This window comes from Dermochelys coriacea, chromosome 3 (genome assembly GCF_009764565.3).
Source record: "Dermochelys coriacea isolate rDerCor1 chromosome 3, rDerCor1.pri.v4, whole genome shotgun sequence".
Classification (NCBI taxonomy): domain Eukaryota; kingdom Metazoa; phylum Chordata; order Testudines; family Dermochelyidae; genus Dermochelys; species Dermochelys coriacea.
In genome coordinates, this window is record NC_050070.1 from 207,570,254 (window position 1) to 207,631,201 (window position 60,948).

The following is a 60,948-nucleotide window of genomic DNA, read 5'->3' on the forward strand; positions in this document are numbered from 1 at the left end:
AGACCCTCTCATCCCATACCTGACAGCCCACAGTAACAGAACAGTCAGCTATGGAGAAGCAAAGCTATCATGGAGAATATGGATCAGCAAGAATGCTCTGTGGAGGTACAGGGACTTTAGGGATACCTCGGGGTACATGCAGATCTCATGAAATCTGCACATTTAGGGGACTGAGCCCCCTGCCAAGTATGCAGGAGCAGGGGAAGCCCAGTGGACCAACAAGCTGGGAACGACATGTTGAAAAGCATAGAATACCCCATGGTATCTTAATAGTTTAAAAACTAATTAACCCAGTTTGCATTCTGATGCATAGGTTGCTGAAGAAGTGTTTTGGCTCTGGTTTTCTTTAAGCAAAGTATGACGGATCTGTAGCTGGTGTAAAAGAAGTCAAAGGAGCTGCACTAGCTGAAGTTTTAAAATTGTGAGTCCATATCAATATAAGCCATCTTCTAGGAATGCTGCGTGGGATTGACCTTTCTTTCTCTAAGTTTTGGTCCTAAGAGAGTCCCTTTAAAGTATGCCCACTCCTGAAACAATACAGTATTGAAGTGGGACCCTCTCAAAGCAGGGAGTGGGGGAACTTGAAAGGAATGCTGTGAAACTTAAAAGAAATCTCTCACTAGGCTTATGAACTTGGAGGGTTTTGGTGTGATAAATAAATACAAAGGAGAGGCTCAGGTGGCTTTCTCCAGCTCTCCTAGTTCTAGTTGTGACCACAGACCTCATAAGCATTGAATAGGGTTATGTCTTTACTGCAGAGTTAGCCTGGGGTCTTACTCAGGTGTTACCCCCTAAGTCCCCCTCCCACCCACACACAAAATCTCTCACCTGAGTTAAGTGGTGCTTTTAACTCAGGCTAGCTGGCCCCGCAAGGTGGGTTTGTTAGCGCATTGGTTCTCAACCAGGGGTCCTTGAACAGGTTTCAGGGCGGCCTCCAAGCAGGGCCAGCATTAGACTCACTGGGGCTCAGGGCAGAGAGCTGAAGTCCCACTACATGGGGCTGAAGCCCAAGTCCCTGAACCCCACCACCTGGGGCTGAAGCTGAAGCCTGAGCAATGTAGTTTTGTGGGGGGCCCTGTGGCATGGGGCCCCAGGCAGTTGCCTTGCTTGCTACCCCCTAATGGCAGTCCTGGCTTATATATGCAGAAAACCAGTTACTATGGCACAGGTGGGCCATGGAGTTTTTATAGCATATGGGGGGGAGGGGCTCCAAAAGAGAGAGGTTGAGAACCTCTGCGTTAGAGCCCAGGTTCCATTTTCACTTAGGCTGGTAACCCACCCACTTTGCAGTGAGAATGCAGGCTAAATCACTGCAGGGCACATAGTCCTCCAATGCCCTCCCACAATTCCCCCTGTGTGCTCGGAAGGGCAGGTAAGTTCTCCCACAATTCACTGGGAAAGAATCCAGAGGTTACTGCAGCACAAAGACCCATGGAATATGCCCCCAGATGTTCCTGTGACACACCTAGGTGAGTGCAATACCGGTGAGGCTCCGCAGTGTGGTTGCTCATACTGAGGCGAGGCTACCCCAAGGGCTCAGTGCTGATTACTGCAGAATTAGCCTTGGTGAGGACGTATCCCAGGAGAGCTTATTTCAATGTATACTAAGTAAGCCCAGGTCTCCCATTTCCCGATAAGCATCCAGTCGGTTTGGATAGTATGTCCTGTGTTGTGGTATCGTTAAACGTGTGTTGGGGCTGAGCAGTGCAGATGAACCCAACATTGGGCTGAGCACAAATGCAAGGCATTTGGGTCAGAGGTCCCAGTTTGGGTCTGATGTAGCTGCAAAGTTCAGATCCAACTCCAAATCTAGCTGAGTCTCCAGATGCTGGGATGTGTTGCTCTAGCTCAATGTGGTGAACTCTTGGGGAATGACCATAGCCCCGGTCCGCATGTGGCTCCCACGGAGGTGTTCCTGCAGACTCCAGGAGAAGACTGGAAGGATATTGTAGAGGAGGTGTCTCCTTCTCTTACAGTGTCCAGGTGGGGACCTACCAGGCCCTCAGACTCAAGGAAGAGTATCTGAGGTGTGGTTATTGAATACCAGCTGACTTGATTCGTAATCATGGGAAAACACCATTTTCTGTCCATAGTTTTAGCCAGCTCACTGCTGCCTAAGCATGGCAGTAAAGGATGGTCTTGTGATTAAAAGAAAAGGAGTTCTTGTGGCACCTTAGAGACTAACAAATTTATTAGAGCATAAGCTTTCCTGAGCTACAGCTCACTTCATCGGATGCATTTGGTGGCATCCGATGAAGTGAGCTGTAGCTCACGAAAGCTTATGCTCTAATAAATTTGTTAGTCTCTAAGGTGCCACAAGTACTCCTTTTCTTTTTGCGAATACAGACTAACACGGCTGCTACTATGAAACCTGTCTTGTGATTAAGTCACTCATCTGGGCATCAGGAGCCAATAGTTGGCTCTGCTACAGCTCCCTATGTGATCTTGGATAAGTTACCTAAGCCCAGATCCTCAGAACTAATGAGGTGCCTAATTCTCATTGAAATCAAATCTGGGGCCAAACTCCCACTGGAAATCTCTCTGTGCCTCAATTCCCTGTTTGCAAACAGCACCACCCCTAATGCTTGTGGTTGTCCTTTTTGCTCTTCAGACGGGGACTGTCTCTTAACTTGTGTTCGCAAAGCGTCCAGCCCACCATGGCTCCAGTCTCAATATTGGCCTCTAGCCGCTCCTCGAGTACTATGACTAGAATGATCTTATTTGGAATAGGAAGGAAATAACAGAAGCCTGGCATGCAGAAGCACCAGTTTTGCATGAATATTCAGATGCCATCTACAGGTGCTGTCGGTTACACGGTATTTGCTTTTCCTGATTTTATTCTTCTAATGCGAATGACTCACCCGCAGACATGTAGATAGCAGTTTGACAAACACAAAATCTGGCTGCCACATTTAAAAAAAAAAACAAAACAAACTTTTCCCCAGTATTAAGCTGTTCCAGAAGAGGACTCAAAATGATAAAGGCTGTTTTAAAATTAATATGGTGATACCAAGGAGATTAATCTTCCTGATAAGCAGATAGCAGAGCAGCTGAATAGGCCCATGGTTCAAACAAAGGTTTCTGTTGAGTAGGAACAGGTAAAAGACGGATGGTTTGTTAAACATTGCCAGCATATTTTACTAGGTGCCATTCAGCGGTCACAGCTAATGGTAACAAGGGCATTGTGCGGCAGATCCATTTGCTAATTTCAGCCAACTTAAAGCTATTGCTTATCTTTGTTGGTCTTGCTGAGATTAAGATGGTTTCTGTGTTTTGAATGCACTACACTCCTGCATGAAAAACATTCCTGAAAGTCTCAAGCAGTAGAAAAGCACACACTGTCAATGATCATGTAGTAGCAGAAGTCAGTCTGCTGATATGAGGCCTGATCCAAAATCCACTGAGGTCAGTGGAAAGACCCTCCTCGACACCATTGACTTCAAAAGGGCTTTGGGTCAGACTCCAGCTGTATGAAATGACTTGAATTGTTTTCTTTCTCCTTTTGTTTCCGAGCTAATAGTGGCAACACTTTACTTTAATTGCACGTTAATTATCACTGAACTCAAGCGGATTTATTAAGGAAATGTGAACAGCAGACACATTAGTAGCCAGGAATTCAGTATGAATTTATGATCAATATTATGACTTTAAATACTAATTTGCCAGTCTTGCTTAGGGGAGCAAATGTGGTAATAAATTCTCTTTGGTGAGTCACAATGTATATGCAGTTCAAACTAGCAGCGGTTTTCCTTGGGAAGAGAGAACTTCTTTGTCTTATCTTTTTATATCAGAAAGAAAACCGAGTTTTCCCTTGTAGACTTTGGAGCCAAAATGCGATGATTTCACTATGTCTACAACTCTAGCTACTACTCCAAAACCTGAAATTCTTCTGGCAAGATTTGGAGAAACTGGGAAAAGGGGAATTGTCTGAAATGGGCTGGATGATCTTGACCTTGGGCCCACCCACTTTCAAGTCACCATACAAATTTTGGAGGTTTCTAAGCAGTGGCTCATCAAGATGCTGGAAGTCATTATTTTCTCAGCAGTAGAAAGTTTTTGAACAAGAAATGGCATTATCGCATTAGTTGACGCTCATGTCATGTTTTCCAGCTTTCCGCCTAAAAGCTAGAGGCTGTGGTATTAATTGTGACTGTTTAGAATCGCTGCTCAAGGTGGCCACCTGGCACTCTCGTGCTGCCGGACCAGATATTTCAGATAAAGGAAACCCTGCCATAGGCAGATATGAGGTATTCTGCTCACATTAAAGTTTTACCCTCGCCTGTAATAGTTCAGGATTAAACTCTGAAGAATGATGTTTTATTTCCCTTCTAAAATTCTTTTTTTTTCTGAAACATTAATTATTATTCTGAATATTCTTGTTATCCATATAAATGTCCAATCCCTTTTTTAGTCTTATGTCCTCGATGTCAGTGACATCCTGTGGCAATGAGTTCCAGAGTCTAAATACATTGTGTGAAAAAAGTATTTCCTTTTATCAGTTATGAATCTGCCAACTTTCTGTTTCATTGAATGGCTCCTTGTTCTTGTGTCATGAGACAGGGAGAACAGAAGCTCCCAATCTACCTTATCTAGATAATTCATCATTTTCTATACTTCTATCATGCCCCTTCTTATCCATCTCCTTTCTAAAGTAAACAATCCCAACCTTTTCAATCTCTCTTCATTTGAGAGCTTTTCCCTGCTCCTAACCAAGTTTGTCACCCTTCTCTGAACATCCTCTAATTCTGCCTTTTTGAGATGAGGTATGGTGACCAGTACTGTGCACAGTATCCCAGAAGAGGCCTCACTATTGATTTATATTGTAGCATTATAATATTTTGGTTTTATTCTCCATCGGTATCTTATGCTGAATCGTAATGATTCATAATTATCCTGAATCATTCCGGTATAGAAGAGGTAACTATAATAATGCTGAATGATTGTATGGCGAAAAGGATAGCTATACGGATAACAATAATACGGAATCCGTCTCTAGCAGCACCAGTAAGATATGATTTATTCTTGCTGTAGTGCCATTTTTTTCAAACTTCCCTTTTTATTTTATAAATAATAAAAAAGAGGAACCTTGAAACTGTTCGACAGACTTGCATTGGACTTAGCTGAGCCCCTATGGACTGATTCAATATTACAAATATTACTAGAGATTTCTGAAATCCCAACTTAATGTGCGCTGGGACATTACTGACAAACCCTGCCTCCACGGGATAGTTTTGTGGAACACAAAGGTATTTATTTTAAAAGTTGGTTTATATGTTGTAAAAGGGGCAGTGAGGCATTTATCATCTGATCCAAAGCCCATTAAAACCAACAGGAGCCTCACCACTGACTTTTATGAGCTTTGGACCAGGCGTTCCAACAGGAGATCAGACCACTCCTAATCATGCTGACTCTCATCAAATCCCTTCTCTGCGCCACCAATAGAGAGAAGGACACTGAGATCAGGGAAAATACAATTTAGCTCCCCACACACAACCCCCCGAGTTTGCACTTTCTTCTCGGTCACGGGTGTGTCTTATGTTATCTGTTTCTGCGTCTTATGTCTACACTGGAATTGCAGCTTGAGTAGACATATCTGAGCTGGCTTTGATTTAGCTAGCTCCAGCACTGGAGCCCCGTGGAATCCTGTGTAATTATTCACAGGCCTACTCCATGGTGAAATGTGCCTTTCCCTATCTTCACTGCTCCAGGACCCCAGCTAGCGAGATTAAAGCTAGCCGGGGTACGTGCACTCGAGCAGTGATTGCAAGATAGACAGCCCCTAGGACTCTAAGCTCCACCCTTGGACATGTGGCTCCAGAAGAGGAACATTTGGATACTGTGAATACAAAGAGCCATCTACCTCTCCCAGAGTAGCCATGCCTCCGATAGGACAGGCTAGCCAGCACTCCTACCTACAAGCGGGGGTTGGGCTGCAGGGCAAGGAGAGAAGAACCAGTCTCCAAGTCTCAGCCTGTTTCTAACCATCAGAGGAGTGAACTTTTGGAATAGCCTTCCAAGGGAAGCAGTGGGGGCAAAAGACCTATTTGGCTTTAAGATTAAACTCGATAAGTTTATGGAGGAGATGGTATGATGGGATAACATGATTTGGTTATTAATTGATCTTTAAATATTCATGATAAATAGGCCCAATGGCCTGTGATGGGATGTAAGAAGGGGTGGGATCTGAGTTATTACAGAAAATTCTTTCCTGGGTATCTGGCTGGTGAATCTTGCCCATATGCTCAGGGTTTAGCTGATTGCCATATTTGGGATCAGGAAGGAATTTTCCTCCAGGGCAGATTGGAAGAGGCCCTGGAGGTTTTTCGCCTTCCTCTGTAGCATGGGGTACGGGTCGCTTGCTGGAGGATTCTCTGCTTCTTGAAGTCTTTAAACCATGATTTGAGGACTTCAATAGCTCAGACATAGGTGAGAGGTTTTTCCGCAGGAATGGGTAGGTGAGATTCTGTGGCCTGCGTTGTGCAGGAGGTCAGACTAGATGATCATAATGGTCCCTTCTGACCTTAGTATCTATGAATCTATTAATTCCCCATTGACAGAGTCTGTAACTCTCACATACATCTTCAAACCTGAGGGAAAACATTTCCCCTTTTCCCAGCCGCATGATCTTATAGGAAATAGGCATTTTTCTGCTGTCTATGAAGGCTATTTGAACTTATAAGACTGAAGATTAGCTGTTGGAAGTGGGAGAAGAGAAGAACGGGGGTGGCTATGGGAAAGGGGTCAAATGAGACCCCTGATAGGAGACTGTACTGCTGAGGTTCATTCGTTTCCCATTCCTGCAGCCAGGTTTGCAAAGCATATCGACCCCGAGACCCAAACCGAGTCCTATGGTTCAGCATTCAACATGAGCACTGCTTTGTAGCTCTTGTACCTTGTTAGGGTGATTCATGATACACTGTAATCGCTGGACACAAACATAAATTCATGTCCGAGATGAAAATAGATGGCTTTTGGAGGAAAGGAGATTGAGAAGGGTGTGGCTCACCAGCTCTGGTGTTGTCTGGAGTCCCTGCATTTCCCAGACCCCTTTCGATCTGACTTTCAATATCTGGGTTACAATACAGAGACTCTGGGGGTTTCTCTGAGCAACAGCCTCTTTCTGCCAATGGATAAAAATCATCTGTCTGTGCTAATCCTTTTGGCTCTCTCATCTGATGACCGGGGGTGATTTTCTCTGGCTCACTGAGGACTGTGGCACCAGAGACGGATGGTGTTGTACTGTAGTGGCTCTATTCAGGGCTTTTGGAGAATTCGCTCAACTGCTGTTAAGGTTGTTTCATTGGGGATGTCACGGCTGTCCTGCTCGTTGGGGGATAGCAAAGTGGTTTGGGCTCCATGTCCCTTTTCTTCTTCAGACAGGAATGGTGCCGTCTCTGCTTTACCGGTGCTGCGGTGTGAATGAGGCAAGTGGGAGCTGACCAAGCCTCTGTCCAAACAAGAGAGATGGGATGCTGGTGGGAAAGAGCGACAGAAGATGGAGGGAATTTGGTTCCCGTAGGTCAATACGTTAACTTTCTGTCCATGTGCTCGAAGGCCTGTGCCATATGCGCTTTATAAAGCTAAAACCACATAAAATAGGTCACTTAATAGCCAGCTTTCTTGGGTCAAGTGCATGTAAATCTGGTGCCAGGCACCCAGATGGCAGACCTGGATACTCAAATGCCCAGTTCCCATGAACTGTAATGAGAACCAGGTGCCCAAATCCCTTAGGGAGCTTTGAAAATGCCCTGCAGCATTGTCTTTATTTACAGAGCGGATACAGCCGAGAGCACAGTGGACGTTTCCCCACGTTGCCCTTCCAATGTCTCAGCTCTGAACAGAGAGTGACAGGGTTGGTCCCTTTATAACTCCATTCAGTCCCTACTTATAAGCAGCAGTGCTCATTTTGCAACCAGCTTCAGAGGCGAAGTCTGTATCATATCCACCTGACCACTAGGACCAAACTCATTTCTCGCAGGTCACTGAATACCTGTCAGGTGGTTTAGGACTTTTGTCACTACTGCTCTGAATTTGAAGTTGACACTTCAAGGTGAAAAGCACCAGATCCCATGACCATTCCAAGGAACCATCCATTTCTTTTTCAAGGGTCTTTTTTCCCCTCTTTTGTCTGGTTGGCTTCTTGATCATAGAAAGGCCAGGGTGCTCCTGTTGTGAATATGCTTCCACAACCCAGTCTTAGAAACATCTGTGTAAAGGATACAGTCCTGCTTAGAATCAGAAATGCTTAATGCAGAGAATAGTTTTTTTAATTTCACCATTTTAGTAATAAAACAGGCTGGGTATGGACTATCTCACTCAAAGAGGAGGTCCCTCTGAGGATTTGTCTACACACAAAAATTGTACCACTTTACCAATTCTAGTGTAATTAAAGTGGTACAACCCCACCCATCCCTAATGTGGACACAGTTATACTGGCATAAAGGTGCTTCGGCTAGTATAACTCATTCCCATATGGGACGTGGAATAAACTATGCTGGTATAAAACAAATTCATAACTGCAACGGTGTAACTGCATCCTCACTAGAGATTGTACTAGTGTAACTGTATTGGTAAAAAAAAAAAAAATCACATATCTAATCAAAATAGTTATCGTAAAAACACCATATAGACCAGGCCTAAGACAATTTTGTAGCACATCAGCCGCAGGGGAAAGTTTGTATGGCTATTTCCCAAGATATGTCTGTTCTGCAGATAAATACACAGCCCAATAATTTGGCAGTTGGTACCTTTTAAAGGCATTAAACTCACTTTAAAAATAAAATGAAATTGCCAAGTATATTGTTCCAGTAATGGTAACAAAAAGGAGAGTGGCTCTTGCCAGGTTAAGGAGCTCCAGTTAAGTAGCCCCTTCAGGGTTACAGTTAATACCTATTGTTGTTCCAAGCACCTATGTTCTGATTCAGGATCACCCAGCTTTGAAGTAGGTTAGGCAGTTTTAAGTGCTTTCCCCACCCCCAAAGCCCAAAGTTCATGATTTAGGCTAGAAACAGATTGTTCAAAAGCAGCAGGGAAACGTTGGCAGGAGTTAACAGAATAAATCAGATTTTAATACAAATCATTTTACAAGCTGCATTTTCAGTTGTCTTTATTAATGTCTCCTTTAACTGAAAAAACAATTGGAACAAAATGACCACGGCTTTCCTTGGCCTGTGATACAAACATTAGCTTGTTCAGTATACAGTGGCAGTTAATGTAAAAAAAGCAGTTTGCTCCTAGGACAACAAGAATGAGGGTTCATTCCACGAGGGCCACTTCTGACTCAGGAAAGGGTTGAAGCAACCTTTGATCCAGACAGACAGACAGCCCTCTGTCCTGAAATCAACACAGGATAGTGGCCTTTGTTTGTTACCTGTAACTGGGACTGCATGGAGATTAAATCAGTGCAGAATTTGGCCTACTGATTGGAATCACCCTAAGCTGCAGGGCGGGTGTACCTCCAAAAGACCAACACTGCATTCCTTGTTCATCCCAATCAAATCATATCAGCATCACTAGGACATAGCAATATTCACAATAGGTTATTAGAATATAGGAATATAAGCAAACATAACGATATTGGCAATAATTTGTTAGGAAAGGTGGTCCAGTGGGAAGGGAAAGGTGGTCCAGTGGTTCGGGCTCTAGTCTAGGATTTGAGAGACCAAGGCTTAATTCCCTGTTCTACCACAAACTTCCCATGTGTCTTCAGGCAAGTTGATGTGCCTCAGTTTCCCATCTGTAAAATGGGGGTAATAGCACTGCTCTACCTCACAGGGGTGTTGTGAGAGTAAATATATTAAGATTCTGAGGCATTCAGATACTATGGGGAGAGAGACCCAGTAAGTACCTAAGATAGATAGATAAAGCATATTACCAATAGTTTAAGAGAATATAGGAATATAAACTATAGTTTATGAGCTGTGGCAAGCATGGGTTTGATCATCATTTTTTTAATTTCAACCTTTTAAAAAAAAAGCACAAAATCTAGAGTATTTTTAAGTGATCACTAATTCACCTGACAACTTTCAAATGGTGGGCACATAACTTAAGCATGCACCATCCAAGTCAATTAAAGCTTTGGCATTGACTTCAATGCGCTCTGGATCAGGCCCATGAATTGTAATCAGATCTTTCTGGGAAACAATGACAGAGGTTAGCTTTGAACTTGGCATTTCTCACAATGAAGTAAAGTCAAAGGTGCATCAGTTGTGAATTACAGGTGTGTGCTGCGTAGGTGCCTTGATCCAATGCCCATGGAAAGACGCCCACTGACTTAAATAGGCTTTGGATCAGGCCTGAGAAGCCAGTGAACCAAAGGTGGCTGTGATGGTAACTGTGTGAGCAGTCGAGCCAGTCAAAAATAAAAATGGATTTTTGTGAAAATGTTTGGAATGTATTAGCTGTTCTTGTTTCAGGGTGTTACGATTTTTGTTTGTTTTGTTCACAAATATAACTCCCCTACCACCACCACAAAATTGTGTTGGATTTCAGCCAATGACACTTTTTAATCATTTTTTAAGATAAAATAGCAGGGAATGTTTAATCAAAAAATGAAAAATGTCAATGATTTTGTTTGAAAAAAGGCTGGGTTTTGAGGGTGTGATAGAATTACACCCCTGTATTCATACACTATTGCAATCATCTTTGTACAGAGTATGCCTTGTAAGGTATCATTTGAAAACTCATAATTTACTGGTCAGTATTGTCCTGGTAAAATATGTGTGGCAACATTGCATGTAAAGTTGTAAGATTCTCTGTATGGTGTTATTAATACATGTTCCAAACCCCACAGTCCTGCTCAGGCAGAAGGCAGGTCTGTCCTAAACAAAAGAAGGAAGGAGTGGTTGCCTTAATTTGCATTTAAACCATAAATAGAGTCATCAAGTAGGAAGGGAAGACAGAGGAAATTCAAATAGGTGAAAAAAAAACAGCAGGGAGCACCCTTCCCCATAGACTCTTTGTCTCCTGGGTCTCAACTGGAAATGTTTTTCAAGAGGGGGGGCTGGAACTGTTAAAAGCAGGGGCAAACACCCCACGGCACCACCCTCTACACTATAAGAAGGATGTGGATAAATTGGAAAGAGTACAGCGAAGGGCAACAAAAATGATTAGGGGTCTAGAGCACATGACTTATGAGGAGAGGCTGAGGGAGCTGGGATTGTTTAGTCTGCAGAAGAGAAGAATGAGGGGGGATTTGATAGCTGCTTTCAACTACCTGAAAGGGGGTTTCAAAGAGGATGGCTCTAGACTGTTCTCAATGGTAGCAGATGACAGAACGAGGAGTAATGGTCTCAAGTTGCAATGGGGGAGGTTTAGATTGGATATTAGGAAAAACTTTTTCACTAAGAGGGTGGTGAAACACTGGAATGCGTTACCTAGGGAGGTGGTAGAATCTCCTTCCTTAGAGGTTTTTAAGGTCAGGCTTGACAAAGCCCTGGCTAGGATGATTTAACTGGGACTTGGTCCTGCTTTGAGCAGGGGGTTGGACTAGATGACCTTCTGGGGTCCCTTCCAACCCTGATATTCTATGATTCTATGATTCTATGATTCTCTCTCTTCGTGCCCATCACATTCTCCGCCCCTGCAAAGACAAAAGGAAACCACTGTTGGACTTTTCAGAAGGGGTCCTGGCCTGAAGAGTTTGATCAGTAACCCTGCTGGTAGCATGTGGTGAGAAATTTTGCTTACATCTAATATATTTTAAGTTAGGCCCTAGTAAGCATTTTATCTCTATTTTTCTTGTGGCCATTTCTGACTTTTACACCTCATTAAGTTTACTTAAAATCTCTCTCTTTGTAGTTAATAAACTTGCTTTATTGTTTTTTTTAATCCAGCATGTTTAAATTTAAGTGTTTGCGTAACTATTTAAGGTAATAAACTGGCATATTATCCCCTTAAAAGAATAATGGACTTAATATATTGTACTGTCCAGGGGAGGGTTGGGCAGTACAGGACATACATGTCTGGAGGAGGATCAAGGATTGAGTGGGAGGGGAGAGGGTGTTGTGGTCACCCTGCAGTATAACCTAGGCTGGTGAGAGCCAGGGTGTAGCTGGGCAGGCTGCAGTTACACATGACACCCAGGGTATGTCCTGCATGCTAGAAGGCTGTTTGTGAGCAGCCCAGGCATTATAAGGCATCCAAGGTTGCAGGGCAGAGGTGACACAGACTCCCACTAGTCTGGATTGTGGTCCTGGTATGTCACAGATGGGGGTGGGGGGGACTTTTTGTTCACAAACCATTGTTTCTATTCTTTGAATATGCGCTGAAAGACTTTGATACTGGTCTTCCCAAACTTTGGTGGGTGTTAGTGATTATAAGCAACTTGTATAGCATTGTAAACATGCACAGCACTAGGCGAGTGCTGAACAGATAGCGTCCGGTCACAAAGGGCCTGAGATCTACAATTAGTTAGTTCTCATGCTGTCTAGATAGCAGTGTGCCCACCAAAAGCATTATGTGCCTCCATGATATTCTGTCCAGAACCAAATCTAGTGCATGACAAGGTACAATGCCTGTTAGGGACAGGTATCTGTTGACATCATCCAAACTTCATGTTTCACATCTTCCAGGATGTCTTCTCCATCCTGCCTTCATTGGGTCGAAGCTAAGATAATTCTTGCCAGGAAGCTGGTATGCATTCGGAGCAGGCGACCAGACCACTTTAAAGAGAATTGGGCAACCATTTGAGAGAATGGGACATGTTGTGTTAGAAGATGGATCCGTTCATCCAACTTGAAATCGAACCATTTGATATTTTCAGTCACTTGGAGATAATTCATCTGAGTGGCATCCAGCTTCCTTTCAATCTTGACAATGAGGGACCATCCCATGGGTGAGGATAATGGCCACCAAGGTATTGTGTAGGCACAAGACAAAGAGTATGTGGGAGAACATGGACAAAAGGGCCAGATTGTGTTTGTAAGAGAATGGGCAGTGAAGGCAACACCAGCCACATGTCCCCAAGGGGAGCTCAGAAAGTGACTGTGCCCCAGGAGACTTAATTTCTTTCCCAACTTCCCAGCATGCAATGGGAGTGCAACGATTTCTTGAACCCTGTCCCCCACTCTTCACCTATACAATGGCCAAGAACAAGTGACAATTGCCCATTAGTGACCAGGATCCTGAAGAAGAGCTCTGTGTTGCTCAAAAGCTTCTCTCTTTTACCAACAGAAGTTGGTCCAACAAAAGATGTTATCTCGCCCACCTTGTCCCTCTAATATCCTGGGACCAACATTGTTACAACAACACTGCATTAGTGATCTATTCATTTCTGACCTAATTGACTAAGATGAGCACTGGGCAGGATTCAGGAGACTGGGGTTCTAATTCCTGGCTCTTCCACCGGCCTGCTGGGTAACCCTGGGCAAGTCATTTCACCAGCCTGTGCCTCAGATTTCCCATCTGTAAAATGGAGATAATGATACTGACCTTCTCTGTAAAGTGCTTCAAGATGTACTGATATATGCTAGATAAGAGCCCAGGTATCATTATTATTATTATTATTATTATGCCTAATTTTGTGTTCAAAATGGAAACAAAATTCATTTTCTCGGCATAATTTCTGAAATCAGTTTTTCCCACTCTCTGCCCATTTTTGACACTGAGTGAGTTAGCCCACTTTTCCGTTTTCCCTAGTTTTTCCAAACTTCTCCAACTTTTGAAAAGTAACAGAATGGCAAAGTTTCTGTGTTTCATTTTTCCATTTGCCATTCTGTAACTTTTTCAAATTTGAGGGAGTTTTGAAAAATGTCGGCATGGGGGGAGGGAGGAAGGAAAAATAGAAAAAAAGACAAAAGTGGGAGGAAAACCCCTAAAGCCCTGAAAACATCCTTCATTCTGCTGTATTCCGAAAGCAGAAAAAACACAAACAGACTTTTGACATTTCAGGTTATTTTTTGAAAAACAAAATGAAAGGAAAATTCCCATTTAAAACTAAACAAAAGGTGGGTTGTTGTTTTTCATTTCCAGGTGTCCCATCAAAAAAAGGAAAAATGTTCACAAAAAACCTTTTCTCATGGAAATTTTCATTGTTCATTAAATCCATGTTTTTGGCAGGCAAATAGATTGAATAAAAAAGTTGAAACATTTTTGATTTTCAGCAGCACTCCCTAACTGTTCAGAGAAGGAGGAATTCATTCAAAGAAAGTCAGCAGCCCAATCAGCTGCTTGTATCAAGCACTTGCACACCCAAAAAAAAAGCTTTCCTATCCCAGAGCTAGCAGTCAGTCAATCATCCAAGCCTGCCTGGGTTCTTTCATAGATTCTTGTTTATTGCCTGGTCCTGCCCCACTGACGTAAATGGCAGCTTTACCCCTAACTTCAGTGGAAGCAGGATCAGAGCATACTGGATCTGGTTGGAAAATGGGCCATGCATTTGGACTGCTGTGTTCTGCTATAAGATGAGCCACTAGCAGAGGTCAGATGTTTGCTAAGTATGCTGAGACTCCGTCGTCGTCGGTTGTGACATGACTCTTTTGAAGCTGTGGTGTGTGGGATCAGCCATGCTCCTCCACTTATTTTGTAGTAGAAGAGTGTAGTTAGGGCCAGTGCCGCAAAAGTATGTAATTGCCGAATGGTTAGGCACCATGTACCTTTCGTGATCTGGGCCTTAGAGTCACACAGTGCTGTTGGTCCTTCATTTTTCAAAGGCTGAAACCCCACAAAGATGTAGGACCACAGATGACTTTTTTAAAAATAAAATAATTCATTTGAGACCTTATTATCTTTGGGCTCAGAAGTATCCCATATCTTAAACTATGATTTGTATAAAATAAAATATCATTTCTATGTATACTTTATAGAGTTGGAAGAACGGAAGTTGGTTGGTTGCAGGGCTGGGCAGGGAAGTGTATTATACAGTTATGGGCAGTTTATAAAACTCCATACTCATTTTGATCATACCAGAATTCATTTCTAAATACTCGAACTGCCTTTTTCAGCTGAAGGGGAAGATTTTTTTCAGTGGGTTATGTGTTTCTAAATGTTTTAGGTGCTTTTGAAACTCTCCCGCAAATTCATGCTGCAGGACTGAGCTTATGTATCTCATCGGTCTACATGTGCAAAATAAAGCCCTGATCCTGTCATGGGTTCTATGCAAGGAGATCAGTGCACCTGTACAGAGCCCCCTGGAAAAAGCAATATATGGGCACAAGAGTCTGCTCATGCAGAACCAGCCGCAATATTGCAGCTTAATAAATTGTGATTTTCAAAGGGATCTGATAGAGTTAGGGGGCCAACTCCCCAGGTACCTAATCCCCCTAGTTGACTTTGGAAATGCCAGCCATAGTTTGCAGGGCACAGCTAAATACATTGCATCACCTATGCTCCGGTGTGCAAAGTGAGCTACTTTGTGATATTTGTTGAACCGACAGTCAGTTCATTTACATGTGCAATAATAGAAAAGGAGCAAAGACCTTTCTGGCTGTACTCCCTTGCCAGCTAGATGAGAGAGCTTGAGGAGTGTCTGTGAGCCATCCATCACCGTGAGATAGACATGGAGACCGACGGAGAGTGGGCATGCAGACAGCAGCATGTTATCTGGTCATCCAAGGCACACACAAAAAAAAGGCTTCCTATAATCTGGGGTTCTGATCCCTCATTGTACCCAGCCATGAGCACTCTGAGGGAAGTATTTGTGTTACAGTAACACCAAAGGGCCGGGGCAAGGTTAGGGCCCATTGTACTAGCTATGTACAAATACATAGGCAGTGACTGTCCCTGCCCTGGCGAACTTCCAGTCTGAATAGACAAGCCAGACAAAGAAAGCGAAGGGAAGGGACTGGTCCAAGGTCAGTGCCAGGGTTAGCAATAAAACCCAGGTTTTCTGACTCCCAGGCCCTGGCCACTAGACCATGCTGCCTCTCTGAGTTAGTAATAGGAATCTCCACATGCTTCAGTTGGCTAGGAAAAGGGAGAGATGTGCAAAATGACCCTAGATATGTATGTGGTGGGTGAAGATTTCCAAAATATTTCTGTTTGCACATGTTTCTGTTTAATCTCCAGTAACAGGGCATTGCAATCAGGGCTGACTTTGGCATTTGTGGGGGGTGGGGGAACATTACACTGACAACCCCTCCCCAAAATGTATTGACTCCTGCCTCCCCCAAGCAACTCAAAACTAGAACAGCCCTACTTCCTGTCTGTCATCCTCCCACTCAACTCTGCATTCATGTGAATGAACAACAAAGTCTCTGCTTTCATAAGGGCTTGTCTGCACTTGAAAGTTAATTCGGGTTAAGGTAGTGTGTGAATTTAAAGTGCAATAGCTGTTCCTGAATAACTCCATTCTGAACAGTGCCTTCTTCCCTTTTCGCTTAGTCCACTGATTCTGGAAAAAGAGTGGGCACACATGGAGTGAGGGCTGGTCGATGTGGGGAAATGATTTCTGAAATAAGATAGGGTGTGAATGTGAAGTGCAATAGCTATTCCACATATGGACACGTTTGGGGGGAGAAGGGAGGGCAGCTTAATTCCCCTTGAAAGTGGATTAAGCTAAAGTGGACAAAGGCACTCTTGGTGCGGAATAAGAGTGTCCACATGGGGAGCTAGTGCAGAATGGTTAGACCGGTTTATTTCCCCATATAAACAAGTCTTTCTTCAGGAATAGGTATTCCGGAATAAATCCATCTGTGGCTAAGCAGTGTATAAATAGCTATGAGTCCCCCAAGGCCTCTTTCCAGGGCCTATCCTGTGTTCCCCCTCAGTTGTACTTGAAATATTTTGGCCTTGGTTTTTAAACCTCAATAGAGGAGTCCCGTGGAGGAGACACAGGGGTCTTGTGGTGAAGGCTCATCTGATCTGAGTTCAATTCCCCACTATAGCAGAACATCCCTCTGTGAGGTCTTGAGTGTGTTTCTATGTCTCAGTTCCCTAGGGGTAATATGGGGATGGATACCTACCTCACGGGTGCAGTGGGGCTGAATTTAGTAACATTTGTGAGGCATTCAGCTCTTATGGTTGTATAAGCAGCAGATGACAAGGGGCATGAGTCACTTGCAGGTTTAAACTAGTGTAAATGGGGAATTCTCTGTCACTTGAAGTCTTTAAACCATGATTTGAGGACTTTGGTAACTCAGCCAGAGGTTATTACAGCAGTGGGTGGGCGAGGTTCTGTGGCCTGCAATGTGCTGGAGGTCAGACTAGAGGATCATAATGGTCCCTTCTGATCTTAAAATCTATGCTATGGACAACTGATGCTAGGGGAGCAGCGAGGCATCAGGAAGACTGACCCCAGCTAGGTTAGACAAACGTATTGCCACCCTGACACCAACCAGTCAGTGAGCATCTCCTCAAGCCCCCACTTCCCACTCACACAGTCAGGTCCATGCGGAGTCAGTAGCTCTAGGCACTGCCACGAGTGCTGAGCCTACAGGCCGCTCACCAGCCCCTGCCATGCATGTGGACTCTGTACCACTGGTGGCTCTGAATCAGGACAGGGTATTGGAGGGGTGGGAAGCAAGGGTCTGAGGGTGGATGAGCTAGAGTGAATGAATAAACATGGCAGACAGAGACGGGAAGGAAGAGTGAAAGGAGATAACAAAGGGGATGGAAAGAGGTAGAAGAAATAAATGAGGAAAAGGAAACAGAGAACGATTGTATAAAGGAAGGAATGGGCAGTCTTGCCTCTCCTCTCCTGCCCCGCCCCAGCTCCCTCTTCACACTTTCCTAACCCCACTAATAACAGCACCTGGCTCTTCCATCAATAGAGCTCAAAGTGCTTTACAAAGGAAGGCGGCGCCAGCATCCCCCATTTACAGAGCGGGAAACTGAGGCTCAGAGCAGGGCAGTAAGGTTACCCAGTAGCACAGTCTCCGAAATAGAACCCAGCTCTCTGGAGCCCCAGTCCTGTGCTCTGCCACTAAACCACGCTCTCTCCCCAAACCCACTCCTGACTAACCCTCCACCCAGGACAAGGGGACCTGGTGTTCCCCCTTAAAAATCTGGCCTCCCTATAAATAAATGAGTTTTCTTTATTAAACACAAACCTTGTCTCAGCCAATATTCCTGTCCCTCGCTGCCCTCAATTCTGCATTAAGTTCACTTGCCCACCTCAGCTGGAGAATGCTAAATCCAGGGCAGCCTCCTAGCAAGTGCTGAGCTGGAGTCTCCATTCTCATTCACTTGGGAGAACTGAGGGTCCAGACTCAGTCCCAGTGCATTCTGGGCATCTCGGTCCCAGGCTGGCAAAGGGCAAGTTCAGTGGCTGTGTGCCGTCCAGAGGGATATTTTGGGGTCCCACTGTGGAAATGTGGAGGGGCTGGAAGTTCTCCCACACCCCTAGAAGAAGCAGATCCTGGAGGATTTCGGGAAAACAGACTGACAAGCCTGCCAAAGAAGCGGAAGAAGGGAATAGTCCAGATGACTAGCCCCTAAATTGCTAGGAGAGTAGAGACAGCTAGCCAGGTGCCGCCTGACAGATACCAGAGCTCCTCCAACCCTCCTTCCCCCAAGGCAATAGAAAGATCAGGAAGGGATCTTTGGGGTGGCAGTGTTTGTGTGGCAGGAGAGAGCTGGGCAGCTGGAGGGTCCGGTGCCTCCCTCTGACACATTGGGACCTTCCCAAGTTTCACCTGCTCTAGTGTGTCTCCTCGAGTGGGAATCGCCTCCACCCCCTCCCCCGCCTCAAAATGGAGACATACCCTCAGGCTCCATGTACCTCAGTTCCCCATCTGTACAATAGGGACAATAGTCTCAGGGCATTGTGAGGATAAATACGTTAAAGATTGTAAGGCACTCAGATACGATAGCAATGGTGGCCAGATAAATACCCTGGGTGGGGAGAGAGAGAGAGAGAGAGAGAGACAGAGAGAGCACAATTCTTTTTCACCCTCCTATAGCATAAGGATTTTATCCAATTTAAACGATGAGGATTTAAAATGCCACCTGAGTGAAAGAGACCTGATTAAAATCGTAGCCTGCTCAGATTTCTTAAGCATGCAGTTGCATTGCTATATTTACATTAGTGTCTGCCTTCATTTAAATTCTGCATAACTATATTTGCTCCCTTAAATTCATTCACCAGGAACAAAGCACAAATTACTTTGCATTAACAGCATTCTCTCTTCGTCTATTGCAAAGTGTTTTGGAAATTAGCTCTGTAAGTAACTAGTGGTAAGTGTCATTCAGTCTCTTTAATGTCTCATTAATTAACGTGTCTTAGCTGCAGGAGGGATGACCAGGAACAGGAGTATATGGAAGATCAATATTCCATGCTCGCCACACTTGGCCAGCTCTGAGCCAGATCCTTAGTTCCATCGATGTCATTGGAACTTTGCTGATTTACAGGAGCTAGGGACTGGCCTCTTGTTTTTAATTAGTCACTGTTTGTACAGTTATTTCAATGTATCCTCACTCCTCTACTTCATGCCATCATTAGCTTGACATGGTCAGAAACTTTTCAGTGAAGCAGTTTTCCATCGGAAAATGCCCTTTCAACTAAGCCAAAAATTGTTTTGCGAAATCATATCATGGCTGGTGAAATGTTTTATTTTTAATTTGAAAATGGCACAATGTCCTGCTTCCGCGTGTTTTTGGAATTCAAAGTTTCGATCCTTCAATTATGACATGAACTTTCCATTCAAAATGTATTTTATATTAGATCTTAAACATTTTCAAAATAGAAAATAGTAATGAAATGTTTTGAGTGACCTAAAACTACTTTTTTTGGTGGGGGGGGAAGGAGGTTGTTTTGTGGGAAAAACATTAAAATTCCCTTTTTTTTTAATCTTGACCTTTTTTCACATGATGGAAAATCCATTTTGCAACCAGCTCTATTGTTAACCCCAATGGAAAGAGATGGCTGAGAACTTCCACAGGTTTAGTACCCGAGTGGTAAAAAAAAAAAAAAAAAAAAAAAACAGCTGCTGAGCCATTAATGGAAGTGCACTGGAAATATGGTGAAATGATGCATCAGGACATACCTATCTGAGAGATCTCTTCTCTCCATGTGCCATACCACCACAGCTGAGATCAGCGGAGATGCTCAGTCTGGAACCCCACTGATATAAAGAGTGGGCTGCTGGCTCTTAGAATTCACTCCCTCGGTTGATCTGTAATAGCGGGAAACTTCCAGGGCTTTTCATCTTAACCAGCCCCCATTCCCATAGTGTCATGGCACTTGCCGATCTTTAGTGTATTTAAAGGCAGGGGGGTGCTATTATACCCATTGTACAGATGGGGAGCGGAGAGGCTGAGGGTATGTCTACACTGCAGCTGAGAGCAGGTCTCCCAAGCCATGTAGACAGACTCACGCTAGCACGCTACAAATACTAATGTAGACGTTCCGGCTCAGGCAGAAGCTTGGGCTGTCAAGCCCACTGACCCCCTAAGCTTCCGAGCCTGACCCAAAATGTCCACACTAGCTCCAGCTCTGCCAGCATCAGTCTGTCTGCCTGGTCTGGGAGGATCACTCCTGGCACCAGTGTAGACATACCCAGAGATGCTAAGTGACTTGCCCAAAGTCCCAGAGCAACTCTGTGGCAGAGCAAGGACGTGAACTCAGCTTTCAGCTAGTGCAGTAACCAATGAAGCAGCCTTCCTCCCTAGGAAGATGCATAGTTGGGATCTCAGCTTTTGCGTTGCCTGGTTTGTGCTCGCATTGTGTTTGAATGTTCATTGTGTTGCATTTTTACATATTGTCAAGGCTGCCTGGAGTGCATGGGTGGCTCCCTTTTTTAGGGTTTTGTATAAATAAATGTCTCCTGATGGCCAATGAATCACCTCGCAACTAACGAGATGACCAGTGGGACAGAGATCTGAGCTGTGGTTAGGCAGATCAGAGTTAGCTATGTGAACAGGTAGTGACCTGGCAGAGGATCAGTGTCCTAAGGGGGGTGTTTTCCTTAGTATTGTGCGAGGTCCCTGCAGCAACTATGGGATTAGGAATATATATAAAAAAAGAATTTTGTTACAATGAGTTTTATTATGTCCTTTCCGGTGGGCAAACTTTACAGTAAGGTAGGGGATGACTTGTTTACAAACCCTTCAGATTAGTGTTTGGAAATGTCACATAAAAGTTTTAATTTCTCAGCGCTTAAGTGGCATCAGAACATGCAGCCTATTAAAACAGAAATCTGGGTTTACCAGGGTGGGGCACAGTATGTGACAAAGATCCCAATTATTCATGCAGGACACATCATCCTGGAGATAGTGTGACCTAGTGGCTAGGCAACCTCTATTCCCCCATTTTCCAGTGACTTTGAGCAAGTCACTTCACCGCTCCTTGCCTCAGTTTCCCCTTCTGTAAAATGGGGATAATGATTATTTCTTCCTTTGTAAAGTGTTTTGAGATCTAAGCTAAAGAGTTAGATATTATTATTAAATAACTCTTTCCACAACTTCATTATTATTTTGTCTCACTGTAGCACCTAGCAGCCTCAACTGAGGTCAGGGCTCCATACAGTGCTAGGCACTGTACATACGCATAATAAGAGACAGACCCTCACCCTGCAAAGTGTTTACAATCTAAACATGCAAAAGGGGGACCAGAAGCACAGAAAAGTGCAACAAATCACCCAATCTCACTGGCAGAACCAGGCCCAGAACCCAAGTCGCTCCAGCCAGTAGCTGCAACACTAGACAACACTGTCTCCCTCAGTAAGATGAGTCTGTATGTCTGATGGAAATAATTCCCAGTGATTAAAAAGACAGGGACCCAGAAATCTGTGTAGGAGGGAGGCATCTGAAAGGAGCAACACCCCTCCAAACACGGGACATGTGGGCCGTTGTGATTTGCAATGCTGCCACTGAACTTTGCTCAGTGAGAATATGGATGTAGAAAAAAAAATGTATGCTTTTCTCCTATGCCACATGAAGGTACTCGCCTGGGGAAGGGAGAGTTCTGTGCTCCTAGAAGCAGGGGATCGCTTGAGATAACAGGTGCTTGTCTTCTTTACAGACACGTGAGGTCAGTTCTTAAGACAGCCTAGAGACAATAGGAGTCATTTTGCTTTTCAGCCTTTCTTCCTGACCACCCAGTAGGGGGGAAAAAGAAACAACCAGAGGTTTCCAAGATTGTGTGAGAGAGAAAGCAGTGTTTAAACTTTGTCTTTCCTGCAGGTGTGCTCCTTGACAACCAAGGTTTAATGTGATCTTTGCAAGCTCGTCATTTCCTTTAGTGTTCCGCATTTTTCCTTTTCACCCTGTAAAACCTTTCAAAGAAATCAGCCCTATTACAACAGAATTAAGTCTTGTATCCCTGCTCCCAAAACCAACATTGGGGGGTAGGACAAAGAGTAAAAATACATACACAACACTGTCAGCGTTTCTGGTAGGTCTGATCTTTCAGAGCATCTACGTGGTGGCGGTTGACTTTGCCACCTACTTATTTTTAATTACAGCATTCGTTGAGCTGTAATGATATCATAAGAGCAAATCAAATTTTGCCCTTATTGGGTTAAATTGGAAAGGACGATCTTCACAGACAGACAGAGTATATATTGTATACATATGTTATAAAGGAGAATATTTATTAGGTGTTATTTATATTATAGTAGTTCCTCAAAGCTCAACCAAGGACCCCGTTGTGGTGTACAGATAAGTACATACACTACCGGAAGGAACTAGAGACCTAGAACAGACTTAATTTTTTTAATAACGATGCATTTAAAGCCCTTCATTTTTAATGACTTTCCCTCAGTGCATGTGTGTGTGTGTATGTGCATCTGGATCTGTCCTGCATGTATGTAAGTGTGTGTGCTCCAACATTCATGCATGTTTGTTTGTGTGCATATGTCTGCACGTGCATATATGCACAAGTGCTTTTCTGCAAGTGTGTGCACACATACATGTGTCTCGGTGTGTGTGTAATATTTTGGGATCACTTCGGAGCTGGCTGTTGGGTTTCTTCCCATTTGCCGCAAACTGAGTCACATCTGCCTGTCTTGTTCAATGCTACTTTATTTTATACGGTGACTTTTTCATAAGAACAGCATCCACAGATCAGTTCTAGTTATAGAGTTAAATAATCCTAGAGGGAGGGACGCCCGTTAATAGGTTTAGGCAGGGGAGAAAAGCTATAATTTCCGCTGAGACTTGAGATGAGTCTAAGCAACCCCAAAAGCTGCACTATGGACCAGCAATAAACCGAGAATATGCAGAGATTTAATTGCATTTGAAAGATTGCAAGTGAATACAGTTCTGGCTTCCAAGTAAATACTGAAATGCATAAATGAGGAAAGGTCTTTTGCAGTAGAAAATATAGTAAATATGCCATGAGATTTACGTGAATAAGTAGAAGGCCCGACTTAACTGCAACTCTGCAGCTGTGTTCTTATCAGGCTAGAGGAAGAAGAAGAACAACAAAAGGGCCTAAGAAGCCCCAGTTGATGCATGGGAAAGCCATTGGCCGACCATTGTGGTTGCCCTTCTGCTGAGCAAATAGTTCAAACTGTTCATTCCCATCTTCTATTCTCTCACTGGTACATTGTTTGTGTCCTTGCATTTCATTCTGCAAGGAAGATTGCTCTCTGGGCCTATAAGCAAACAGTCCAGAAAAGAGCCAACTATGCTCTTCTTTTCCCTGGAGAACTAGCATTTTTATTTCAGCTCCAAGCTGTCAAAGAGCTGGAGAGTTTGTCAGTATCGTGAATTAATTGCTTTAAGCTGGAGCAGCCTATATGTGCCTCCAAATGTCCAGAAGATGTTTATTAATAATGTTTCCTCTGGTTTTGTTCCAAGCTGTTCTTTCCTATGCAGTGCCCTCTATTCACAAGCTAAGCAGCATGCCTGCCTCTGGGTTAGAGTGGCTGAATAAAAGCTGCTTAGGGAGAATTAATAATAGCTCACAAGGTATTGCCAGACTGAGATATAAACATGTATATGTTTTGCTGCTGCAGGCCTGGTTGTCAGGTCGGAAATTCCACATTAGGACATGACATGGGGAACAAGTCGAAGAAGATGGATGGTGAGGGGGGGTTGACAAGGAGTAAGCCCTTGTTTAAACACAAACATCTTTGATAATTAACAAAAGTGGCAAGGAAATTACTGAAAAAACCCACACAAAAGGTAAATGGATTTGTGTTTAAATATGATATATTTTAAAGAGTTCCCTGGTGCTGAAGTCCCTCTTTAAGGGAATGAAATAATAAAGCAATTTATATACCAATAGAAAGCTGAGCTCCTAAGTGCCATTGTGTAAATTTTCCACTTGACTTTTCATTATCTACCTGAACAAAATCAATCTATATGTATGGGATCAACATACAATTTGAGAGATAAAAGGCGAAATAAATGTGCTTTGCATATCCTGCAGATAAAAGGCCCAGGGCTCCAGTCTCCTCTTCCTCTTCAGGCAGCTGCATTTTATAAAATAAATCATCTTGGAAAGGAAAAGGAGCAAGGCAGTGTTGGATCTTAAGTGTTTACTCCTTTGCTTGAAATATGGATCCTGTCAAATGAACAGTGGTTAATGAGTAACTCTGAAGGAAAAGCAGCTCTTAGCTCTCCCCCCCCAACCCCCAGGATGAGCTGATCTCTCTCCTTTTCAGCTTGTAATCCGCAGCCCCTTTTGTGCTAGCACTGTACTCTTAGTGCTGTCTTCATGGAAATGCATTGCAAAGTTCTAGACCCAGGTACAAAGGCACATTGGCCCCAGGGGAAGTTTGTGAGATGAAGGGGGACAGGAAATCCAAAGTGAAGGGAGACATTCTGGATCAGATTCTGCCTTCCATGGAAGACCCCACAGGGAGGGGCAGGGCTAGAGATACTTGGGAAATTCGGGAGGTGCAATCCTGGTCCTACTGAAATCAATGGGAGTTTTGCCATTGACATCAGAAGAGCCAGCTTTTCACCCCAGTAGCTTACACTTACTAAGGGCCTGATCCAAGGCCCCTGGGAGCCAGTGGAAGTCTTTCCATCAACTTAAATGGCCTTTGGATCAGGCCCGGCATTCCCCAGGCCTCATGCAGTGGGGAGGTAGTTTTCCCACCCCATAGTGTGGCTGAAGAGAGTGACCGTCTAATCCCGCGGACATCCAGATCTCCATGGACAAACCTAATGACTCAGGGCATGTATGGAGTCCCCATCCATGAGAATAAAGGAAGTCCAAACCTGGCAGCATTTCTCCCTCTGGATCCAAACTCCCTAGGGCCTAATCCAATGCCCACTGGAATCGGTAGGAGTGTTCCCACTGACTTCACTGGGCTTTGGATCAGGCTTCTAGTTTTCTTCTGCCCCTACCTGGCCCCCAGTTCTCAATCAGGAAGTGTTGCAGACATGAGCAGATATTATTGCCAGCAGAATGACAATCCTTTCTGCTGTGTAGATTCCTCCCCTGTGCACTGGGATCTGATGCCGTGCAGACTGGCTGACCCCATCCAGCCATGCAGTCCTCAATCCCCATTGTCATGCACACAGAGGGATCTGCTTGCTTGTATGTATGGTGCATCTCCCCTCCACCCGACAATCTGAACAGGTTTTGTGCCCCTTTATTCCCTCTGTACCAGAAGCAGAAGGGATGTCCCTGGGGGCCTGATCCAAAGCCCATAGAGGTCAATGGGAGTCTTTCCATTGAGTTCAAAGAGCTCTGGAGCAGGGCCAAGGCCCTTACCCTGCACTATCGGGTTTTTAAACCGACTTAGTTTAATCCAGTGCCAACGTATGTGGGGATGCTCTTATTTCAGTTTAACTTCAACTGTTTCCTAATCGATTTAAACTTAACCAAAGTAAGCCTGTTTTGAATCTGAAATAAATGCTCACACATCAGTTTGCACCAGCTCAACCAAATCAGTTTAAAACTGGTGCAAGTCTCTTCTGTAGATAAGGCCTTACCTGTACTCTTAGGTTATGTCTACACTGCAAAAAAAACCCCGCGGCAGTGAATCTCATTACAAAATTATGTCACCCAGCCACCGCGGTGGTTAAATCACTTTTGTGTGTGCACGGTTGGCTTCCGGTGTCAGTGATGCATGTCCTCTCCTGGAGAGATTGTATTGATTGTACTGTCAGTGTGGGGCATTGTGGGATGGCTCCTGAAACCCAGTAACAGTTGACGTAAGCAATGCAGCATCTCCACTGACACTGCATAGACCTAGTTACATCGACCATGTCTCTATGATACACACAGAGGTGGTGTTACTAAATTGGCGTAGAGAGACTTACGTTGGCGGTAGCATAGGTGCCGACTCCGTGGGTGCGCCAAGGAAAAAAGATAGTGGGTGTTCAGCACCCACCAGCAGCCCCACCAATCAGTTCCTCCCCCTCCCTCCCAACACCTGCCTGCCTGCCATGATCAGCTGTTCAGCTGCATGCAGAAGGGTCTGTGGGGGGAGGGGGCAGAATGGGGTGGGAAGGGGTGGAGTGAGGGTGGGGATGGAGCAGGGGTGAGAAGAGGCAGGGCAGGGGTGGGGGGTTGGGCAAAGGGGTGGAGTGGGAGCAAGGCCTGGGGTGGAACAGAGGTCGAGCAGTCCTCCTTTTTCCTCTGGGAACTCAGAAAGTCAGCGCCTCTGGGTGGCAGCCAAATTTAAGGGAAGACACTTCCACTGCTAGGTCAACACAAGGCAGCTTACGGTGACCCTGTAGTGTAGATAGGCCTCATAACCCAGGGCTCAGACTCAGGCTCACAAGGCACTAAAAATAGCCATGTAGACATTTCCTCTCGAGCGCTAAAATCAGGGCAGGGGGTGAGTATGTCTACACTATGAAAAGGAGGACTTGTGGCACCTTAGAGACTAACAAATTTATTTGAGCATAAGCTTTCGTGAGCTACAGCTCACTTCATCGGATGCATCGGATGAAGTGAGCTGTAGCTCATGAAAGCTTATGCTCAAATAATGTGTTAGTCTCTAAGGTGCCACAAGTACTCCTTTTCTTTTTGCGAATACAGACTAACAAGGCTGCTACTCTGAAATATGTCTACACTGCACACTAAGCCCAGGGTCTCTGTTCACACACAAATCAGTCTGACTCAGATCAACAAGCATTCAGGACCCATGTCCTAGGGACTTGCTATGGGCATAGATCAGAACCAGAGTCCCACTGGGAATCAGGTCCAAGCCTGTAATTTTGCAGTGTGAACCCAGGTCAAGCCATAGATCTGAATCAGAAAGTCTGCACAGTGGAATACATTTGTGTTAGCTTGGCTGTGAGACCCAGGTCTAGCAATTGTAAACCCAGCTTTACAGTGCAGTGTGGATGCTCAAGCACAGACTTGGAAACCAAGTCCACAAGCTCAGGTCCCACAGACCTGGCCTCGGTGAGCAGTGTTGACATACCCGTAGTGATGAGTGCAGGAGAAACGCCTCCAAATATAAAATGAATAAAGAAGTAACTTTGTGAATAACATCACGTTATTCCCGAGCATCCCCCAGTGAAATCAATAATCAGTTGGCTGGTTTCCAATGGCAGCAGAAAAAGATAAATTAGGGTAAAATTATTTTCCTGAAAGGTTATAACAATATGTTTTATTTACATGAGAACTCTATTCCAGTGTCACCGATTGACATATATCACCTTAGTCTCTAGCTTGTGGGATCTCAACCTGGGGGAGTGCCACCCTCTCTCTTTTATGCCAAGATTGATGGGAGGGGGTGCCTATTTTTTTTTCTTTTCGTAACATGCATTCACAGTATAAAACCACAGCACTACATTTATGAACCTTCAGGGTAATATAAATTCTTATTTTTGATCAGCTACCTGTGTACATATGTCTTCCACATTGTTGCAGTATCTGAGCACCTCACAGTCTTTAACGAATTTATGCTCACACACACCCATGAGGTAGGAAAGTGCTGATGGGGAACTGAAGAACATAGCGACAAAGGGCTTGTCTACATGAACATTTAGTTCACAGCAAGATGGTATGCGAATCTACCCCACACTAGCTTGCCACAGACAAGCGGTTCCTGTCGAACCTGCTTCTGCATGTTTATAGTTAGTTAATGCACTTTGATTGTGTCCTTGTCGAAATGGGACTAGAACTGTTAATGGCGTGAATAAGGTGCATGTGGAATTAGAGCACGGCAGGCTAGTGCAGGGCAGGTACGCACCCCAGCTTGCCGCGAACATGTAGACAAGGTAACAGTACTAGTGCCTCGCTCACTTGAGGATACGGCAGAAGGAGGGCAGCTTTAAATGGGAGGCAGGGCTTAGGAGTGGCACTGACTTGCGTTCGAGCTGCTTGGGAGTTTTTGATGGAAGAAGAAATCCTCAAAATACTCCCTTTTTAAAAAAAATTCACACCAAATTTTTTCAGCAAACGAAAAAAATCAAAACCTGGGGGAAAAAATATCCTGTGCCCCAGGGGTCATGTGAGTTTTGCCATTTATTCCCACGGGAGCAGGATCAAGATGTTAAATTCTTACAGTGCTGATCACTGATGCTATATTGTGTCCAGCCTCCTATGGTGTCAGACCGGTTTGCCCACCTGCCCAGTTGGATTAGTTGGGCATGGTGTGGGGGGAGAGATTTGGCTTCCAGAGGTTGATCTTCCATTCCTCACCAACTCGACCTTCCCACTGAAGTCAGTAGGAGTTTCAGATGGGCAAGGAATGCAGCCTTGGGGCATCTGGTCCCATTTCATCAAGATACTGAAGCAGATGGCTAACTCTGTAAGCATCAGTGGGACTATTCACCTTCTAAAACGAGGCAAGTGCTTCCATACTTTGCTGAATCCGGACCTAAGCCCCTTGCTCTGCCCATGTGAAGATGCGCGTGCATAGCTCATTTTCTCCAGGAATCTCATAATGGCTCATAATATTCCTCTTAATGAGGCATTTATTTCCCCCCAACAGTGAAAAATGTACGGCTGTAGATACCCTATGAGTTTAATCTATCATATATGACCATGCGGGGAAACAGTTTTCCTCGTTAGGTGACCAAAGGTGGAAATCCCCTCATATTTGTCAGGGGAAGATTTCTTTTTCCATTAAAGGATCTTCAGCAGCTGCAAACCAGCATAGATTCACTGAAATCCTAGAGAAGCAGTGGATAGGTAAGTAAACTGGGATTAAGGAGACTTGGATTCTCCTCCTGCTCTACTCTTCAATCTGCTGTGTTACCAGGAGCAAGTAACTTCACCTCTGTTTCCCTTCCAATCTTTTGTGTGTCTTGTCTATTTAGACTGTGATCTCTTCAGGGTGGAGACTGTCTGTTATATGTACATACAACACCTAGCACAACCAGGTCCTGATTTGAGCTGGGGCTATAGGCGCCGCTGTGATATAAATAATAAAAACAAAACAAATCAAAACATCACAATGGATCAATGGGCCTCATTCACACCTGTATCATTGCAGTTTTACCCTGGTGTACCTTCATTGAAATCAACGAACTTCCACCAGTGTAAAAGTGGAGTAACTCAGTGGTGACTCAGATGCTATGCTTTTTACCCCATGCCAGACACTTACTTAGGTGGGACTACACCGATTTATACCGATGCATTAGTTCACATTTAAACTTGCTGCTATAAACAGATATAATTAGTCTATGCGTCATTCAAAGACATATAAACATAACTTCAAGGTATTAAAACAAGAGTCGCCATAACAAATACAGACACCAAGAGGCAAACTGAGATGATATCTAGGAATTTAATAAGAAATATATAAAGCAGCAATAACATCAGTTAGTTACATATTTTCTACAATGTTTATACCCACCATCGATGACTTCTGGGATTATTAAAATAAGAAATATGAAGATTAATACATATCAATTAATCATTATCCTAAATTGCAATGGGTTTACTCTAACCTTGTTTCATATTTATGCCCTCAGTCTGAAATTGGAATCACAGCCAAAACATCACGTTTATTCTAATTTATTCTATGTAGCACATATTTACTCAGCTTTCTTTTTTCCTTCCAGCTGAAGTGAGAGAAATCATTTTTGTTCTGATAATCTTTACATTTAAAAATGTCTAGAAAGGAAGTCCTTCCCAAGAAGTATCTCTATAGAGTACAGTGAACTGCTCTGTTACATATATTGGGCCCGATTCTCATTTACACTAAGTTTCCCTTCCAGCACTCTGGCAATGTAAATATGCCTTAAAGTAGGGGCTGAGGGGAGGGGTGTAAATGTAATGTATGCACACTTCAGAAAGGTCATTTCACACTCCCATAGAAGTGTAAAGATATCTTAGTGTCCACAAGAACGTACATCCTGCATGTAGTAAAAATGTATATGAGATTTCATTTTGTATTTAGTAAATTTTCTGGATTCTTAACAGCATGCTTTATTACAGAAAAATCACATTTTATACCAGTGTATGCATATTTCTGTAATATCTACAAATGCTGTCCTTTCTAGTAGTTTGCAGAAGCATGCCTGGTTTAAAATGCTGTGCAAATGCATTATACAATTAGAGATTGTAGCTGCATGTGGTGATCATGTCAAATGTATTTCAAAAACATTTATGAATAGAACCGTAAAGTTTAGAAATGCATTTCATTTCCCAGGGAGATACCCAAAATATTGCTACATGAACCCAAGAACACAAAGAGACACATTAACTACATAAAGCATCCTATGTCACATCAGTTGTCAATTAAATGAACAGTCTGGGCTGAAATTTGTCTGACTGTAATAAAAAAAGCATTTATGAGATTAATGTCTGCAGTACAGAAGAGAGCAGAGATATTAAAAGGAAACATATGTGCACTAAAAATAGTTACTTAATTCAAGTTCCTACTGTTCATTTTGAAGTCACACAAAGGATATTAATAAGACTTTTGCTTTTCCTAGGATAGCCCTTCCTTTAAATGATGAAAGCAGGAGGCATTTTTACAAACACAAGCAGTTTCTTTTCTTTTCCTCGGCTGAGATACTGGATGATGGGGCAATAAACACATTCATATCTTTGCTGCTGACCACTTATTACTTTTTAGACTGATAAGCTTCTATTTTCAACTAATTTAAGGGCTGGGAATGGCTATGGTGAAGATATGTCAATACAAGGCTTCCTGGAAACACTAAAGTTGATTCAAACAGCAAACATGGAAGTAGTATTTCTATAAAGTGATACCTTTTTCCCCCCACTGAGTAGGATAAACAGTGATAAAATTCACTAGGGCAGAAAAAAACCTAGCACTAAGCTATTCTGCTGGGAGCTAGGGGATCCAATCCTTTCTACCATTTCAAGTCAATGGGAGTTTTGCTCTTGACGTCGGTGTGTCAGGGTCGGGTCCTCGATGGCATAATTCAACAATGCTGCATTTCCAAGGCATCTTCCTCATTCCTTTCAAATGAACCCCACTGGAGGTAATGATCCATCATCTGCACTGAGGGAAGCGTTATAACCTAGGTTGTGTCACATGCTGTCTGGACACACTTGTGTTGAATAGTTACGATTGGGCTTCTCTGCAGTTTCCTCCTTTGTTATCTCTCTCTTCCTTTCCCCTCTAATATTTTGCAGGTTTGGGTTGTTGTTTAGCCCCATGCCGGCTATTGTAGTTTGGTCCTGGATCTACTATTGCTATGGATCAATGGCAATTAGTGCCCCTTTTTCAAATGGAAAAAGTCATTAGGTTCTTGACCGATACAAGCCTGGAGTTCCCAGACCAGTGTCCCTTCTGGGGGTCTTTCTGGTGCAAATGGCAACACCAAGCAGCCCCGCTCTGTGTGAGTAAGTGTAGGGTTTACAGTGTAGCTCTCTTTAGGCTGACAGGAAAATTAAATTAGACGAGGCTCTCACTCATTGTCCTGGGTTAACAGGCTTGGGGGAATGGTGGCTCTCCAGGGAATAAGGAGAGACATGAGAGAGAACGTGGGAATTGAGTGAAAAATATTCCCTGGTCGTTTCCCTGCTGGTCCCTTTACAACTCCAGCTTGTCCCTCTGCTGTGAGGCCGACTTACTTGCACAGAGAAGAAAAGGGAGCCCAGCAGCCATCATGGTGGGGGGGGGGCACAGCTTCCAAATCCCAGCCCCTGAGCTTTCTCCTCTCCACTCTGCGGCAAACTTCCCAAGGATTCCTAGGAGCAAAAAGATGTTACGTGGATTCTATGAATGTCACCCCCACAGATATAGGGAGACTTCCACGGGGGGTGGAGGGGTTGGTTGGTTTTAGTTTGGGTTTGGGGGGTTGTTTGTTTGTTGGGGGGGTGGATGGTTTGTTTTTGGGGGGTTGGGTTTGGTTAGTTGCTTTGGCTTTGTTGGGGGGGTTGTTGGTTTGTTTGGGGGGGTCATTTGTTTGTTTTTCGCTTGTTTTATTGACAAAGCCTTTTGGCAGCTGAAGGTCTGTTCTGAGAAGGGCTTTTTTTTTTTTTTTTTTTGTGCAGGTGGCAATTAACACCAAGCTTCGGAGTGGAAGCTAGACTGTCCCAAACCCGGTAGGAGCAGGGTATTTCTGGAGGGGGACACAGAGGAGAGGGGCTTAGCAAATATTTAAAACTTTTACCATGTGACAAAAGTTGGGGGGGGGAAGAGCTGGAATGGAATAGAGGATGGGGGAGGGAGTTGGAAAGGACCCGTTTTCTCCAGTTCTGAGAAATGATCATATTTTGCTATTGCCGATTGCCCGAAGAGGCTGGGAGGGAAGGGGAGGATATGTATTCACATGCATTCACATGTCATCCGAATTAAACCAGTGTCCTCTTATTGAAACAATAAACCATACAAATGCATCCGATGAAGTGAGCTGTAGCTCACGAAAGCTTATGCTCTAATAAATTTGTTAGTCTCTAAGGTGCCACAAGTACTCCTTTTCTTTTTGCGAATACAGACTAACACGGCTGCTACTCTGAAACCAATAAACCATACATGCGCTTTAATCTCTTCGAATGCTTCGGTTACATTCACTTCACTGAATTCGAAGTGCCGGCTATGCTTTTACACGAGCCTTCATTCCAAAACGGGTCGCATGTGAACAAAGAATCTCCCTGGTCTTCTCTCTCTTGACTTCGGCAGAATGGCTTGTGTCGGTTTTTAATCCCAATGGGAGGTGCCCGATCCTTCACCCAGGGGCCGATCCTGGGACCACTCCCAGGATCTTCAGAGTACATCCAGTTGCTGGAATCGGGGGAATTCACACCGGTAGTCGGTGTGATTGAGAGGAAAATCAATCCTTCCTTATTTTCAGCAGGAGGTTAGCCTGAAATAAAATGCGTGGAATCAAACCCCAAAATTAGGCGCTAATGTAGGGCTGTGGTGGTAAAGACAGAAAGACTTGGTTAGTCTGTGGCAAAGAAGTTCTGGAGACATTGTGGTACCTGGCTAGATCCTTTAGGGAAAGGCATTCAGCCATTCTGCATTAATAAAACCAATACAGGCTGTATTGCACCTATTGCTTTGCTAGATACTATTTCAAAACCGGGCATTTCCTAATCCTTGCCAGATTATTGTTTTAGGATGCACCCACTGGTTCCTTTCTGTCTTTGCTACGATTTTACTTTGCCATCCGAATTTGGCTAGCAAAGGTGTTTGTCCAAAAAACCCCATTGCTCTGGTAACTCCTGTCCTGTGGGTCATTGTCCAATGAAGGGCAACGGGGAAAACCAATTGTTGTCCTCCTTCACCAGCCGCTACAATTGCAGTCAGCGGACTAAATGGGGGAATCCCCTGCAGCGAATTGGGTGTGCAGGATCTGTGGAGGATCCACCTGAACAAACTTTTGTGTGCGGCAAAAGACAACAGCGTTGTTAACACTTTGTGTGCAGTTAACAGACTAAATCTGACGGCTGTTTCCGAGGCAGCGGGTGGGTTTATTGCACTATCCTGTCAGTGTAGCTTTCCCGAGCCAGACTAGATGGGTGGGGTTTAACTCCACATGGGGAAGGCTCCCCCCCCCACACCCCCCGCTGTGATCCTGGGGGGTGAAGTGTTCCTGGCCAGCCATGAGAATTGCTGAAGCGGTCTGGGCTTTTCTGGCTAACTTTGGTAACTTTGGCAGGATCCCACGTTCTCCAAACTGCTTGTTGGCATGAGGATGAGATGCTATGGGGGGAAAGAATAGTTCGTGTGGAAAAATAAAGAGCGATTTAAAAGGAGATCGGGTTGGGGCCCCGATCTCCTTTCCATTTCTCTCTCGGAGCAAATTCTCCCAGGTCCGCTGGTGCTTGTAAATCAGACACACGCCTGCTTCTGTTTTAATGCGATTTGCATTTTCTAAAAAACTTTTTGAACATTCAATTTCATGCTTGGCTACACTGGTAAATACAGTGCCACGTCATGCCGCCCTCCGCCCGGCTGTAATGAGCAAGCAGAGATATGCTTATTTAAAATCACGTTTCCAGCAAAAGGCATTACCGGGGTGCTATCAGCAGCCTCCACCTGAAATAGTTTTGCAAGACGGAGCGTATCTGAATTGCATTGTCCTCCGCTCGTGCACGGCGGGACGCTCATGCGGGCTTTTTATGGGGCTTCCTAACGAGATTTTAAGCATAAGCTTTCGTGAGCTACAGTTCATCCGATGAAGTGAGCTGTTGCTCACGAAAGCTTATGCTCTAATAAATTTGTTAGTCTCTAAGGTGCCACAAGTCCTCCTTTTCTTTTTGCGAATACAGACTAACACGGCTGCTACTCTGTAACGAGATTTTGATCACTTGTTTTTTTTTTTAACCGTTCCTTTGCCGATCGCTGGGGTTGGAGTTGCGCTGAACGCGCACAAACACACACACACGCACACACACACCAAGTATAACTGAGCAAAGATCAGACGCGGTCTCACTGCCCCCAGATTGCATCCAGTCCTGGGCTACTGACTCAGGCAATGAATTCAGGGACTCGAGCCTCACCCCCGTTGAAGTCAATGGTAAAGCGCCCATGGACTTCAGTGGGGCAGGATCAGTCCCTAAATTAGTAATGTCCCATATCCTGTAACAGGATCTGCTGGAGCAATGGGGCTAGCGGAGGATTCTGGGCTGGATCCGTTCCTTCCACACCGACCCGCCTGTCTGTCAAGACACATTTAAAGTGCGGACAGCTTCGCAGAAATGGACTTGATACAGGAGTGTGTGTGTGTCCGCCCGAGCTGTACAAAACAGGCACGTGTATTGGGATATCTATGCGCACAGATTAGTTTCTTTCTGCCTGTGCATATAGCCAGAGAGAGACAGAGATGGGGTCTGCTTCAATGTTTCGATCTCTGTTTAATAGTCCCGGTTTGCAGGTTCCCGCAGTCCTGGCTTTGGTTGGTTGGTTTGGGGGGGGGTTTGTTGTTGTTTTGTTATGTGAAGCCAGTGGAAGCCCAGCGCTGTGACTGACTAGAAGTACACATAGGGCGTCCTCAAAAGCACCTGTCCAAAAAGTCCTAAACAACGACGGGTGCGGACAATCCTTCATACGCCTTGAAGTCCTGGCAGGAGAGTCGACCCGCAGAACGGTCTATCAGATTAAACAATAACCTGATGGGCTAACTCCTGCTTTTCTCGTTGATCAATGGGAGTAAAGACCAACATTAGGTCTGGTTGGATTCCTGATTGACACCTGTGCCCGGCCCTTTGTGGACTAAACTCTGCCGACCGCTGTCCCTTCCTATTGCTGGCTGGCTGGAGCTCTCTGCACGGCTGGTCTGTATCAGGTCCGGAATGCTGCGGAGTGAAACCCGATTTTGAATTGTTTTCTATCCCAAGGCTCGGCGAACCTGGGAGCTACGCTACCGGAGTCTTGGGGGGGGGGGGTAAATGAAAGTAGTCAGAAACCAAAGCCAGGAGTTAGGAAATTTCTTGGCTCAGTTTTAACTCCAGAAGGGATGACAAGTGTGGCGAATAATGTGATCCTGCGTTCCCTTCGAAGTTCCGCCATAGACATTTCTTGGAAGCAGGATCGGCCCCGTATTTCCCAGTAAAACTCCCCAGCAAACCCACCCATTGCAAAGAGAATTTGTTGGACAGGGAAAGTACATTGCAACTGTCTTTGAAGCGTCATTCCCGTAAAAAGAAAGTTTATCCAAAAGAACATAAGAAGTGAATCATAACGAATACTTTACCTATATTCTGTCACAGGTCCCTGCTTTTTGTGTGGCAGTGACTGAGATATAAAAACTACTCAATCCCTGTTGGCTTTATTAATCACTCATCATTGATTATTGCTGCAATTATAGATCATAAGGAAAATAATTATAGCCATCGGTATGTATTCTTCACAAGAGAAGAGTGGGATGAGGAACTACTTTCTGATAGGCAAGCACTGCATGTATTTGATTAATGGATAGAAAATCTATCTAAGCTATTAATAGTATCGTTTAATTCCCTTCTATTTAAAACTAGACGATAGCCCACATGTCCTCACTCGGATTGAGCTCCTCTCCTGATTTCCACCGGTAAAAGTGTCGGTTTCTGCCCCGGGGAAAAGTTTTCCTCTTGCTGGGGTGATTGTTTCTAATTTTGACACTTATTCCACTAGCGATGGGGGCGGGGGGCTTTTTTTTTTTTAAGACAAAGCTCCTGTCTGATTTCAGGATTGTCTGTCTCTTGCAAAAATAGGGGGGCCCCTTATATCCCCCTCACGGCTTCAATCCCTCCGGGGTTTTCCCCGCGTGCCCGGGCATATATAAATTCATGTATCTCCCCAAGTGCGTAAAGCAGAAAATGTTGCAGGCAACTTTCATGCTAATGTAATCCTTTCAGTTAGGCAGGTGTTGGGGACTTAGATGAGAGACCCTCAATGAGAAATCACCGCCTATAAACAATCATCCTTGGGCAAAATGTCAAGCGGAAGAGCTGCGCGTATTTACGCCTGGCCAGCAGCTGGTTCTCTGCGTTTGGGGGGCAGTTGATTAGTGGGGTAGAGAAGGACATCCTGGGGAAAACAGCTAGACCTCCTGAATTTAGCATCGCTCTGCAAACCAGCTGGAAGGACACTTGAGGGGGTCATAAAAGCAAAAGCCACAGCAACCTGGATTTCCTCCGCTGTTCACGTGTCTTTCCAAAAATCCGTCTGTGCCGGTCCCCCTCCCCTCTCCCTCATCAGACCTGCTACTTTGTTCTTGGCCCCTTTTAAATGTATTTCAGCAAGCAAACGAGACACAGGTGCATGCCCGGAAAACCAGAACAGGCTGAAAGTGAGAGAGGCGATTCAATCGGATGGAGAGGGGGACAAGGGCAGGTTACTTTTAGTTGTTGACAAAGGAAGGGCAGAATCTAAACACCGCTTCAGACAATCAATGGACCCTTGTCTCCGGTTACAGAGCTGGGCTCTCTAAATGAGTCTGGCATGCTGATAACTGCAGGGTAGGCACCTGAGATAAACTCCTTCCAAGGGCTTGATGGCGCAGGAGATAGGGAAGGATCTGGGGCATGATCTGCGGCTGTGGAGAGGCGCCTTAATTTGCCTGCCCCTGCGTAGAAAAGGACAAAGAATGGTGCATGGGCTAACTGGCAGCAGCGCAGTTGTCATGAGCCAGAGGAGACGCGCTGGGCGAAGAAGTCGCTGTACCCTGGTGCTTATTTGCAGGACTGATGATCATTATAGGGCGTAGCAGCCCTGTTAGTCTGTATTCGCAAAAAGAAAAGGAGTACTTGTGGCACCTTAGAGACTAACAAATTTGTTAGTCTCTACGGTGCCACAAGTACTCCTTTTCTTATTACAGGGCGTGAAGCTGTTTCCCCTCTAGCTCGGTTCCTTTGGAGTGGCTAGGACTTCTGAAGGGCCAGCACAAAATCTATACCTAGTGATTCCCCTCCTGACTTAAGAGTTTCAACTTCAAAAGCCTTCGGTCATGTTGAGGGTAGTGGGGACAGGTTGGTGTTTCGGGGGTACATTCTGAACGAGGTGCAGCTGTTACTTTGGCTTTCTTGCCAGAAATGTACCGCTGGCCCTCCTGGGGGATCTGATGGGGGAAATACTAAACTCAATGACAAGAATGTATTTATTGCCAAACCTCCAGAAACCCTTCGGAAGGGAAGCCCCCTGTTAAGCGACACTTTCCTGATCTAAAGCGATCAATGGTTTCAATGGGTTCTCCCCTCTTCACTGCCGCCCTGGCTGACATCTTGAATGACACCGAGGCCATGTGTTGTCTAGTGTCTTCCTCTTGCGGGAACACCAGCATCTAGCAGTGGGAAGACCCCGGTTGGCTTAGCCCTAGCTGCATACATAGCGCTCCTGGGCGCTTTGAGGTCCGGGGAATTTCTGAGGCTGCAGGAGGAGGTTGAAGAGACGCGGCCACCCGCGGGTTTGCGTTTGATCTTGGAAGCTGGGGAGCCCCAGCCAGGTCTGACAGCCAGATCCACGCGCAAAGCCTCTCCTGGTTTGCAAGGCGGTTAATGGCGCAGCCCTTATTCAGCGAGTCTTCCAGGAGAAGGCCAGGCAGAGTTCAGTGGGAGACACCTCTCCCATTGCTTATTAAAGCAGCCTACAGGTTCCTGTTTCCATCATTCCCTGCGCGCACGGATCCACCAAAAAGGAATGGCTCCGCAGCGCCAGATTTTCAGATCTAAGGCAAAAAGCTCCCCCCCACACACTCCCCCCATACACTGCCAGTGCGCTCTCCATGCCCAGCCAGATGTTCCCCAGCTGCTGCGGTTGGAGCCATTCGGCTGAGTGATTCTTTTCAGCTTGCCATCTACAGTATTTTCAATTCCACCCAAATAAATAATAATAATAGTAATGAAAAGCAACCCTGCAAATCAATCAATAAAGCGCTGGAAAATAAGCACGGTTTATGGGCGAGGGAGTGCGTTTTTTAAGGCTAGTTTTGATGGCAAAACAGCACCGGGATAAATGGACGGTAGCAAGAAAGGGTTAAAAACCCCCAGCGTTGTACGGCAATCATTTCTGAGCACATCCCGGGTCTGACTATCCCACCCCCGAGAACTCCGAGCCCGAAGCAAATGGTCAAAGCCCGGTGTTATGTCTGGGACCTGGGAATGGTTAGCCACAGTATAAACAGCAGGTTTCAGAGTAGCAGCCGTGTTAGTCTGTATTCGCAAAAAGAAAAGGAGGACTTGTGGCACCTTAGAGACTAACAAATTTATTAGAGCATAAGCTTTTGTGAGCTACAGCTCACTTCATCGGATGCATTTCATCGGATGTATAAACAGCAGGAGCTCTTCTGTTTTGCATATAGTGGATCGCCAAGTTTGAGTCACTGTTATAAAGTGGATCTTTACTTCAGGACAGCACCGCATAATTCCCAACCTATTGATTCAGGAACCAGGGAGCATAGGGATCAAAAGGAGCCCTCAGATTTTTGTTCCTGAATGGGGAGGGGAGGGGAATAGTGTTTAAATATACAGCAATGGAGGTATTTACAAATAATGTCATTAGTGCGGACACGCCATTCTAACCTCCAATATCTTCATCTGAATTCTTTAGGGCCTGATCCAGAGGCCACTGAAGAAAATTGTGAGAGTCCTATCGAGTTCACTGATCTTTGATACAGGCTTTTTTCAGCCCTAGATCTCAAAGCACTCGAAAGAAGAAGAGCCGACTCGTTAGCTCCATTTTATAGATGGGGAAACTGAGGCAACTTGGGGGTCACAGGGGAAGTCGGTGGCTGAGCCGAGAATAGAATTCGGTGTAAGGGTTGCTCATCCTTGCAGGGAGATCTAGGAGGCCTTTAACATAGATACGGGATTGCAGATAAGGTGAGGAAGGACACTATGAAATGCGGTGTGAACAGAACAAAACAAGAAAACGAATTTAGTCCAGTATCCTATTCTTGTTTGCTCAAAAGCTGAAGCGACCAACTGTTAAGTCATTAATTTTAAACACAACCAAATACCCGCTATGTTCACCCTTCGGGTTTCATATCATGCTAGTTCCCAAAGCAACAGGGTTTTTCAGGTTGTTTTAATGTAATTGTCATTAGAAGCAGCAAGTTTCGGACCATCTCTTTTCTACTTTCGCAGAAGCCTGCATTGAGATCAAGGAAGATTTCGCCGTTAGAATTGGTGGCAGCATGTTCTCGTGTGATGATTTTACATTTAAGATTTTCTAGTCATATGCGTGTGTAGTCTTTGAGGGATAACTGGAGATTAATGCTTAACTCAGCAAAACTGGGGTTGAAAAAACTCTCCTGCGTTATATGAATTTAGAAATGGTTTTAACTCAGATTATTATCAAGGATGTTAGGTTTAAATCCCTGTATTTTAAAATTATGATTTAAAACAAAGGTTTTTCCAGTGCAGTAAGATTCATTAATATTTTGATGGATAAATCATCTGTAGCGAACGAAAGACCGAAACTCTGCATTTAAGATGATAACTTCTTATATATTCTTCCTTCTCCATATTAATTGGAAGTTTATTTCCTGAGCAGTCTTATGCTTTTACCGACATTCTAACGAAATTTCTCCTTTAAAAGGATCTCTTCTCCTTATCTCCAGAACAAAATCAAACCTAGCAATGTTTTCTGTGCTTATTTCAACTCACATCCTCCCACATTGCAAAATGACTTGGAATCTAAAGTTCACACGTACGATTCGAATGCAATCAGGTACCATGTTTCTCCGGATGAATCGTTTCCCGAATGTAGTCTACAACAAACTATTTCGGTTGCCTTGACTAGTTCATGAATATTATCACGCACCAAGGAAAGCAAAATGCAAAGGCGCTCTTGAAAATATGCCCCAAATAGAAATTGAGTACTCCTTTTCCAGAAACCATTTTTAGCTCTATTGGAGAGGAATCTGTCAAGTAAATAACAGGGCAGCAGCCTATAAATCATCCAATGGCATGCTGTTTAATATTTACTTATCTGAAGGTTATACACTGCCTAGGTAGCAAACTTTGAGGGTTTTGTTTCCACTCTCTCCCATACCTGGTTTTATGGATCAATATACTATGGAGGAGAAGCGAGCTTCTCCCCACCGCAATATCGGATTAGGAATATTTTTAGAAGAAAGAGGCGAATGTGAACTGACTTTAGCCTGCAATAGTCTAAAGCAGAATTACAGCTTGTAAAATCGGTCCCCATCAGTCTCCCAGGAGACCGGCTCAACTTCTACTTGGGTGTTCCACTCCTTGTTAGCCCGACAATAATTAGCCTCATCTCACCCCAAAGGTTTTTTCAGATTATCAATAAATGCATTTTTTGCATAGAATTATAAAAGGCCTGGCGGGGTCGTTTCCCTGGCTGTTTAGAGGGCGATACACTTTGGGAAAGTTTGCCACAATAGGTACACAACGGAGAGCAAAGCAGTTCTCTTTAAAAGTTGGAAGTGTGACTTTCTTATCAAACTGCTGGATATGTCATCTTCTTTGTGCTTTGATGTCTGGTGTCTTTTGAGACCATCTCTGCATGTCATTACCAGGCCCAAACAATTAAAGAAGTGGCCTTTTTTTTTCTTTTTTCTTTTTTTTACGGGAAATAAGAAAAAAAGAAGAAAAAAAGCTCTGTACACACTTAGATGATTTTTGGCCTCAGATCTTAACTGTGAATAGTGAAACTCACTATTAAACTGGCTTTTCATTTCTTAAATAGACAAGTTAAATACACGGAGAGCTTCAGATATTTGGGGCCTTCGATTTCAACTGTGGGATAGTGAAACTCCTGATTAAACTTAAACTGGCTTTTCATCAATAGACACGTTTAAATACACGGAGCCATGATTTTAGCGAATTTTATCCTCTGGGATGGTTTCGGCCGTAGAGAGCTAACTGTGGTCGCTGGAGAAAGTCATTATTAAACTTTAAACTGACTTTTCATAGCAGGGGCATTTGAATACTTTGATTACTAGGCAACCAAGCTGCACTGCAGCCAGCTAGTTTACCAACGTTACAGCCCTCGATTTTTGCCTTTAATCTAACTGTAATGATTAGAGAAATTGACTTTGCATCTTCAGACGAGTTTTAATGCAACCTAGGCCCTTTGGGCTCGATTAGCTGAACGGACTTTAGACTTCACAAAAGCAATTAAGTTTGATCGGATGGACCCTGTACTTTTCTTCCCCCTCTTCCTTCCCCCCCCCCAAAAAAAAAACCCACCATGACCCTGGGGTATAACCACTCCCAGGACTGGAAGGATGAGTGAAAATAAACGTTAGCTAGTGGGTCAAACAGTCACATCTCTCTGGTGTAGTTTCATGCAGCGGGGACACAGTTTGGGGGAGGTGGGGGCTGCAGAAGGCCTCTGATTTTGTTCGCTGGAATATGCAAAGCAGGGAGGGCCTGGCAAGCCGTGTAATTAAACCGAGTTACAAAAAGTTAAAGGAAAAGGTTGCACTAGCCTGGGGTTGCCATGGCTCTGACGACGCCGCAGCCTGTGATGTCCTCCAGCTAAAGGCATTCGGGGCCTGCGCTGTGACATTTGAAACCCTGCTCCTCTTATTCTTCTCTTCTTCTTGTGAGAAGGGGGGGGTGTCGGGCCGGGAGAGGGTGAAAAGTGCCTTCTCCCCTTTGATTGATCAGAGTAACCTTGCACCATTGGCAATCCAGGGTTTTGGGGTTTTTTTGCGGGGGAGGGGGAGTCCATTCTTTTTGCTAGAAGAAATGAAGGGGGGGGGCTGCACCCGAGGTGTCTTGTCAAGTCCTCTGTGAATTCAGTGCATCCGCGGGCGCCCCACTTTGGAAAGGTAGCTCTCGGCTGTGCGGGTGGAAAGCTGTCTTAATTGGGGGGGAGGGGCCCAGTTAGTCCATTCTTTCTCACCCGAAAAGGAAGCGGGGGCGGCTGCTTTCTTGAGGTAACGGGGGGGCTCTCACATTGACCCCACGAACTCAGGCCTCCTTAGGGAGCAGCTGATGGGTGCCTCGAAAGGCCCCAGGTTCTGAGCGCTGGAACCCCGCCGTTCTCTGCGTCCCTTCTCCTACGCGGCGCGAAGCGAGGATGTATTTATTTATGTCGTATTAAACCAAAACAAAAAACGAAACAAAAAAAACCGGGCCGAAGTGGGGGGAGAGCATCGACACGATAAAGATCAGGCGCGTAAATTGGCCATTTGGCAGATTAGATCTCTTTAAAACGCTAGCTTTCTTTCCAAAGTACCGTTGCATTAAGGGACCGCCTAGCTGTGAACCAATATCACAAAGGCCATTCCCTATTTAATTCAGTCCTGGAGTGGGCTTGACTTGAGGTTAATTTCCCCCCCGTCTCCATCCACACACACACGCACATTCCCTCCCCCCCCATCAAAGGATCCCAAGTGAAGTACGTGGATAGACACTCATTTAATGACAAGTAATTGAGGAATCCGAGGGGCAGCATTACGCGTGGAACGGGGAGGTTATTAATTATTTAAAAACCATTAGCCTCTCTGTGTGTCCTGCCCAGATCTCATCTTGTTGGGGAAATATAACCTGTCACATCAGTCAGAGCGAGGGGGAATCAGAAGCCACTGGCCCGTTCGCCTCCCTTTTCACGTGGAATTTGTTAATTGCCGTCTCACGTGGGAGGTGGGTTAGAGAAAAATCCCGGGCTCCCACCACCGCCCCTGGGCCATTTTCAGAACGAGATCACACTGGCCCCTTTGTATAGGCGATCTGTTGTGCAAAGTGACCGAATACCCCGTGTAAGCCGCGTTCAATTTCTCACCCATCTTGCTTCGGCATGAAATGAAATCCGTTTGCCAAAGTAAGATCGCGTCCGCAGAAACCGCTTGCAAACGCGCACCGCCTGGAACCCGCTCGCAAGGGGATAAAGAGATCCCCGAATCCTGCTTTTCTCTGCGCCTCGATTTTTAATAATAATCCTTCCTATTTACGCTTGGGAGAGAAAAGACATATCCTAGCCAACTGGAAACCCTTTTCTGCAAGCTCTAAGCACTCGGGCTGCTAGGGACAGCTCAGACACCGCTTTAAAGAGTGGCACTTGCTAATGCTATTTTTAATGTGGTCAGTTCTGGTGTTTTGTGTTGTGTTTTTGGAGGATTCACCCCTCATGCCAGTTAAAATCGATCTTTCCGCTATCCTCTTTCAGGTTAATTCAATGCATATGGATTTGTATGTCCTGAGAATGAGAATAAGTTAAACGTTTTTAGAATCTCCTTTGCCTTTTCATCTATTGTAAACTCTATTAAAGTGATGTATGCACGCATGCCTACCACGAATTCCTTTAAATTCACCACCACTCATTGAAAGTTATCCCCGAGTAAGCTGAGCGCCAGTGTCAGTTCCGTACAGCATTTCTCGGCTGTGCTTTGCCTGAAGTTTTCATAAACTGGCAGGCTTCAGGCATTCCCGTGGAATTGAATGCTATGATTTCCCCAGTAAAGCTTTCATTCAGTACACATGTGTTTAGGGTAACACATCCTAGTGTGTGTGTCGAGGGAGGGAGGATTCAAATACCTCGGATGTGCATTAAACCAGTGGGTGCGTCCCGACAAGAACAAAAGAGCATGTTTTAGATCAATCAGCAGGAAAAAGCGAAGTGAATCGATATGAAAACAATTACATGTGCTAGGAAACTCTGGCGAATGCAATACAACCCGGCTTGTCTCGGAAGGACCTGGCTATTGCGTGTTTTGTTCTCCGGGAAAGAACTCGCAAAGGAAATGCGAGCGAGACTCGTGGAGTTTCAGCGGGTTAGTCCCTGAGAACTGTCCATAAACGGAGCAGTAGAAAGACCACTGTGTAGGTTCGGGTTTTCACTACTTCCTACTCTCTCCCCCCCCCCCGTAGGGAGGTTTTCCTTTTAATTTAAACATTTAAATTTACATTTTTTAATCAACGACTACTTAATAAAAAGCAACCCTTCCAAGATCATTACCCGTGGGGCATTCCCTGTTTCAACCTCCTCCACTTTAATCCAAGAAATTAAAGATGGCAAAAGCCCTATTCGATTCCCCAGGATCGCCCCCGTTTACCTCGCTTGGTTTAATTTGGGGGGGGGGGGTAGAAATGGGGAAGCTGGAGATTGGAATTAAAAAAAAAGTGATGGAAATCACCTACCTGCTGCCCCCTGAGCTGCACATGGCGATGACAATCCAGCATTAGGCAGCCCAGAGCAACATCGCTGCATTTATTGGAGCTCAAATTGTGCGACTGTTGACTTTAGCACAAAGCAAAGATTTCACTGCCCGCTAGTTTAAAAATGAATATTTTACCAAGATATCGATCAGCTTTATAAAATTCAGTTAAGCACAATGGCTCAAAAGGAGAAAAAAACCGGAAAGGGACGCACTCTAATATCTGTGTAAATTTGCTGAAGTATGACGTGGTGTTGAAAGTTTACCCTCCTGGAATTTGGATCTAGATTTTTTTTTTTTGGTTGTTTAGTGACTTTTGTTTATTCACCGATCACGGTTACTTAAACCAGCAGGAGCAGCAAGAGCTTGGTGTGGCGAGGAACTAAATATATCGAGGGGAGAGGTTGTTTGTTGGTGTTTTTTTCCACCCTGGGTGTGTGCACGATCCATGGGGAAAGGGAGCGAAGCGAACAAGGCAACACATAAAGGATCTGCTTCTAAAGCAGGCATCCAAATGACATCCTTTTTATGTATGCGGACAGAACTGTATCTTATCGGTTGGGATCAGCGGAGTGAGAGACGCTAAGTAGTTTAAAACTACCATTTAACAATGGGCATGTGATACAGAACATAACCTGTTAGAGCATCGCAGCCCCGCGGCATTGTTCCCAAATCAGCCTCATTCCCTGCTTCTATTCTCCTTCCCTACGGGAGCCTTTTATGTGATAATGAAACACATTTTATGCTTTGGTTCACAACGTGTGTGTCCTTGCAGTGTAGAGACGGACAGATTTCTGGCTGGATCCTAGTTTTGTTTTGTTTTTGGAGGGTTTTTTTTTTCCACCCCCGCCTTCCTTCTCTTTCCCTGAACAATGCCGAATTTTAAGAAGGATTTGAATGTTATTTTGGGCAGCAGATCTATTACTCCTTAAACGCGTGGGAAAACAACAAGTGGCTGGGAAACGGGGTGAATGTGTTGCGTGAAAAAACGTTTCAGCACCGGGATGTGTTTTAATCAGGCAGAGGACTTGCTTTCAGGGCGAAATGTTTGCTGGGTTCAAAGCACCAGAAGCTGGTTTTAAAAATAGCACCTCATTCTTGGTTTGTAAAAGAAAACGTGTAGGTCATTTGATTCTACTCTCTCTGAAAACCAAGTGACCACCAGTGTGTGTATGATGTATGATTTATTCCCTACACAATGTGCTTTATTCCCTACACAATGTCACTTTTTATACGGACCTGTAGTGATGCGTGTCTAGACACAGACATAACAGGACTCACACAAACACTAATTATATTGTAATCAGATCCACGAATCTATCTATTGATATGCAACAAATCAACAATTAGACAGTGGAGTTTTTTCAATGCAACGTCGATTACTTTTCTCGAAAACCTGTCATATTATTTGGTAAACCTTCCATGTGTACATGGATATTTCTGGATATGAAAAATGCAAATCTACCCTATTTGAACGTTATTTTCCCTCTAATAACTGAAATCTGTGAAGAAACACATAGACTGCTGGACAGGTAAACAACAGAAGTTTGGGGACAATTTCCCCCCACAAAATATGCCATTCATGAAATCCACTGTATTTTCACTACTTAAACACGTGAGACATCATTATAGTGAATATATTTTCACATATTAAATTGTTTCACTATCTCCATTGGTTCGTACAGGGATTAAAGGTTTGAAATTATACAGTGCACACATACACTGCTACTGTTAATTGTAGTGTGTGACTATGTAGCTATCACAGTTTTCATTATGATCCATCCATATTAACATTTTCATTATTCCTGACAGTTCTCTATATGCACAATTAGCAGGAAGCATGAAAACCTATTCAAATGTATGTAATATGCTGAAAACAGCTTTACAACATTTAGTACTATATTCCCTCCCCCCCCATCCTTTTTTGTCACCTTAATAGGTCCATATATGGAATATATGTTAGCGGCACATTCAGGGTCTTCTTCAGTTTTAGTGAGATAAAGGGAAAGTATCTTGTCCCAACAAATTCGGGCCCAATCCTGCAGATATCGAAGTCACGGGTAAAATTCCCAGTGGTTTCTCAGGGGGAGGGGGGTGCGAGCCCTGTGTTTATACTGATGGGTGTGAAAAAATTTCCCATTCTAGGGCGCACAGTCCCTCCCTTTTCTCCCCAAAGTGGCCCCCAGTGAGTAAACCGAGGGCGGGATTGTAACATATTGTGCACATGGCCAGGCCTGTTCCAGGAAGGGGACAGTGTTCATGGTCATTCCGAACTTTGGGCTGCGGGCGCTCAGTCAAGGCGAAGAAGTTGATTGTATTTGGGTTAGGTGCTAGTATCCTAAACTGCATCTTGCCCAAACTTTAGGCTCATCCACCTTCCTCCAGCCGCCCCTCTAGCTTCTTAGAGCCGTTGTGCGCCCGGCTATTCGGGCAACTCAAGGAGTTAAGGTAGCTCCCGGCCGCCCTTAGCTCAACTGATCCCTTTCAAGGTTTCTGCAAACTCCAAAGTTCATGACATCAAGGACAGTCTGCAGCGTGTCACCTGGCGCCATAGAGACCGACCCGGTGTGTTTTACACGGCTCCTGCCTTTCAGATGGAATTCCGGGTCTTTGAACAGTCTCAATAACTAGCGGGGGGGGGGGGATTGTATCAAGAGGAAATGAGGAAAGGGGTGGCTTTCAGTAATCATCTGTAAATTCCTGATTTATAAGACTAACATGATCTATAATGGCTGGAAGGAGCCCAAGGGCAAATGCGGGTTTATTAGTAATGACGCCTTTTGTGTTTTCTTGCTTGCTTGTTTGAAGAGCGAAATCCGAGCACGGTTAATATCAAATGTTCCTTTTGGTTAGACCTGGAGTGACTACAACTCGGGACAAATCCGTGTAATCTGTAAAATTTTTCAGTTAATTATGAAAAAATATCTAAGATGCACATATGGCTATAGTACAAGTAATATACTTCTCTTATGTGTGTATTTTATAATAATATATAAGTATTTATATATATCTTTTACTCAATGCGTATTATATATATACTCTTTTCGTGGATGTATGTGTAGAGACATAGCTTATATTTTTCATATGTGTATATATTATCTATCTTATATAACATACGTTATCTTACATTCTTTTCCATATGTATTTTCCCACTATATATGAAGGTAAACTATACAGAGAGAATAAATATACACAGAGATACAGGGATATGTAGATATCTTTTAAATTATTGAATAAATTGAACCAATTTGTTTTCCATTTTCCCTGTCAGTGTTTTCCACCCGCAAGTGGGAAAAAAATCGGAAAATCCGAAGAAAAAGATTCAGGGGGAAAAAACGCCAATAACACTTTAATATATTTTTGTGAAACTCTGGCTGTTTGGGACCAGAATTCACATTTATAAGCCATAAATAAAGCATACAGAAACGATAAATTAATCAGATCCAAGTAGTTTACTCTCCCGGTAACATCAAACGTTTGTATCAATTACAACAATCTATCCTGACTTTTTTTTTTTTTTTTTTTGCTTTTTGTGAAATTTTCTCTTTTTTTTCTCCTTTTTTTGTGATTTTTTTCCTCTCTCTTTTTACAACGTGACAAGACTTTTGGTCCTCGGTTTAAAAACTAGCATTGTTTCACACTGAATAAGTTTTCCGTCACTTTCACACACACGCACAGAAAAAAAATAGATATATTTATAACTCCCTGCAACAAAAAGGTTACCCCACCCTCGCTGCCCATGAAATAAAATAATCCCCCCTTCCCCCCCCAACAATCCAACCAAAGAAATCAAATATCCCCGACTGAAATCGGTGCTTAAAGAGGCCGGGGCAATTCCGGGGCCTGATCCCACAGCCCATTGGACTTTGGATCAGGCTGGATGGGTGGAAATTTGTCCTTTGAGGATGGGGTTGGGAGGCTTGGAACACAAATAAACACAACAGCTTGAGCCAAGGACATCATCAGCGTGATCCAACATCCAGCCCCCGGGGCCGGCAGGGGAGCTTTAGGAAGAGTTCATGATGGGCCGGGAATACACACCTTGGTAATAAGAGGTGTCTCCGGCCAGCGGGGAGGCTTCTAAGCCACTTTTGTTCGTGACCGGGCCCATGGCCAGGCTGCCGGGCATGGGGGAGCCGTAGCCGGAGTAGTGCATCACCTGTTCGTAGGCCTTGAGGTCCATTTTGTGGTGGTGGGGGTGATGGTGGGGGTGATGGTGGTGGGGGGGCGGCGGCTGCTCGGAGGAGGACATCAGGTTGTTGATGGAGAAGGGGTGGTTGAAGGCGTAGTGGTGCTCGGGCTTGAGGTGGGCCTCGTGGGCCAGGTGGTGGGGGGCGAGCAGGTGCTGGGCCGGCGAAGGGGCCTGCTGCGGGGGGGTCCCTTTGAGCTCGGCCAGGGCCCGCTTGTGCTCGCGGCAGGGCGAGGCGCCGGGGTGGGGGGACTCGGGCCCACCCGCCGAGCTGTCGGAGGAGCCTCCTTCCCCGGGTTGGGGCGGCTGCTGGGGGGGCTGCTTCTTCCCCCCCCCTCCTCCCCCGCCGCCGCCGCCGCCGCCGCCGCCTCCTCCTCCTCCTCCCCCTTCCTTGCTCTTCTCGCACTTGAAGCGCTTCTGGCGGCGCAGGTAGCAGCCGTTCTCGAACATGTTGCCCGAGTCCGGGTGCAGGGTCCAGAAGGAGCCCTTGCCGGGCTTGTCCGGGGAGCGGGGCACCTTGAGGAAGCAGTCGTTGAAGGAGAGCGAGTGGCGGATGGAGTTCTGCCAGCGCTGCTGGTTCTGCCGGTAGAAGGGGAACAGGTCCATGATCCACTGGTAGATCTCGCTCAGCGTCAGCATCTTGTTGGGGGACTGCTGGATGGCCATGGTGATGAGCGAGATATAGGAGTAGGGGGGCTTGGCGTGGGTGTAGCTCCGCCGGTAGGTCTTGGGGTCCCGCGAGCGGTTGAGGTTGCCTTGGCCGTACATGGGGCTCATGGAGTTCATGTTGGGGTAGGGGGCCAGGGCGTTCATGGAGCCGGCCTGGGCGCCCATGGGGCTCATGCTGGGGCTCAGGTGGGGCCCCATGCCGCTGCCCATGCCGGCCATGGCCCCCGGGCCGGGAGACATGCCGGCCAAGGACGGGCTCATGCCGGTGCTGGCGTAAGACATGTTCATGGAGCCGGCCCCGCTCATGTTGGCCGGGCCGCTGCTCATGGCCGACATGCCCACGTAGCTGTTCATGCCCAGGCCCGCGTTCATGCTGCTCACGGAGGAATAGCTCTGCAAGGAAAAGGGGGGAGAGCGGAGGGAGGGGGGGTGATTAACGTCGGCTGCCGTGCAGTGCCTGCCACCCCTAGGCTGCTCTAGCAATGGGGCTGCGGGCGCGGGGGCGCCCCGGAAAGCGTCGGACGCTGCTGCCGCCGGGGCGAGCTGCTCTCGGCCGGGTCGCCGGTTGAGCCGGGGCCGAAAAAGCAACCCTCAGCCGGTAGCGGAAGGGGGCTGCGCCCACCCGAGCGCGCCGGGGAGGGGCAGCGGTCGCCCCCGATGGGGAACGGGGCTGAGGGGCTTGGTGTGGGGGGTGCTGCTGCCCCGGGCTGCGTGGGGGCTCAGTCGTTAAAGAACCCGCTGGCCGCCAGACCCATCGACCCCGCGGTCTGGGGGGGGGCGCGGAGGGCGGGGGGGGGTCTGCCTTGCACACCAGGTGGGCAGGGAAGGCGCCGCGGGGCACGGGGCTCCACTGGAGACGGCGCCCAGCGAGTCGCTTTCCCCTCGCCCGCCCGCCTCCAAGCCCAGCTTTCCGGCCGTAAACCTTTCCCCGCTTCTGCCGTGGCCCCCACCCCCCCGGGGCCAGGCAGCCCCTTGCCAGACACAGCTTTGTGCGGCCGGCGCGGCGCAGGCAGGGCAGAGGATCTGGAGGCGCCGCGAGTCAATATTTGGTCGCAAAGTTAATATTATCCCAAGGCTAACACGGCGCCGGATCCACCCCGCGCCCTGGCTTGGGCGAAGGAGGGGAGACCGGGAGGCGGCCGGGGGACGGGAAGGGGGTGTGGGATGGGCAGGGAGGGGGGGACCGGGACACACACACGCACACACACACACACACACACACACGCACACACACACACACACACGCGCGCTCCCCTAGGAGGACGAAGTTGTCCCCTACCTCGGGCTCCGCGTAGTAGCTGCTCCAGTCCGAGTGCTCGTGGCCTTCCATTTTCACGGCTCCGAGCATACTGGAAGCCGAGTGCATGGCCGTTTAAAATTTAACAGCCACAAGCACCGACGACAGGAGAGAGAACAACCCCAAAAAAAAAAAAAAATCCCAGCCCTCCCTCCCCTCTGTGTCTCACTCCCTCTCTGCCGGAGCCGGGCGGAGGGGGAGGGGGAGAAGTGGCCTCTGCAGGGCTGGGGTGGCTGCTTTTTTCTCTCCCCCCCCCCTTTTCCCCCCCTCCGCCCCCGCCCCGCCCGCCTTGCTCCTGCTGCTGCTTGGGTGGGTTTGTTGGGGTTTTTTTTTTTTCTTTCTCTTCTTTTCTCTTTTTTTTTTTTTTTTTTTTTTGCAGCCCAGAGTCGCGGTGGGAAAAGGAGAAGGCGGAGGGCAAGTGCTGCCGTGACGTTGGCGGCTGAGTGATATAGCACCGGGCGCCCCCGCCAGCCTCCAATCCCCGGACCCTGGCAGCCCATTTGAATAATCGGCTCACACCTAGGCGGGAGCCTTCGCCCCCTCCCCCGCACACACCTGCCCCGAGCTGCGCGGCAGGCGGAGGGCCAGGAGGGGGGACAAATCCCGACCCAGGCAGAGCGAGCCAGAGAAGGAGCGAGGGCGGCAGCTGGACCCGTCTTTATTGGCCGGTGTCCGGTCATCTGGCGAGCTGCCTGGGAGCCAGGCTGGGGGCGGGCTGCCATGCGGGCAGGCACTGCAGGACGGGGGTCCCTGCGCTTGTGACTGCAGCTGGGGAGGGAGAGGGGCCCTGCCCCCTGCTTGGGTGCCGCTGGACTGCCCCCAGGGCTGCCCCGCAGGGCTGGCCACCAGCCGGGCTCCGGGCTGGCTTAGCAAGTCCGGATTCTTTCTCCGGGGCTCTCGGTGCTTGCCGGAGCGGCTCGGACGCACGTGTGCAAAGCCCTGTCCTGGTTAGAGCGAGCTGTTTACACACCTTTAACTCGCCCTTGCTGCGAGCGAGAGCCAGACCCAAGTCACGGAGACGGCGGAATATTAGGCAGCATTTACCTCGGTGTCCAAGCCAGGCCCCGGGCTTCCTTGATTTTTTTTAGCAAGGTGCTAAAGGACTCGGGATCACCCATTTGTCTGTGACAGAACAGCCAGTTCCAAGGTTACCCAGTCACAGCCGAGGCGCCTACAACATTTCGTAACTAAAACAAACAAGGGGGAAGGTGAGAGTAGCCAACAGAAATAAACCAGGGAATCGCTGGTAAGGACCTGGGATTTTCGACCACAGCCCCCGAGCAGCCTGTAACCCCATCACGTGCCAGTCAAATTGTGACACTAACAGCAAGGTCGGAATTTAAAAAAAACCCACACACACACACACACACACCTAAGACATCAGGAAACTAGACAGAAAATCCCAAGACTTCGACCTCGAAACTATCTATGTTCCTGGCCAGCACACAACAGAATCAAAAGGAAAGGTGGTGCTATGTAATCTGCTCTGTACAAATTCTGCTAATTGTGTGTTCAGTCTTTCTCGCTATGGCTGCTAATTGTGTGTTCATTTCAAATCTAACGATAGATAGATAGATAGATAGATAGATAGATAGATAGATAGATAGATAGATAGATAGATAGATAGATAGAAATAAGCACCCATTATTAACAAAACCCACACAGCGACCTGTTTGCTGTTCCTGCGTCAGTATCCGACCAAAGGCTACAACATGTATTTATTCTAGAGGGTACCTTAGCTATTTGAGATATTAAACGAAGTCAAGTTTATTTAACAGTGTTGGTTCATCAGGGACTTAACGGGTCTTTCTCATGCAATAGAAAACAGCGGCTCTGTGAAGTGGAATGAATCTTGATTATTTCGTTGCTAATACCCCGCAGACAGTTCTACTCCACCAGGATGCCGCAGTTATCATTGTCAAGAGAGGTTTCAGAGTAGCAGCCGTGTTAGTCTGTATTCGCAAAAAGAAAAGGAGGACTTGTGGCACCTTAGAGACTAACAAATTTATTAGAACATAAGCTTTCGTGAGCTACAGCTCACTTCATCGGATGCATTTGGTGAGCTGTAGCTCACGAAAGCTTATGCTCTAATAAATTTGTTAGTCTCTAAGGTGCCACAAGTCCTCCTTTTCTTATTGTCGAGAGAGAAAGTGACTGGAGTCTTGGCTGACAAAATTCTGTCATACGAAACAGGGGACTACGCCTGTGCATCCATTTTTTCCATGTACAACTTTATCTATCTCTATCTATCTATCTATCTATCTATCTATCTATCTATCTATCTATCTAATCACCTTCAAAATGAATGGGGAAGTATGGCCCTTTCGCCCCCAAATAAGACACACACTTCTAGCTCTAACAATGAAGGTTAATAATAATATCAAACGCTAATATAGCATGCCCGAGGGGGGTTTCATTTAATCGCAGACGCTTATCAAATGATTCATATAAACCGGGGTATAGACTTTGCTAAACAAGCCACACAGTAAATTAAATTTTCAAAGGCGTCAGAAAAAAAATATCAGCCACCCCTCTGATTTAAGCGAGGAAATGGATATTTTGCGAATAAAAATATTAATGTAAATTTTTGTTCTGCAAAATTAGATGCTTTTCTTCTGGCTTTTTAAAAGTCTATAGTTATTTTTCAACTAAAAGATAACAATACAAAAGCCAAGCTACTGTGTCCCCTGGTGAGTGAGGTCAGATGAGACCTTTGGGGAATAAGTGTGGAGAACCGGGATGTGATTAACACTATTTAAACAAAAATGGATAGACTGGTGCTTCTCCTGTATCTTGCTTGAGGGAAATAGACCATCTTGCAAGCGTCCTTTCAGAGATTGAAAAATAGTGGTAGAGCTCCCCCTGTCGGAACTCCATATTGAATCTGACTGGGGGCCTGATCCAAACCCATTGCTGTAAACAGAAAAAGAAAAGGAGGACTTGTGGCACCTTAGAGACTAACAAATTTATTAGAGCATAAGCTTTCGTGAGCTACAGCTCACTTCATCGGATGCATTCGGTGGTGTTGGCGCCTTAGAGACTAACAAATTTATTAGAGCATAAGCTTTCGTGAGCTACAGCTCACTTCATCGGATGCATTCCACCAAATGCATCCGATGAAGTGAGCTGTAGCTCACGAAAGCTTATGCTCTAATAAATTTGTTAGTCTCTAAGGTGCCACAAGTACTCCTTTTCTTTTTGCGAATACAGACTAACACGACTGCTACTCTGAAACCTGTCAAGTAAACAGAAAGACTCCCATTGATTTCACTGGGTTTTGGATTAGGCCCTAAGAGAAGTGCCTGCATGTGTTATCCTTAATTTTAGGGTGCAGAACAGCCACCTTCTTAGCTGTTAAACAATGGTTTGCTGCATGATCCCTTGAGCGCAATCAGATGCTTGTCAAGTGCTTTGAGATCATCACATGAAGGGCACTTCAAGTTTTAGCATTTTCCATCTCATTAAGACTAAACTTTTAAAGAATCCTTTATATTAAACAGCAGCCATATCCCTACAAGACAGCTAATTATAATGAATAATCATAAATAGGTTAATTGGCACATGAAAACAATGCAATTGTACATTTTAAACGTGCCTGTTCTTGTTAGTTTTCTCTTATTTTCTGAACACTTTGTCAGCCACAAGTTATTTGACTTGATGAAATCACTGGGTAAAATTCTAGAGTCTTGTGTTGTGCAGGAGGTGCACAGTAATTGATCAGAATGGTTCATTCTAGCCCTTAAGTCTAAGTCATTCCATTTAAAGGGGCTGGAACAGCATCAAGAGTCCCTAAAAGCCACCCATTCTGGCTAGGATGGATTCCTCCAGCATGGGTTTTGAGGAAGACAGGTGCAAAGCCACCTTCTGAGGATACTCTTGCAAGCTTTGGTGTAGGGGGCATGCCAGGGACAGGCCTGGAGGAGGAAGGGGCGTGTTGGGCACACAGCAGCAAAAGATGGAAGAAAGGAAGGAATATTATCCCTATTTTACGGAAGGGGAACTGAGGCCTAGTGAGATGTGAGTCATGGGCTCTTCACATAAGTGGCAAATTTGGGGCAAATAAGTGTCTGTTTTCTGGATGGATAAACTTTTTTGATGTTCCTCTAATACACCACATTAGAACATTTCATAAGGCATGCACTTAAGCGTTTCCTTCCCCAGTTTAACAGCATACATTACAACAGAAAAAAAAATCATTGTTTAGAAGGAAAAATATAGGGAGAATTAAGTAAAATTAATTAAGAGGATGTTGCGTATAAATAATTGAGGGTGATCAATCCAAAGTCAAAAGATCATATATATTTAGCTTAGTGTTTGTAGTCAAGTTAAATCAGTACATACAAGTTAGATCATCTTTGATATGGTTCTGGTGGGAGTGTGGTTTTTGCCCCCCGTATGAAAAAAATGGCAACAATACAATGAGGAATTATTATGCAGTCTTGTTCTAACTGGTGCCAATGGCACAATAATTCCCACTGAATTCAATAGTAGTAGGGGCAAGTCCTTAAAGAGAATTTTCTAGCAGCAGTAAGATCTCCCAGCATACACCTACACTTGTGCTAAACGCACGGTTGGACTTGCTATTGATCTCAAAGGGACTCCTCACAGTGCATAAAGTTAAACACATATATAAGGCTTTGCCATCTCAGAGCCTAAATTTATCCTAGATCTGGCCTGCACCCAAAAGTTAGATCAGCCTAACTACATCACTTAGGGCTGTGAAAAATTTCGCCCCCTGGGTGTAGATGCAGCTAAGTCTTCCCTGGACCACGTGACCACCTCTCAGGGAGGTCCATTAACTGCAGAGATGGGAAAACCCTTCTGCTTTTGTAGGACGCGTCTACATGGCCGTGCTACAGCGGCACAGCCACAACTGTCCTGCTGAAGATGCTGTAGTGTAGACATACCCATAACCTCTCCCAATCCATTGTATTTTACTAGGTTCATTTTTTTCCATTCAAATTAGCAGGAAGTTGACACTTATAAGGTTTTTATTGTGCACACACACACCCCAGACTGGAAGACCCAGTGCGGTCCTGAAGGCATGCAGAGTATCTTTTACTGAGGCTAAGATTTCTGCCCCGAATATTCTAATTTTTGGTCATTTCCCAACTATGGAAGAAGTCCCCATTGCTGCCCCTGCATTCAAGCCATCAGAATTCAATGTTTAACCAGACATGCTCTGATTTCACATTTTGCATTGTTGGCTTGTACGGTGCAGATGTCTCTGAAATGTTACGTGCTCTCCAGAGGTCAACAGCGAATTCCCGGGATCCCAAGATTCTGGTACTCCATGCATCTGATGAAATGGGTTCTAACCCATGAAAGCTTATGCCCAAATAAATTTGTTAGTCTCTAAGGTGCCACAATTTCTCCTCCTTGCATTTACACTAAGGCCCTGTTACATGAAATTGCCAGTGTAATTTGCACCTTAAAATAGGCGTAAATTGCATTTCCACCAGTTGAAGACTCCTTTACACTGCCAGAGAATGTAACGGGGCATTTGCAAATTGGGTCCTAAACCTTTATAAACTGATCTGGGAAAGCTGCTGAGTAAGACATGAGAGACCGAACCTTTTATATCCTACACTGTGGTGCTTTTTCGAGCACATACGCTGGATCTTTCAGTCCTAGCAGGTTGACAGACCAGCAGCTGGTGCTTTTCCATTGCCTGTTACTACATGGATATTTGGTAGTAACTGTACTGTTTCAGAAGTGTCTAGGAACCTCAGTCCTGGACAAGAGCCCCATTGTGCTAAGCGCTGTACAAACACAGAACAAAAAGACAGCCCCTGCCCCAAAGAGCTTACTCTCTGTCAAAGATCCTCAATGCAATGAAATATGGACATAGCAAATTCCAAGGGCCTGTCACATTTTAAGTATAACATCCCATTAATTTCAATGAGGAGTTCTGCTTAAGAGACCAATGGCACAGTTTGTCCTGGTAGCTCTCTCTCTACTTTAAAAGAGTGAGAACTCATTAGCCTGCAGGTGTCTGTAAGCCGCCTGGCCCCCTAAATGCATGCTAAAGTTAAAACACTGCATTATCCCAGTCAAGGGAAAGGAGCTACCAGAAGTGTCAGAAGGAAAACAATTGTACCAGGAAATTTCAAACCAAGGCCTCTTTTCTCCTCGAGGAAGCTTGCCACCCCCCCCCCCACCCCTCACCCCCAGGGAACAGTGGAGGTGTTAATCTCTGTTTTCTTTCCACTTTCTGCATACAGTGACCCAGAGTTTCACATCACCTGCTTTCCATGAATGTAGCCCTGGGGGGTCATTTGGGAAGTAAAAGAACCCATCACACCCATCCTATCAATGGTATCCAGAGACTGATTAATCCTATTATGGTTTTGTTGTTATCAATAAACATTTGAAATAAGGTTTGCAAAAAGAAAAGGAGTACTTGTGGCACCTTAGAGACTAACAAATTTATTAGAGCATAAGCTTTCGTGAACTACAGCTACAGCTCACGAAAGCTTATGCTCAAATAAATTTGTTAGTCTCTAAGGTGCCACAACTACTCCTTTTCTTTTTTAAAAGGGACTTAGTTCACATTAGTGTAGACAACGTTAATGTGAACTAGGTACCTTTTAGAGTGTGGAGCATTTCACAAATCACCCCTTTGGCATGCTCTGCCAGTGCCCTTCATTTCTCAGGGCCTGATGCACCACTGAATGAAGTCAGAGGGAGTCTTTCCATTGACCTTAATAGGCGTTGGATCCAGCCCTCATTTGGCAATCTCTTGACCCCACCAGATTGACAGATGCCATAACGTAATAGACATTAAAGCTTTTAAAAAAAAATCCTAGCTAAAAGTGTTTCCATGGTATTATATCTCCATGAGGGATTCTCCTCTCCCCTTGAGCACTGTTTGAAATGTGAGTAAGATATGAGGCAAATTTAAATTACGATGAAATCCGTATTGAGCTCTTCCTGGTTCTAACGGACGCAAGGTGAAATTCACAACCACAGGAGAAGGTCTAGGCACCGCTTCAGATACATCTACACAGCAAAACCAAAAAACCAAACCCAGGGCAGCAAATCTCAGAGCCTGAGTCAACTGACTCAGGAGTGCAGAGCTGGTGCTGGAGACATTTGGGCTTGGGCTCAGCCTGGGCTCTGAGACGGTTCCCCTTTGATGGCCCTAGCTCAAGCCCAAATGACCACATGGCTATTTTTAACTCCACAACACGAGCCCCGGGAGCCCAAGTCTCGTGAGCTGGGCTCCGAGACTCAATTCCACAGGCCTTTTTTTGCTGTGTAGATGTTCCCTGAGATCTCATGTAAGCCTCATTTTGGGGGCTGAAGTGAGATGTTAGTGGTGCTAGGTCTGTGCTGCCCCTCAGCAGGGGGTGAATTGTTATTAATTTATTTCATATTTTGTACTGTAGTCATGGACCAGGCCCCCACTGTGCTAGGCGCTGTACAGACACAGAACAAAAAGACAGCCCCTGCCACAAAGAGTTCACAATCTAAGTATAAGACAAGAGACAACAGATGGTCAGGTAGATGAGGGAGTAAAATGAAACAATGAGACAATATTGGTCATGACTGGCAGTGGTCACACCACCCCAGCCACTTAATTATAGTGTAGAAAGCATTCCCTCCTTCAAAAACATACTATGATTGTGAAAAATTACTACCCGACTAATTATTTCTGTATCTATTGTTCAATTAAAATGGCTGAGAAACATTAGTTGAGATCTTCTTTTTTTTTCCTTTGGGGAGAGTGGGAATGATGCAGCCTTAGGAAAAAATGGATTGAATTTGGCAAAAGGATTTTGCTTCCTGTTTTTAGAATGTTAGCCTTTATATTTGTAATTCTTCTTTCTTCCACCAGTCCAGGGCTTAATTTGTGCCAGGGCTTGCCAGCCCTGAGCCCCAGCACCTCTAGGCTTGGCCGTTCATAGTCCTGGCACCTCTAGGTTTGGCCGTTCATAGTCCCGGCACCTCTGGGCTGCCTGCATCAGTTATGAATGTAAAAAAATTGCTTGAGCCCTGGCACTCTTTCATTACAAATTAAGCCTTGCCCCCAGTCTCTCAAGCTAATCCCTTTGTGTTCAATACATCAGCCTCGTAGTCCTGTCTACATATTGGTTTTGTACCAGTATAAATTGGGGGGTGATTTTTTTTACCATAATAGTTACCCCGGATACAGTCCCTAGCGTGGATAAAGTTGTACCAATACAGTAACTCCTCACTTAAAGTGGTCCCAGTTAACATTGTTTCGTTGTTACGTTGCTGATCAAATTAGGGAATATGCTCGTTTAAAGTTGTGCAATGCTCCCTTATAACCTCATTTGGCAGCTGCCTGCTTTGTCCACTGCTTGCAGAAAGAGCAGCCCATTGCAGCGCGCTGGTGGTGGTTGGAACCAGGGTGGGCCGGCAGCCAACCCGTCAGCTCCCCGCTCCCCTAAGTTCCCTGTACGATAGCCGCCCAGTAGGCTATCAATTGCCAGCAGTTCAGCTGTCCCTCCCCACACTGCCATGTGCTGCTCATGCCCTCTGCCTTGGAGCTGCTCCTGCATGCTGTGAGGGGCTAATGTCAGGGTGTCTCCCTCCCCCCCTGCTCCTGCACCCCGCTTACCCCATTTCCATGGGGGGGGGCACAACAGGGCTCAGGACGGAGGGAGGTTCCTCGCAGCAGCTTCTGTCTCAACTTGCTCATCTACTTGAAAAGGCTTAGAGTGGGCTCAGCATCCTTAAAGTGGCCTTGTGCATCTCTCTCTCACACACACAGGGTGTGTGTCTCTGTCTCTGTCTGCCATGCTGTCTCCCCTCACTCCATTCATGCTGCCTTGTGGAGTGTGAGGCTACATTAACAACAATGGGTTAACCCTTGAAGACTCAGCTGATTGCTAGTTCATCATTTAGCAGTAAGGCATCCCCTGGGAAATATCCCAACCTCTGACTTCACCACTTCAACCAAGCTTCACAATAATCATCGCTGTGTACCAGTGTTAAATTGTTTGTTTAAAACGTATACTCTGTGTGTATGTGTGTGTGTGTGTGTGTGTGTATATATATATATATATATATAAAATATAATCTTTTGTCTGGTGAAAAAAATTTCCCTGGAACTTAACCCCTCCCTCCATTTACATTAATTCTTATGGGGAAATTGGATTCGCTTAACATCCTTTCACTTAAAAGTTGCATTTTTCAGGAACAGAACTACAACGTTAAGCGAGGAGTTACTGTATAAAGGTGACATACCAGTGTGGCTTATTTCCCTTACCATATGGGAATAGCTGTACTGACATAAAGCATCTTTATACAGGTATAACCTCACCCATACCAGGGAGGGTTGAATCATTGTAACTATACAAGGTAGAGCTAAAGTGCTACTGTTTTACACACTCTCTGAATGTAAAGAAGGACAAACAGGAAGCTGTACCAAAATATAATTAGAAACCTCTGAAATAAAATAGGCCAATCATTACAAATAGACAATTTTGTGCCTTAAACAATGGACCCTAATTTAACTGAGAGAAACAAAGAAAGGGCTGAAATCAGTTATTTTAAAAATACTTTGGGCCATATTGTGCCATCAGTTTTTCAGCTTGGAGATGGGGCCATATAAGAACGTTGGGCCCCCTAATTTGGCAGCCTACTTAAGCAGATGTTTACTGGCTGTCCTGAATTGGGAGGCTTTCTTGAAGAAGGGTGTCAGAGGATAAAGTTAAACTTTTGCTCACGGAATCAGGGCCTAGATAGGGAGATCAGTTAAATGATAAAACTTTTTGATGGCTTTGATGTGCTGGAAAGACAAATTGACTTCTGGACACAGTTACACTGCACTCCTCACCAAGAGTGGTTTGGAACTAAGGCCTACCTCCTGACAGGTTCCAGTGGGAATTAGGCACTTAAATACCTTTGAGGATTTGGAATTAAATTCCCTTTTATTTCTCCATCACGATGAGTACAGGATGTGTATTCCCAGCAAAGTCTGGAAGGCAGGCAAAACAAACAGAGATGACAAGAGATGTAGATTTAGGCCTTGATCCTGCAAAGTCTTAAGTCTTTGCAGGATTGGGGCCTAAATCTACAGTGTCTCTTGTCATCCCCCACAGTG

The 60,948-nt window shown here is 45.3% G+C and overlaps 1 protein-coding gene and 2 long non-coding RNA genes across 3 annotated transcripts; all 3 read right to left on the reverse strand.

The window, feature by feature from the left end:
* Positions 1–29,509: 29,509 nt before the first annotated feature.
* Positions 29,510–45,890, reverse strand: LOC119853314. The gene is made up of 3 exons (XR_005292016.2): positions 44,702–45,890; positions 32,697–33,027; positions 29,510–31,909 (listed from the first exon to the last, which is right to left on the reverse strand). It is a non-coding gene; the product is annotated as an uncharacterized LOC119853314 (long non-coding RNA).
* A 2,405-nt stretch (positions 45,891–48,295) lies between these two features.
* Positions 48,296–51,080, reverse strand: FOXA2 (forkhead box A2). Its single transcript, XM_038396162.2, has 2 exons — positions 50,856–51,080; positions 48,296–49,969 (listed from the first exon to the last, which is right to left on the reverse strand). Exons 1-2 carry the CDS (start codon positions 50,940–50,942, stop codon positions 48,725–48,727), a joined length of 1,332 nt encoding a protein of 443 aa, XP_038252090.1. The 5' UTR covers positions 50,943–51,080; the 3' UTR covers positions 48,296–48,724.
* Positions 51,081–58,729: 7,649 nt separating this feature from the next.
* Positions 58,730–60,679, reverse strand: LOC122459619. The gene is made up of 3 exons (XR_006280424.1): positions 60,668–60,679; positions 58,793–58,898; positions 58,730–58,761 (listed from the first exon to the last, which is right to left on the reverse strand). It is a non-coding gene; the product is annotated as an uncharacterized LOC122459619 (long non-coding RNA).
* Positions 60,680–60,948: the final 269 nt, after the last annotated feature.

Excerpts from the sequence above, each read along its gene's own strand:
- FOXA2 (XM_038396162.2), bottom strand. The coding sequence starts at position 50,942 with ATGCACTCGGCTTCCAGTATGCTCGGAGCCGTGAAAATGGAAGGCCAC. Across the intron at positions 49,970-50,855 it reads GCTACTACGCGGAGCCCGAG|AGCTATTCCTCCGTGAGCAG; the intron begins GTAGGGGACAAC and ends TTTTCCTTGCAG.